Source organism: Borostomias antarcticus, assembly GCF_949987555.1.
Source record: "Borostomias antarcticus genome assembly, chromosome: 21".
Classification (NCBI taxonomy): domain Eukaryota; kingdom Metazoa; phylum Chordata; class Actinopteri; order Stomiiformes; family Stomiidae; genus Borostomias; species Borostomias antarcticus.
This window is the reverse complement of record NC_140254.1, coordinates 5,668,022-5,728,969: the sequence shown is the minus strand read 5'-3', so window position 1 is coordinate 5,728,969 and position 60,948 is coordinate 5,668,022. Positions and strand designations below refer to the sequence as shown.

General features: G+C 44.2%; 6 protein-coding genes across 6 annotated transcripts; 4 read left to right on the top strand and 2 right to left on the bottom strand.

Annotated features, from left to right (window-relative positions):
- Positions 1-1,642: 1,642 nt before the first annotated feature.
- On the top strand, positions 1,643-11,490 carry cratb (carnitine O-acetyltransferase b). The gene is made up of 15 exons (XM_084454786.1): positions 1,643-2,029; positions 2,280-2,498; positions 2,746-2,864; positions 3,269-3,322; positions 3,614-3,779; positions 4,154-4,328; positions 5,268-5,358; positions 5,576-5,663; positions 5,775-5,875; positions 6,045-6,164; positions 8,505-8,627; positions 9,769-9,904; positions 10,000-10,062; positions 10,243-10,380; positions 10,736-11,490. Exons 1-15 carry the CDS (start codon positions 1,979-1,981, stop codon positions 10,937-10,939), a joined length of 1,848 nt encoding a protein of 615 aa, XP_084310912.1. The 5' UTR covers positions 1,643-1,978; the 3' UTR covers positions 10,940-11,490.
- Positions 11,491-11,882: 392 nt separating this feature from the next.
- ppt2b (palmitoyl-protein thioesterase 2b) lies at positions 11,883-19,524 on the top strand. The gene is made up of 8 exons (XM_084454790.1): positions 11,883-12,228; positions 13,043-13,196; positions 15,482-15,577; positions 15,794-15,901; positions 16,062-16,145; positions 16,364-16,448; positions 16,630-16,684; positions 17,772-19,524. The coding sequence occupies exons 1-8, from the start codon at positions 12,052-12,054 to the stop codon at positions 17,913-17,915; spliced, it is 903 nt and encodes a 300-aa protein (XP_084310916.1). The 5' UTR covers positions 11,883-12,051; the 3' UTR covers positions 17,916-19,524.
- A 311-nt stretch (positions 19,525-19,835) lies between these two features.
- On the top strand, positions 19,836-22,515 carry rps5 (ribosomal protein S5). Its single transcript, XM_084454795.1, has 6 exons — positions 19,836-19,890; positions 20,637-20,745; positions 21,076-21,285; positions 21,536-21,664; positions 22,099-22,197; positions 22,398-22,515. Exons 2-6 carry the CDS (start codon positions 20,638-20,640, stop codon positions 22,464-22,466), a joined length of 615 nt encoding a protein of 204 aa, XP_084310921.1. The 5' UTR covers positions 19,836-19,890; position 20,637; the 3' UTR covers positions 22,467-22,515.
- Positions 22,516-23,396: 881 nt separating this feature from the next.
- ddah2 (DDAH family member 2, ADMA-independent) lies at positions 23,397-27,172 on the bottom strand (the record flags this gene model as incomplete). The annotated part of the gene is made up of 5 exons (XM_084454791.1): positions 23,397-23,513; positions 23,774-23,917; positions 24,282-24,401; positions 26,293-26,481; positions 26,876-27,172. The coding sequence occupies 5 exons, from the start codon at positions 27,170-27,172 to the stop codon at positions 23,397-23,399; spliced, it is 867 nt and encodes a 288-aa protein (XP_084310917.1).
- A 3,532-nt stretch (positions 27,173-30,704) lies between these two features.
- LOC311323374 (uncharacterized protein) lies at positions 30,705-32,109 on the top strand (the record flags this gene model as incomplete). Its single annotated transcript, XM_084455577.1, has 3 exons — positions 30,705-30,756; positions 31,072-31,191; positions 31,898-32,109. 3 exons carry the CDS (start codon positions 30,705-30,707, stop codon positions 32,107-32,109), a joined length of 384 nt encoding a protein of 127 aa, XP_084311703.1.
- Positions 32,110-32,708: 599 nt separating this feature from the next.
- Positions 32,709-38,036, bottom strand: clic1 (chloride intracellular channel 1). The gene is made up of 7 exons (XM_084454792.1): positions 37,951-38,036; positions 37,606-37,676; positions 36,477-36,586; positions 35,892-36,017; positions 35,496-35,602; positions 34,939-35,120; positions 32,709-34,727 (listed from the first exon to the last, which is right to left on the bottom strand). Exons 2-7 carry the CDS (start codon positions 37,645-37,647, stop codon positions 34,566-34,568), a joined length of 729 nt encoding a protein of 242 aa, XP_084310918.1. The 5' UTR covers positions 37,648-37,676; positions 37,951-38,036; the 3' UTR covers positions 32,709-34,565.
- Between the last annotated feature and the right edge of the window lie 22,912 nt (positions 38,037-60,948).

Genomic DNA, 60,948 nt, shown 5'->3' with positions numbered 1-60,948 from the left:
TACTTCACAAGTTGTAATTGTACCATATAATTTGACCTTGTAATTTATATTGTTTGTACTTTGAAATTTTGCACATGTACAAATATTTTTCACGGATTCAACAGTCGTTTTACAGATACGATCCTCGTTTTACCAACGAGACATTTCACAAATAAATAAAATACAGCATTCACTCTACTTACTTTTGGCATGGCTTTTGCACTTCCCGAGTCAAAACAATGGCAAACCTATTTTGTCATTGAAAGGATGACTTGTAATGCAACCCGTGCAACTGTATTCTATTTTTGTATTTTTGTACTGTATGTGTTATTTTGTATGTAATCAGGGAGATGTTGGAAAGGAGAGCTTGCTCTCAAACATCTTCCCTGAATAAATAAATGTTTCAAATCAAATCAAAACTCTCCTGAAAGCACAAGGTTGGACAACAGCTTCGGATCGCTGATTACAACTACACGTTTACAAGCCAGTGTTGAACAAACACGTGTTGAACGAACGGCGAGCGATGGTCTTTTTTTCTTTTTTTTTTAAAGTTTATTTTATTTTATAAACATCAATAATACATGTATACAAAACAACAACGCATGTATACAATTAGACAAAGCACAAACAACGTTAGAGGTATCTAACAATCTAAATCAGCACATAAATCAAATGCATACATTTAAGGCCTTACAAATATCTATAGATTTCACTGCTTTACTGTTCTGTAGTCCACTTAGTGTGCGAATATAATAACTGATTTCTACTTTGAAATGTTAAATATGCGGTTTCTTTCCAGTCCATTTACATTTATGAATATACAATTTTCCATATACTGCATTTTGTCTTTCCTCTCCACTTGCGCCGACTTCGTGACGTCACCTCACGCCGGGGGCACTCACGCGACCCCCATGGTGGGACCCCGGACTGCGATCAGACCCTTCTCCCTAAACAGGTTCAAAGTACGACTGGCTTGTAAATGTGTAGTTGTAATCAGCGATCCGATCCACTACTGTACTAGTGTTGTTCAATCTGTAAAGAGACAGTTGTGCTTGCAGGAGAATACACGGGCAAATTACAAGTCATCTTTTCAGGGACAAAATAATTTGGGCATTGTTTTGACTCGGGGGAGTGCAAAAGCCATTCCAAAAGTTTGTAAGTAGAGTGAATGCTGTATTTTATTTATTTGTGAAATGTGGCATTGGTAAAATGAGGATCGTATCTCGACTGTTGAAACCGTGAAAAATAGGCTATTTTTACATTGTACAAAATTTAAAAGTACAAACACAAAATATAAATTACAAGGTCAAATTATAGGTACAACTACAACTTGTGTAGTAAAAATACTAAAACCATTACAAATAAAAATCACAAGTATTGATGTAGCTTACCAAATGTACACTCATTTTTTATTTGCTTACAAGATTGTAACTATAATATAATATATAGTCATATATTATATGGTATATATTGTACCCTTTTTTTCAAAATACAGTAATGTGCCCGGAATGTTATTGTTTTCCTGCGAGATTTTGTATATTTTGTGTATTTTGTATAAAGGCTATAAATAAATAAAAATCATACGTACAACGATCACGACCTTGAGTGACACCTTGTGGTGTGTGGAAAACTGTCTGCACAAATAAGGCGGGGCAACGTTTTGGGTGGCTGTTGAGAGTTGAGGTGCAGGCTTGCGGAAACATTCGACGACACGTGTCGTGGTTTTTAGTTAGCTAAATAGTTGGTTAATTGCTTCCATGGCGAGCTAACGTTCCCTATCACAACCATTAGTTCTTTGTAGAATTGACGAATGGCTTTGTAATGCTATGTCATGTCAAAGCCTGAGCCAAGAACTTTCTTGGTCGACGAGAACGTTTTTGATTTCCATTCCCATTACATTTTTGACGCTGGTAAGTATCTAAACTTAAACTGGCAAGCTTGCAAAGTCACCGGAAAGGTTTATCTGCAGTGCTGACCCTCCTGTTGGAAGTAAAGTGAGATGATTTTGAGGAAAATACCTCCAAGAACATGCAAGGATTTGCTGTCTCGGGTGAGTGTTTACATTGAAACTTTAGAGCTGTCTAGGCTGGGCTAGCTAGCAAAGTGCTAGCTAGTAGTAGCTTTACATTTCTTTTTCACTCTCCCACCTCCCTTCTTTTGCACAACTTCAATATTGATATCACTTGCCTGATATCAATAGCAATAGCCTAATACCATAGCCTGGTTGTTGGTTTTGCCTATAAACACTGCTGTATGTGGACGTGCCTAGTGACACGTTCCATGCATGCGGTCTTCTTTAGGTGCGGGTGTCCAGACAGGAGGAGCTGTTCTCCTCTGTGCCCGCCCAGCCAGTGCCCCCTCTGAGACAAACCTTGCAGGGCTACCTGCAAGCCCTGGAGCCCCTTCTGCCCCCAGAAGAGCTCGATCACACCAGGAAGTTGGTGCAGATGTTTGCCCAAGATCTCGGTCCCAAGCTACAAAGGGATCTGGAGAAGAGAGCCAAACACAGCCACAACTGGGTACAGAAATAAGACAAAAGGAAATATTACACAAGTAGAAATGTTTGTAGTTACAAACACATAGAGACTGTTAGGGTTGGGTATAGGACAGACAACTGTCAAAGGAACATATGTGTCTTCATGGGACAGTGGAATATGGATAACTTTCTGACAGTTGTCTGAAATAGTCTGTTATGCTGGTGGCGTGTGCTTCTGTGTGTGTGTGTGCGCGTGTGCGTGTGTGTATACTCTTGTGTATGTCTTTCAGATAGCAGACTGGTGGGTGCAGTGGGTGTACTTGGTGAGCAGAGAGCCCCTGCCGGTCCACTCTAACCCAGCCATCTCCCTTCCCAAACGGGACTTCTCCGAGTGGAGAGGCCAGCTAGTGTGAGTAACCCTGGCAGCACAGTCACGAGGGCCAGGCCAGAGTGAGAAGCCTGCTGACTCTACACACTCCTCCTAGCAGTTGGGATTATCTAGATGCGTTCATCAGATTTTATTCAGGCACACACGCATACAATACACACTTTCTCTCTCATACACACACACACAGGGTGGTAAATCACTAAGCATTTTCAGCTGTGTGAGTTTGCTTTAGTTATTTTCCCAGTGAAAGGTTACAAGCCTTCTGCATGTAGAGGAGTGAACCTCTGCATGTGTTGTCCAACCTCAAACACCTTTCCTTGTTTCCTCGCGTCCTCTGTCCTCGCCTCTTTCAACTCCCTTGGAGAGGCCAGAGTTTTAAGCAATGTAAAATACTATTCCTACATACGGTCTTTGCTTTGACCTAGGTTTGCCTCCAAGCTGATTGCGGCAGTACTGGATTTCAAAGCCAAAGTGGACACGTGAGTCTCTTCTCACATAAAGACCAATATAGTCCACACAAGCACAGTCCTGCAACATTAAACAATTTCACATTTACAGAATGTAATAATCAAAAGTTGAATCAACATGTTTAACTTTTGTTGTACAGTCACAGCTATTATAGGTTTAACAGTGTCAGTTTATGAAGCCAGCCTAAATTTACCATCACGTACTGTTAGTAACTGTATCTGTACTAAACTCAACACCCCCCCATTTCTCTCACATACGCCCTCTCACCCCCCCTCCCCCGGATATCTCCATCTCTGCGCCAGTGGCCGCCTGCCAGTGGAGTACATGCGCGGCCAGCCTCTGTGCATGGAGCTCTTCCCCCTCCTCTTCTCCTCCTGCAGGATCCCGGGTCCTAAACACGACCACGTCGTCCACCACGGCCGCTCCCGCCGTTCCCCCACGCACATCACCGTGGTCAGGAACTACCAGGTGTGCTGGCCTCGCGACGCGTGACCCGTTGGCAAGTCCCGGAATAGAACGGGAGGGAACAGCCAAGCAAATATCTTTGCAGTCCGGTAGCTGTAGTGCTCACCTCGAACCAAAGGCGCAGTCCAGAATTCAGACACACACACACACACACACACACACACACACACACACACAGCCTGCTGGCTTGCATACTGCAAAATACAACCGGATGTAGTAGGACATGCTGGTATTTTTGCCATACTGCATGTGGCATACTATGTATTGGGACATACTACATCCTGTTTTGGCATACTATATAGTAGGGGAGTATGCGATTCGGAACGCAGCCCTTCTGTCATTGCGTCTGGTCCTCACTGCCTGTCGTGCGTCCGCAGTTCTTCCAGCTGGAGGTGTACAACAGCGACGGCTCCAGGATGACGGAGAGCCAGATCCACGGCCAGCTCCTCAGGATCAGGTCGCAGTCCTGGAAGACGGACAAGGAGCCCATGGGAATCCTGTCCAGCGAGCACCGCCACACCTGGGGCCAGGCCTACACTCGCCTGCTCAAAGGTAGAGTACAGTAGTGTGGTGTACAGTAGACATGCATGCTTTATTAATGGTATAGAGTAGACGCACACAATCAATGGTATACAATTCACACACACACACACACTTGATCAATGGTATACAGACTCTAGGCACACATTTGAAGGTATAGTAGGCCCCTGCTTGATCAAAGGTAGTCAGTAGACATACGCACACTTGATCAAAGGTAGTCAGTAGACATACGCACACTTGATCAAAGGTAGTCAGTAGACATACGCACACTTGATCAAAGGTAGTCAGTAGACATACGCACACTTGATCAAAGGTAGTCAGTAGACATACGCACACTTGATCAAAGGTAGTCAGTAGACATACGCACACTTGATCAAAGGTAGTCAGTAGACATACGCACATTTATCAAAGGTAGGCAGTAGAAATACGCACACTTGATCAAAGGTAGTCAGTAGACATACGCACACTTGATCAAAGGTAGTCAGTAGACAGACATGCACTTGACAAAGGTAGATAGTAAGCACGCTTGATCAAAGGTATACAATAGAGACACGCGCTTGATCAAAGGTATACAATAAAGACGCGCTTGATCAAAGGTATACAATAGACATGTTTGATCAAAGGTATACAATAGACACAAGGTATACAATAGACACATGCTTGATCAAAGGTATACAATAGACACACGCGCTTGATCAAAGGTATACAATAGACACACGCTTGATCAAAGGTATACAATAGACACACGCTTGATCAAAGGTATACAATAGACACGCTTGATCAAAGGTATACAATAGACACAGGCTTGATCAAAGGTATACAGTGGACACAGTGGTTGCAGAGATGGCAGTAGAGGCTTAGAAGAGTAACGGCTCACTCAGCATTTCTACTCCTGTCCTTTCATCTTTCTCTCTCTGTCTCTGCCTCCCTCCCTCCCTGTTTGTGTCCCAGACAAGCTGAACAAGGAGTCGGTACGAGTGATTGAGAAGGGACTTTTCAACTTATGTCTGGACTCTCCTGTCATGAGGATATCAGACGACAAGTATGACCTTATGTTCCCTTTAACCCCCATCTCTCTCTCTCTCTCTCTCTCTCTCTCTCTCTCTCTCTCTCTCTCTCTAGTGTAATCTCTCCCCATCTCCTTATGTCTATTGGTACTGTAGAGTCTAGAAGGCCTGCCATCTTGGGTCCTTCAGCTCATCCCATTTTGCTTTGCAGTTAGTCAGGCAGAACTGATTTGATCAGATATCTCTATACAGGTACTCCAGTCGCATGGCCGCCCAAATCCTGCATGGGGGCGGGACTTACTCCAACAGCGGCAACCGCTGGTTTGACAAGACACTACAGGTGGGCGGAGCAGCATCACATGGCATCAATCCCTTATGCTAATCTGTAGTGTTGTGTAGGCGGGCTGTTGAATGAACCTGTCTGTCCCTCTGCTCCCCCCGATCGTCCTAGTTCGTGGTGGGGGAGGACGGCTCCTGGGGGCTCCTGTACGAGCACGCCACGGCTGAGGGGCCCCCAATAGCAACGCTCCTGGATCACATCCTGCAGTACTGGTAAGAAACAGCAGGGACGGGGGATCAGGGGTCGGGCGCTGGAGGGAGACAACATGGGGGCGGTAGAAGAGAAAACATCTGCACACTTAAGCCAGCCAGTGCACATTTGAAATGGGACGAAACATTGTTTAAGTCAGACGGTGATGTGTACTGTCGCCGCTCACTGCAGTGAGAAACCTGACCCAAAGCGAGCTCCACTGATCCCTCTCCCCATGCCCAAGAAACTGTACTTCCACATCGACCACGAGATCAAGAGGGACATAGAGCACGCCAAGCAGAACCTGGATATGTGAGTGTTTACACCCTAGTACACACACGCATGCACGCACACTGGTTGACCTGGGCTGTGTCCGAATACCCATACTAAGGCCATAGTACATACTATATTTTACATATTTCTAGTATACTACATAAAAAGTGTTGTGGTATGGAAAAATCGAGTATACTGTAAATCCACAGAACTATACTACTTTTCCCCGCAAAATCTAGTATGCATAGAGACGATACTATTCCGGAAACAAGATGGCGATTTGAGTGAAATGTAGCGATACGTCACCGTGCAGTTTCTGGTCAGTAATTTATCAGCCAAGGTGGCGGACGTTGAGGAGACAGTGATTTGGCAACCTAGCTTAGGTTTGCGGACATGGTAGCTAAATATGTCTGTGGATTTTTTTATTTTTTTTTTTGTCAGTGGACAGTACCAGCCTACGTTATGTCTGAACACAATCTGACAGTAAATTCCCCCAAAAAGGAGCAATTCCCTGCCAGTAAAAGGATTTCCCAAGCTGAATAAATACCACACATATAAACACTGCCTGTCTAGCTCAATCTTGTTGTAACCATGAAGTGTATGCGAGCTGTACCCAATTCCTGTCACTTTCGCAGATAGTATTCTAGAATGATCTCTTATACTAAACATGTTTTCATGGAATAGTACGTACTAAACTGTGTAGTATATAATACTATTAGTATTGGTATTAGGACACAGACCTGGTTTACCCCGCTAATATTATCTCGTAAACTGCTTGGTTGGTTAATGTGCATACATGTCAGTTTGACAGAGTACTAAGTGCTGAGGGAAGTGGGTCAGGGTGAAGTTGTAAGAAAAGGTATTTGCTGTTCCTCAGTACAGCAGGTGTTTTCATATGACATCCTCATAGCTGGAATATAAGTGAGGCGAGCCAACATGGGCCACTGGAATGCAAACATGATTATCTCTCCCCTCTTTGTGGATGTAACCTTGAGAAAACACAGTCGGAATAATGCTCTAGTTGGTCTTGCCTGCCTCCCTGACCACCTCTGCTCACTTAAAAGCATTTTTGGCTCCATTTGCCGTATGTCTAACATGAACCTGACACATGGAGCCCATAGTTTGACTGATTGCTCACATATTGAGATAGATCGACATTTTCGTCTGGCACAACTTTCTTTACAATGGAAGTAGACGGTGCCATGGTAAACGCAAAAATGTGTTGTTTTTACTGAAAACGGGAAACTCATGGTTTAAAGGAGAATGCTCGTTCTTGACAACCTGGACCTTATTTACGGCATATTATAAGATGTTTCACTCACCGAGATAACTTTGGTGTAATTCGGAGGCCTGTAGAAGAAATTTAAAATCCAGCGCGAGCCAAGTATATCCATGTAATGGCGGCGGACGGGGCACTGAGAATGCAGCTTCTAAAAAATCTATTTTCTGCCGCGAAACGGTTGTTTTCATCAATCTGTCTTTATGAATCGCTAGTTGTGCTTACATAGAGCGAGGGCTTGTTGTGGTTTTTGACATGCCTCTGTAATATGATCTTTAGAAACGTCTTTAGAAACGAAATAGCTTCCCCACTTGCTCCAGCACGCATACGCTCCAGCGCGCATCTAAAGATTATTATATTATTATTATTATTAGAACTATTTCACCGACCGCACGACCACTATAAACTTCTGCCCCGCAGAGGACTGTGTCCTCTCTACAGCCTAAGCAGGGCAGAGGTTTACAGTGGTAGTGGTTTACAGTGGTAGTGGTTTACAGTGGTAGTGCGGGCGAATTGTAACTGTTTCCACATTCGGTTTGCAAATAGCCTACATTTCACAGGACAGCATACTGAGACCAAGTAAGATTAAACCATGAGCTTCCCGTTACACTACGCCTTTTCGTGTTTACCGTGGCCCCATCCACTTCCATTGTAAAGACATTGTGCCAGATGAAAATGTAGATCTAGCTCAATACATGAGTGATCAGTGAAATTACGGTCTCTGTTTTAGGGTCATGTTAGACATACCGCAAAAAGAACTACATGTTACACACACAGTTCTGCAGCCCAGATACTCAGTGCTGCCACCATGTGGACAAAACCGATATGAGATAAATCAGTTGTTGGGTCAATGCCATTGAGTATCAGTATTGCTGCATATGAGTTAACTTTATTTGATATGGACATGACAGATACATTAGACTTGTTCATATGCACAAGAACCAGATGCACTGTTTTTAGTGGTTCTAGCCTTTTCCAAGAGCATTAGAGCAGAGATGCATGTGGGTATTAATACGGCCTTGAACAGGTATTTATTTTATGGGGCATAATTTTTATAAATTTAAATTGAATGCAACTCTCTGTGTAACTCTCTCCGCCAGCTTGATCAACGACCTGGATATAAAGTGCTTCAACTTCCAGAGGTTTGGGAAGGAGCTGCCCAAACAGCACAAGCTCAGCCCCAACGCCTTCATCCAGGTGGCTCTCCAGCTGGCCTACTACAGGTCAGCACATAGACATCACACTGGGCGCTCAGCTGCATAGCATAACAGGCAGTTAGCATTTATTGTGTGTAAGTAATTACTGGGTCAAAAAACTATTAGAAATCTGTGAGTCTGCCTGCAATGCCAGGTGGGTAGTCTTTGCATGTTTGAGGACAGCCTGTTGGTTCCATTGTGCCAGACAAGAACAATTAAGGTCTGACTACTGAGAATTACACGATGTCAATAAAGTACCCATCTATCTACATTCATATTTATTGTGACTGACATAAAAAATAAAAAGGTGACATTGTGATTTTCTCAGATTTATTTATCACATGTAAATGGTACAGTGCGCAATATACAGTGAAATGTTGCTGCCGGCTACGTGATGTGCTCTAAAGATTACAAATAATTACAAATTACACAATTTACTATTTATTTATGCTGCTGTTAGTCCATGTGGAAAAACCCAAACCTGACCTCACACAGTCCCAAACCTGACCTCATACAGTCCCAAACCTGACCTCACACGGTCCCAAACCTGACCTCACACAGTCCCAAACCTGACCTCACAGTCCCAAACCTGACCTCACACAGTCCCAAACCTGACCTCACACAGTCCCAAACCTGACCTCATACAGTCCCAAACCTGACCTCATACAGTCCCAAACCTGACCTCACACAGTCCCAAACCTGACCTCACACAGTCCCAAACCTGACCTCACAGTCCCAAACCTGACCTCACACAGTCCCAAACCTGACCTCACACAGTCCCAAACCTGACCTCATACAGTCCCAAACCTGACCTCATACAGTCCCAAACCTGACCTCACACAGTCCCAAACCTGACCTCACACAGTCCCAAACCTGACCTCATACAGTCCCAAACCTGACCTCACACAGTCCCAAACCTGACCTCATACAGTCCCAAACCTGACCTCACACAGTCCCAAACCTGACCTCACACAGTCCCAAACCTGACCTCATACAGTCCCAAACCTGACCTCACACAGTCCCAAACCTGACCTCACACAGTCCCAAACCTGATCTCACAGTCCCAAACCTGACCTCTCACAGTCCCAAACCTGACCTCGCACGGTCCCAAACCTGACCTCACACGGTCCCTCCTGTATTTTCACCCCTCTGCTCCCTGCTCCGTTAGAGTTCACGGCGAGGTGTGTTGCTCCTGTGACATCATCTCCCAGCGGATGTTCAGAGGAGGACGCACAGAGTACATCCGCTCCCCCACCACCCAGGCCCTGCGCTTTGTGGAGGCCTTCGACAACCCGACGGTCTCGGTGAGGGACGGATCTCAAACCCAGTCAAAACCTCTATCGTTGTGTCTATGGACATGCTCTGTGTTCTCATGCTGTATCTATATCGTGTTTTTCAGAGGGAGGCAAAGCTGGAACTGCTCAGAGAAGCTGTCGAGGCCTACACTGCTCTCACTGATCAGGTAACCATAACAACAGAAAGAAGCACTAATACCACTACAGTTCCCATTCTTTTGAAATAGATTATTTAATTTGAAAGAGATTATTGCAATTGAACCACACTTTTTTTCTGTATTATATCACTTTATCTTTCCCCAACCCTTTTTTTTCCTTGTATTATCCTTTTTTCTTTTTCTGCTCAGGCGCTCAAAGGACAGGCCATCGACAACCACCTGCTGGGCCTGAAACTGCAGGCCATCGGAGAGGGTATGAGCTTGCCCAGACTGTTCATGGACACAGCGTATGGGCTTGCCACCCATTGGAAACTCAGAACTGGACAGGTACAGTATATAGCACAACCACAAACTATTTAGCAAGTCCCAGAGTGGAAGGGAGAGCTTTGTGATAAACTCAAGTTGCGGTAGTTTACAGCTCACCTGAGGTGGAGTTTCCAACTGTTGATCTGCTCCCCTTATATCACTTGATCAACAATATGACTAATTTTTAAGACATTGTTTAAGATGTTGTAATACTTTCAGGTCACTTGCAAAACACAGGTTATCTCCTCATTGGAGCTCAGTGTCGTTGCTTTAGAAACCACAGATGCATATTTGGTTTGCTATTTGTGTGAAACTGAACACCCAGCTCTCCCTCCTGTCTCTCCTCCACTCCTCCCACCCTGCGCTTGCTGTGCAGGTGCCTTCCAACACAGACAGTGTGATGTGTTTCGGACCACTCGTCCCCGACGGCTACGCCGTGTGTCACAACCCGCAGTCAGACCATGTCCACTTCTCCATAACGGCCTTCAACTGCTGCGAGGAGACTCACGCCGAGACTCTGGCTCTCACCCTGGACAGCACCCTCTGTCATCTCCAGGACCTGCTACAGCCAGCTGTGTAGAGCAAGAGCCAAGTGGATTTTTTACAAAATCTGTTAGAGCTGCCATGCCGACTGAAAAAACAACATTTCTGGCATGCTAATGTTTTGACCTCTGATTAATCTGCCCTCTTTGCTGTGCTTTGTTTGCTATGCTACTGCTATAAAGATGCTAGTTGAACTATAAGAAGGTGAAAGTAAAGCAAAACTTCAAGTGCCTAAAGTATACAGCATACGCCTACTCCTAATGTCTCACAGACTTAGTTCATTAATCTTAAGTACTTTTTATGAGATCATGCTTCTTTTATGAGATGATTTTGGTATCGAATACCATTTGGATTAAAGCAATGGGCCTCTTGTTTACTGCACTGCTTTGGCAGTCAATGGGAATGTTGGTCAAAAGTCTAATATGTAGGCTATGGGAGGATTACTGTAGTTTACCTGAAAGGACCAAATGTTTATATTGGGGACTTTCACAGGACTGCATATTGCCTCCCTTCTAAATACTTTTGTAATGTTATGCTGAATTAATTTGGAAATGATGTGTCCTGTTCTGTGTCAGAATTCTTTGACAATAAAATCTGATGGCCTGGGTTATAATGTGATTGGTGAAAATTGCTTTTTTGGAAACCCAATTTCGTAATGTCCCCTATCATCTCGAGCTGCGTTCAAAATCGCATATATCCATTATATTTACTATGCCAGAAAAAGATTGATTATTGATCAAAGTAAGTATGCCAGATAAAGATTGATTAATCATTAAAATCAATCATTCTGTGACGAGTAATCGAAACAGGAAGTGACTTCATGCACAATCGCACACGTTTGTATCTCACCGGAACAAACGCAACCCTCGGCAAAAAGCACCAGCTGTGACAAAACAGTCGGTCCAGGAATCCAAATAGACTACAGCCAATGCAAACAGGATTTGTTCCTTTTTACAATTAGAGCATTGGGGCCATGTAGACTATCTATGGAGACAGTATTTTTCTGTCTATAAAACAATTAGTTTTATATTGTTTTTGTATATGGAAAGATACCAGCATTTTAAACAACATTTTAACCTGATCCCGCTGCATTTTATATATTTTGTAGTCTCATATTTTACATTTTATGTGCTAATTCAGTAGCCTACAATGGAAGGGGCTTCTTCTGTTTCGAGTCGAAGAAAGAGCGGGGCGACCTGGTTGTTGTGGCCGCTGCTTGGTGCGTGTCTTGTGGCCGCCGTTATCAGTTACAAACCCGTGGTCATAGTCCATGGCTTGTTCGACAGCTCCGGCGAATTTGTGAATTTGCTGCGTTTCATCAATCAGGTCAGTTTGAAATGAGAGCTAAATGCATCCGTCAAGTGTTGTGTTATTTGTTATTTGTTGTATCTATCAACCCGAAGTCACACACTACTTTTGTGGTGCTGCAATACTGAAACTCATAATGTAGGCTAGGTCCTACTGGGAAAGATGTCGTTAGGATTGGTGTTGGTGATGCAGCGAAGTTCTTTTCTACTACTAGCCTATTACAAATGGGGATGTTGAGACAGCAAGACATTTACCATCCTTGTGATGTTTCTCCTGATGTTTACCATCTCTCCATGAGCTTGGTTTCCCTGCAGTCACTCATTTCTGCATCATCTTTTTAAAATAAAAACAACTAGTGTGCTTGGGGAGTTATTTGACTTTAAGCTTTGCATATAAAGATATGAATCAAGAATATCTTGAGTTAACCCTTAGACAGCGGATGTGTAAACGGATATCTTCAGCCTGAAACCAGAGCATCTGAATGTCACATCAAACAAGATGGAAGGCCCTCAAGACTCTTACGTGCTCATAGGAACCAGCGTCTTTTCTACGTGTCTTTCATTAATTAGTAACCTTGGTTATGCATTCCAAAGGATAGTTTTGCTAGGCAGCACACACATAAGGTATTTCCAAATCTTCCAAGGCAATATATTCAGCAACAACAACCTATTTTACATAGGCCTACTGCTAACACTGTATTGCCAAGGAAATTCTGAGGAGTATTTTTTTTATTTTTCCCACATTGGGAAAAAAGCCTGTGTTGTTACTGAGCAGCACACAGTTTCCAAGCTGACTATTAACATCTCACTTCCTCTCTCTCCCATATACACAGTCTCACCCAGGAACCAATGTAACGGTTATTGACCTGTTCGACCGCAGTGCCAGCCTCCAGCCACTATGGAAACAAGTGGAGGGTTTCAAGGCTGCCATCTACCCCATCATGCAAAATGCAGAAGATGGGGTTCACTTCATCTGCTACTCTCAAGGTGTGTGCATTTGTGCATTTGTATGCTGTAAAACGTGAGGATACTCTTGTCACGACTACTGACTGACTTTTATTTTAAGCCACAAATGATTTTCTTCAGTACGGTAGAATATGACTATGGGGATGTTTTAAACCCATTGACTGCCGTTGCTTTTGTATGGGGTTTATATATTGGGTCTCCAAAAACTGTAGCTGTAATACACCGATTGCTCCAAAACTAGAGTTTTTAATATTGGTAATAGAACCAAAACAAGCCTTATAAAGGAAGGGTAAATTGGAGTGTGTATAAGGCTAATATTACCAAAACAAAAATCTTGATTATCCGACTCCATTTTAGATTACATAAAAATCTGTGCAAAGACCAGTTGATTATGGGTAAACTAGAGCAAAAATGGTCAAAGTAATGTTAGATCAAATGTCTATTTATTACATTGCAATTGAGTTAAATCAACTCAATTGGCACACATGCTACAAATTAAAAGTTAAAATCCTACCAGACTCTACCTTTGTGATGAGAGAGAAAGAGAGAGAGAGGGAGAGAACTCGTGGCCAATGCCTTCGAGGAGAGAGCCCAAGGAAGAAAGGGCAAAGAAGAAAAGAGTGAAAAGAGAGGGTGAAGAGAAGAAAAGACTTGGGCCTGTTAGGCTTGACCCAATTAGCAGGTGGATTCACAGCAAAAGAGGTAGAGGCGGTATGGTGCAACAAAAAGGTGTTTATTCAACCACAAAAATGGCGTGCCAAGACAAAAACAGAAAGCAGTTTGACGTGTGAGAGGCATGGCAGTGAGCAGCTCTCCAGGGTCCTACCAACAGCAGAGTCAGATAAAAACTGGCAGCCTTACATACTCTGCCACAGGTAATTAATAGGGATACCGATACCTGGGCTTTGGGTATCAGCGATACCGATACCAATCCAATATTTATTTTACTCCTGAATAAATAACAGCAAAAGTTGGATATTAAATATGGCCCTTTATTCAAGTAACAGTAAAGTACTCAAACAGCATTCAAATGCAAAACAGTACTTAAAGTGCTAAGTGACCAAATGTGTCCTTATACAATGCTGCCACCCCTAAAGACTTTTAACTTGCAAGTTTTGCATTCAGCTGTTACACTTTTTTCTTCTGGCAGAGTGAAATATTCCGACACCGCTGACATTTTTCCTTCCACAGTTTTGCATGCGACCTGCAGATATCCCCTATTGATGCGACTGGCTAGTAACGTTGCCTAGTAACGTTAGCCTACTTTTTCCCCACACACAGTTGATTAGAAGATTAATGTGCGGCGCACGACTGTGACGTGTGTATCGGAGCGCGGATCAGAGCTTTTTTATTTTTTCCGATCCGATCCAGATCCAGCGTTCTGGGCCAGTATCGGCCCGATACCAATCCCATGGATCGGATCGGGACATCCCTAGTAATTAACCTGGATGCTACTGGGTACCAACGTCAAGGGGTGTACTTAATGACATTCAACATACTACCCCTTTAACCTGCCATTCTACATATATCAAATGCATACAGTTAAATAGATGTTGCTCTCAAACAATAAATACTGCAACCTAAACAACAAGCATATACATTTAGTTCAAAGCCACACACCACACCTGCTGTGCAAACTATAAGTCAATATGTGTACAATATAAATGTGAAAATAACAAAGTGTGCCTTCATTACAGTACCCAGCCATCAACTGTTAGAATTCAAACTCAGAGTTTCTGTGTGAATTGCTCAAGTCTTTTGCATATGAGGGGGGGACAGGGTATCTCCCAGCCTACACTTTTTAAAGGTGCATCTCAGAAAATTTGAATATTGTGGAAAGTTAATTATTTTCCGTAATTTAATTCAAAAAGGTAAACTTTAATATTTTATTAATTACACATGAAGTGAAATATTTCAAGGCTGATTGCCTCCATGCCATGCTCCACGTTGATGCAGTAATTTGTGCAAAAGGAGCCCGGACCAATTATTGAGTGTATAAATGAGCATACTGAACAAACTGTACAATCATAAAGATTAAAACAAAAAAGGCTTGAAATATTTCACTTTGTGTAATGGATCTAGAGCCATTACACAAGAGAGAGAAAATTTTACTTAAATTACGGAAAATAATGAACTTTTTCACAATATTCTAAGTTTTTGGGATGCACCTGTAAATTGCATCTTAAAGTAACACAGGTGTTTTTCCCGTTACGACTCAAGGCCGTCAGCTCAGCTGCACATGGCTTTGTTTCAGTGATGTGACTGGAATGCACAGTACGCTGTGTAGTAACTGTACTCTGTTGCAGGGGGGCTTATTTGCAGGGGGATCCTGTCCACTCTCCCTGACCACAATGTCCACACCTTCATCTCTCTGTCTTCACCACAGGCTGGCCAGTATGGAGGTTCGTTCCATTGGACTAGATTTATGTCAAAATTATGCCTTTATGTCAACAATATGGAAATGGGAATGTGTTGCTTGTTGGTCTATACAGTAAAGACAACAACCACAATATACCACTGGCCATTTTGTAACCCGGTCCATCAACCACCAGTCAGTGTAGCATTGTATGAGTCCTCAACTGATCATCTTCTTTGTTTTTTGTGTGTTGTCTTTTCAGACACAGACTACCTGAAGTACCTCTTTCCTCAGTTCATGAAGTCCAACCTGTTCCACTTCTGCTACACCTCCGTGGGACAGAGGATTTCCATCTGCAACTACTGGAACGGTGGGCTGGGAATGAGCAATACCAGGCTTCAGATTAGACTCTCATACTACACTTTGATTCACTAATGGGAGCAATGTGATATGTTTGATAGGATAGGTTTAATAAGGAAGTGAAGCACACACAATTTGCCTCTGTTTTAACATTTGTTTTTCTCCTCAAGACCCCCATCACAGGGACATGTACATAAACAGCAGTGACTATCTGGCTTTATTGAACAGCGAGAGACCAAATCCCAATACCACAGGTCAGAAATACTGCTTGTGTGAAACTTGTCCATCCATATCTGCGTGTGTGTGTGTGTGTCTGTCCATCTGTTTGTCTATGGTGTGTGTGCCAGTTCACTGTCTACATCTTCAGTTTGTGATAGCATCTGATGCTGGTTGTGCAGTGTCAGTGTATATGTGGTGTCAGACAGTGTTAGACATTACATGGTGAGAATGGGATATTTTCTTTCGTTCATAGTGTGGAAGAAGAACTTCCTGCAGATCAAGAGGCTGGTGCTTATTGGTGGGCCCGATGATGGTGTCATCACACCCTGGCAGTCCAGGTGAGCTGTACTGTACTTCCTGCGCTGTCTCTCGGAATGTTTAAATATCTCAGAACTCCTAAGTTCTAAGTAGAGACTGTGTTTTGACTTCTTTCAGCCTTGTTGTATGTTTTCCTAGTGAGCTTGTGTCTGTGTGATAACCCCCCAAAAGGTCAACCCCTCACTGCTTTGTGTCTTTTAGTCAATTCGGTTTCTATGACGACAATGAGACGGTTGTGGAGATGAAGAATCAAGATGTAAGTAAAGCTTATGATCTTTGATCTAGCTGTGTGTCATACAACCCAGGACTGTGTCCTGCTTTCAGGTGAATCTGCAGTCATCGCACATTTAAAGGTATAATATGTAGTATGTGGATTATTTCCCCCATCTTAAGATAAGAACTGCAACAACACAACGTATTGGTTGCCAAAATGCCAGAGAATGCACTGTTTCAGTCATACTGTGATAAGATCTTCACTCCGAGAGGAACATAACGTTACACTAATCAGTAATCACAATCAAGTATTTCAGAGTGCCATGTAAATAGTTACATTAGATGCTGTAGTGTGGAGATAACGTTAGGTCTGGCTATGCAGATTCCAAGAAAGATAACGATAGCTAGTTAGCTAGCTTACCGGTCTAGTAGAAAAGTAGCCATGTCACCATGCGACTTTATCCCATGAAACTCCATAAACTCCGTCCAACGAGCAAAGGCTGGCCCGATATTTATCTGACTTTTTGCTCCTTCTTCGGTCACTGAGCTTTTGAGATTCGTATCGCACGGTTCGCTGGGGCTCAGGCGGAGAAGCAGGATGACAAAACTCACCCATTTTACCAAAGGTTAGCTGAAAAGAGTGAGCGGAAGAGGACGGAAAACCTGCCGTTTTATAGTCGCACACACACTTAATGCTAACCAACATCTATAATGCTGCTAATTCATCGAAGTATGTTTGCTGGCTACTGCTAATCTCAGTGGTGAAGCTAGAATAGTACCTGGCAACCCAGCGCGCAGTACCAACGCTGTAATACTATTGGCTGGTATGATATCAACAGAGTGTCATTGTCAGGCCGTCAAAATTTCATAATGTAATAATTTCAGACAAAATATAATTTTTTATGGAAAAACAATACTTTTACTCTGCAGCTTTCGCAAAGCCCTATGGATGTATTATTTTTGAAAAAATGTTTCTTTTAATCCACATATTACATATTATACCTTTAAGCAAGACCGTATTGAGGTTATTAAGTATGTTTGTTGCACCTAGCCAAGGGTTATGTGATGCACACAGGATGTCCAGTGTCATTGTGTTTAACTATTTTGTGAACCGTCTTTCCCTTTCCCAGCTGTATCTGAGAGATGTTTTTGGGCTGAAGACTCTGAACGCTCGTGGAGACCTGGTCCAGTGTTCCATGGCTGGAGTCGAGCATGTCAAGTGGCACTCCAACGAGACAGTCTATGCCAACTGCATTGAGAAGTGGCTCATCTAGGGCAAAGGACCGCAACAAACATGCGTGCGCGCACGCACACACACACACACACACACACACACACACACACACACAAAACCTGTCACTGCAGTGTGATATGCGCTCATATTTCCACTGTCTGTGAAACTCCATTTGCACTAGTGTGACTCTCTCATATACATACACACATCGTGTTTGTGTGGTTGTGTGTGTTTGCGTTTGTCCACATATACCTCAAAATCACACCCAGGTGAAGTAAGCAGTGCAGGTTTATGGGCAATTTCTACTGCCCTCTGCTAGTGTGCAATGGTTTTGACTGCTCCTGATTGGTCTAAATCTCATGCTACAAACGGACACACACACACACACGGACGTACTGACACACGTCAAGTATCGAAGCGACTGCACCACTTAACTCCCACACAACAGTGCCTGAGTGATATCCTGTACATTAGCGGACCCACTGCCCCATTCATCTCATTGGTGCATTTTTTAAAAACATTATTTTTAAGGGGGTAGTGTTTCCCTGTGTTTCTAACATGTCAACCTTTCTGTCAGAACAGAACACAAAACCCATTGACCACAGAAGTAGAATCATGCCTTAAGTAGTGTGAATGTTATCATGTGTCTCAGTGTTCCATGATGACTCCAAAACCAAAGTGCTCTGACACACTGCCTGCAGTGACTGGGTTAAATTGGGGTGAGGATGAAAAGGTTAAAGAAAAAGAGGATTTGAATTCAAAGGGAATGATAGTTTGGAAAGAAAGAGGGAGAGGTGCTGCAGGGGAGGTGGGGAAGGGTGAAGAGAGGCAGTGCTATGTTAGTATGAACCTGTCCACTGAGTATATTGTAAGTGACATACCTCCTCATTGCATTTAGACATTTTTGGGTGTTTGTTCAAACCTCTTGTCTGTCTGTCTTGGTCAGAGAGGAAATGGTTTATTTTAACTAATTGTGATATTGTGGATGTGCTGGGTGTTTTTATTATGGCAGAAAAAAAAGGGATTGGACTAAAGTAAAAACTTTTTAAGTTACAATATGAATGAGTAGTTGAGCGTTGCACAAAGGTTGATTTAGAACCAGAAGCTTACCATGTCTGTCTTGGTCAAAGAGAAAATGGTTCATTTCAACTAATTGGGATATTGTGGATGTGCTGGGTGTTTTTATTATGGTGGAAAAAAGGGTTTGGACTAAAGTGAAAGGACTTTTTAAGTTACAATATGAGTGAGTAGTGAGCGCTGCACAAAGGTTGATTTAGAACCAGAAGCTTACCATGATAGGGATATGGGGGAATTGTTATATATTGTATTTAAATATTTTTTAAATTGTCTACTTCATTGCAGTATTATGTATACATATTTTAATATTGTTGCCCGTTTTGGATTATGTCAGTTTCTAAAATAATATTGTTAACTGGGAATTACTGAAGGGATGTGAATTGTATTTCAGACTCACTTATTATATTTGACTATAGTATTATCGATGCGTTCCTATCTCATTGGCCTGTACAACGGCAGCCAATTTACCAATGTGCTTTACAATTTCTATTTTGAAATAAAAGAAAAAAAAATAACTATCAATAGTGTATATGAATCTTTACTGTACATTGAAAAATGTTGCCCATTGTCATTTTGGAACGTGTCAACAATAAAAAAAATAATAACAAACTAGTATTTATTTTGCTTTCTTACCATGTTCTTGGCCTTTTTCAAATCCGCCATTTTGACACGTCAAAGCAGAGTAAACAGGTGTATTTAATAACATGAATTATGGTCCTGTTACATTTAGGATTTAAGCGGGCCAGGGCGCTGATATAGTGCATTCTGAGCATGATTCTGAGTCAATAGAATGGCTGCGACATGGACGGACTACAATTCCATAAGATCCATGCAAACCGGATGGACCCTCAACTTCCGGCTCGTTGGATATGCGCGTGCGCGGCCTGAGAAGGCCCTTTTCCGTCTCTGAGAAGTGTGGTGCAGGACAGCAAACACAAGTGAGTGAAAAATCCACCGTTTTGTCCCTGAAATTTTCGCGAAAATGCTTCTTGGCGACTCAAATTGCGTGTCTTGTTATGTAGTTTGTTACGAACTAACAGCAATTCGTTATTTATTTAGATACATTATGGTTTAACGCATCGAAATGCACAAGAAGCCTCTGAGGAGGAGAGCGCTAGCCTGTGTGGCTAGCGCATGTTAGCTTCCGCTTGGAGATCACACCGTTCATGGATTCCTCCGATTTAGGCTTTTATTAAACAATGGACATATGCGCATTCTTCATTAACTAACTTTAATTTGACATCGGACGTGGCTTATTGCCGTTAGCAAGCAATGTGCTGGCCGGTGGAAGCTAGTGAATGTTAGCACTAGCTATCCTACACGCGTAGCTAGTTAACGTAACGCTATGCAGGCTTCTGTTTGGGCCTAGCCTTGCATCGCAAAGTACATGTTATCAGGGGTCCCTTAATGGAGCCTTTTTATCCTGCTATTTAGCGAGCTACCTTTCCTATGATTGCTTTGTGTTCTGTGAGTTGGCTAAACTAGCTTGTGAATTAGCTGGGGCAGTCTGGCAGTCGAGCTAGCCAACATTACCCCGCATTAAACCTGCCAATGGGGCTGCCTTCCTGGCTCAATACCTTTGCCAGTCTGTATGATTAACACTTCAGATTAACATTTCAGATTAAATGTATTTTTAGAAATTATTTGTAACATTTCCTGACGCAAATTTCCCGTTCCCTCCCAGAATGACCGAGTCGTGGGAGACTGCCCCAGCAGTGGCCGAGAGCCCAGAGATCAAGCTGTTTGGGAAATGGAGCACCGATGATGTCCAGATCAATGACATCTCCCTGCAGGTAAGGACAGACGGTCATCCATAGATGGTGTGTAGTGAAAATCTACATGTAACGTCAATCATCCTTTTTCTTACAAAATGGTCAGATTAATTGCTTGTGCATGTAAGCGAGGCTAGAGTCACGCCTGTACACTCCCATTGTAACTGGTGTGCTAGAGTGCTCGCAGAGGAAACTTCTTTGCATATTCATTGGCTGTAGTCTCTCGTGGCCCAGCCAATCACCAGCTCAGAAACAATTGGAATAACGGTGTTCTGTCTATTGAACCCTTCATTCATGAAGTGTATTCACCAAACCAATGGAGAATTGATGGCACTTTCCCCATTCATCCAGGATTACATTGCAGTGAAAGAGAAGTACGCCAAGTACCTGCCACACTCTGGAGGCCGCTACGCCGCAAAGCGTTTCCGCAAGGCCCAGTGTCCCATCGTGGAGCGTCTCACCAACTCCATGATGATGCATGGCCGCAACAACGGCAAGAAGCTGATGACCTGTCGCATCGTCAAGCATGCCTTCGAGATCATCCACCTGCTGACTGGAGAGGTGTGTAGCATGAGCCTCTCGCTGATGGTAGTCGTGATGGGAGTGACTTGCAAACTTCTAAAAGCCCTGAAAAGTGGCAGTTGTCAGGGTTTCCCGAACACTATGTAGACTGTGGGTGTTTGGAGAGATGTTCCTCGATGGAAGAAAGGAACCTCCCTTGCGGCACCTATTCTTGCGAGACCTGAGAGTCCCTGAGAGTCCATGTGAGTATCTTCTGTTTAACAGACTGCCCCCTCTCTCCTGCTCCCAGAACCCTCTGCAGGTGCTGGTCAACGCCATCATCAACAGCGGACCCCGTGAGGACTCCACCCGTATCGGTCGCGCCGGTACCGTGAGGAGGCAGGCTGTGGACGTGTCTCCCCTGCGTAGAGTCAACCAGGTAACGGCAGCCCGTTAAACGGCTACACACACCTGGCTCTTCTCTACCTGGGCATGCGGTCTAGATTTGCAGCCTTTAGTAAAAGCATGTTCCTGTGGGTATTGTCAAGCATAATTTGGTTCATATCGGTTCTGAACTGACCATAAATGCCCAGATGTCTGTAGTTTTGTGTGCGTGTAATGTGTATGCAAGCGAGGCTAGAGTCACGCCTTGACAGATCCCTGTTGGCCTGGTGTGCTAGAGTGCTCGCAGAGTAACCGTCTTTGCTTATTCATTGGCTGTAGTCTCTCTCGTGACCCAGCCAATCACCAACTCAGACACATCGGTTCTTCGTTACGCAAAACGTTTCGTTCCTTGTCATAATGGCACCATGATTGTTTCGTTCTAGAACATCTGGTTCTTAACTTCTACTGACATCTGTATTCTTTTCTTAGGCCATCTGGCTGCTGTGCACAGGAGCGAGAGAAGCAGCGTTCAGGAACATCAAGACCATTGCCGAGTGCCTGGCTGATGAGCTGATCAATGCAGCAAAGGTGAGACCTGGGCTAAAAGGAAGTGTAATGTATTTTGACCATTGAAAAGAGAATTCACTCAAACTTCATAGTTGGCTACTAGACATTAGTGACAATGAAGAACACATCTTTCATCCAGGCCATCCTCTTTTGTTTACTGACTGTGGTCATCATGCTATATTTCTGGGTTTCTAATTTATCTTTTGTCTGTTGCTCTTCAGGGTTCATCCAACTCCTATGCCATCAAGAAGAAGGACGAGTTGGAGAGAGTGGCCAAGTCCAACCGTTAATGTGTCGTCGCTTTCTAAAAAAAAACCGAATAAATAAATTTGAATCTTCCTTTTGTGTCCTTTTCCAATTTTCCATTTTTCTGATGAGTTATGATAGTCTGAGACACTGGCTCACTGTTGAAGGAAGACACTGGCTCACTGTTGAAGACAAGTGGTTCCCTTTTACTATTTGGATTTCCATCTACTCCATACATACACAAAAGTTGAAGTATGACAATGTACATACAAATAGCGTTCACTTGTTTGACTTCTGCATCTCCACATGTGGTCGTTAGGAACCAGAAGAACACACAATGTTGAATATTGTGACTAACGTGAGGTTTGTGAATAACATTGCAGTAATGGTGTGAAAGAGCACTGCAATGGACACTGCTCAAACATGAATGGAACACTTGCATCCAAGCCCTTAATGAGTTAATGATTTGTTTCCATTGATCGTTCTTACATTGTTCTTGACGAATTACACAATGTAATCAATGGAATGGCACAATGTAACCCAAAAGATTTTCAACTGGAATATTTTGTTTGAGATCTGTGATTTTTAAGTGTTCCCTTAATTTCTTTGAGCAGTGTAGTTCTGTGCAAACCATTTATCCACCAGAGCTCAAAGGTACATGGTTTCAGTTTGTGTTGACAGTGCCAGGATGTGAACTTAAACTTATGATAGGTTGTTCGCATATGCAATTTATTTGATGCCTTAGGAGGTAATGGCTTAGAAAATGTGATTGTGTGAGATGGCAAATACAAGGCTGGCCTCTGAATTATCACTCTGCATTATCAAACAGGCCACTAGGAGGCAGTCTGACTTCAACAGGAGCTACCAGACTGCAGCACGTGGAACCTCCATAGTTGACAAATGTTCATGATATGTGAACATTGCTCTGTCCACATTTATGCGTCTAGTATGTAGTGTGGACAAAAACGGAGAGCTCAAAAGTTTGGCTTCCTGTTGATGAGGAGGCAGAAGGAGGACAGCGACGCTCCCAGCTTGAAGGCCTCACTGCAGGCCGTGGGGAGGAGGGTGTAGTCCGTCAGCTTCTGGAAGGCCTGGAGAGAGGGGGAGGAAAAGGGGAGTGGGTATGCTTCCTCACTGCCCATTTGTCACCCAAGGTATTACGGTAACAGCTGTTGGCCAGGCTTTTTATGCTGAAAATGGCTGTTCTGTATTTTATGACACCATTTCAACACTCACCACTATATCAGCCGTGTAGACCTAATTTTTTTTATTTTTTTTAAAGACATGTAGGATTAATGTGTTTGTTTTCTGCTATTTTATGATGCGACCGATAGCAGCAGTATCCACTCACAGGAACGCTTTCAGGGCACTCCTCAGTGGGGGGGTGGAGCAGATAGTCCAGTTTCGACGGGCCCCGGATGTACACACAGTTGGCTGCCGAAGCCTCTGGGACGGTAAGCACTTCATAGTGGTGATCAGTAAGCTGCTCCATCATCTATGGAACACACACACACACACACACACACACACACACACACACACACACACACACACACACACACAGTATAACATGATTAGAGAGACAACAGCAGCAGCCAGAGTCTGCAGATCGCATTAGGAGCCCTGTGGGAACCCAGTCTGAGATGGAAAAGAGCCAAATACCTCCAGTTGTGTGGAACGCACAGACCCGGCTAATGTGGTTCTAATGGTGCTCTGCACACTCACAGAAGAGTTCACTAAAGCCTGATGAGGCCAGAGGTATCAATCATCTGCGGATACTGTGTGCATGTCGGGGACAGCTGTCTGGTCAGTAGAATTGGGTCTTAATGGGAGTGTCTGAAAGACAGACACACACTCACCCGTAGCGTCTTCTTGGCCCCATCAGTGTTGCTGATGATGATGGTGTCAGGGCCTCCCATGGAGCAAATGTTCTTCAGACGAGCGCCTCCACACACTGGCACAGTGGACACGGCAAAGTCCTGGAGGAGGAGGGAGACGGTGGTTAGGGCAGGAGCTGGTAGCTACTCAAGGAGATGGGGGCAACACATTTATTTTTATTGTATTTTTGCTGTATAGAATTGATAGAGGCCAAAAGGCCTAAGAAGCAGTTAAAATAAATGTTGAGAGTTGCTTGTGTGTGTGCGTGTTTGTGCGCGCAGGTGCAAACAGCGATAGGTCACACAGAAAGTACAACATAGATAGGACCAAGCAATATAATAAGGTTAGGGAAGATGTAGCAGACAGGAAGCAACGTTTGAGGCTACAGAAGATTTTAATGAGCAGAAGGGCAGAGTTGGTAATGCGCCCAGAACTATGTGAATCGAATGGGGCGGTTCTTCACCAAGATAAGACAATGCATGAGCTCACACTTGTTTATTATAAAGGAAACTCTCTGAATGTATCTTTGTATTTTGACCTCTCTGGGGGTTACACTACATGCAAGCTTGCAATAAATCTGATCAAAAGAGCGTTATGGTGCGTTCGTTTGTGGTCGGAGGTGGCAAGTCGCAAGTGGCAAAATACCTACCTCCAACCTGTGTGCATTCGAGCTATATACCATTATATCACAGTTACCTAGTTATATCTAGTGCATTCGAGCAAATGGGGGCTGAGAAACATATCCGAATTTGCGACGAGGAAGTGCGAGTTCATGCAATGTTTTATTTAATCATTCCTAGTAGCAAGTCGCAATTTGCCACCTCCAAGTTATAAACGAACGCACCATTAGTCTCCGGGACGATTTTGTCACAGACTAGACGAATCAAACCTAGAGGAACATTTTGAGGTCCAGAATGTATCTTCTTCACTACAGCGGAGGCCCGATGGTGTATACGGAGTAATGAGCAGCATTAATTAGCTAATATTACTGATCTTTATGTAATAGAGTGGCAGGAAATGTTGTGAGTAGGGCAAGGGCATGTAACATACTGGAATACTGCAAGTTAAACCAATACTTTTGTAGTGCGAGCAGACAGCAGACTCATACTACACGTGGGTTTTGCATGCCACGCCCCGCGTGACACCGAATATCCAAATGCAACAGGTTACAGCCCTGAACTGCTTCTGATACTCAAACAACACATCAGAAACTGGACCGCCGGCTGAAATTTCACATCCTGTCCTCAGCTGTAGGGAGTACAAAGGTTGAAGCGAATAAAAGCTCCTCTCATTCATTCCCTCGTGTCCACCGCTTATCTCCCTATCGCTCCCTTTCATCAACAAGTATCCATCACACAGACACGCACACCTGTACAAGAGTGAACTCTACACACACAGGCCAGAAATGCACTTAGAGGGAAGCGGTAATCAGCACTTCTGGATGGGGCTGGTGTTGGCGGGGGGGGGTGTCAAACCTTCCTGAATGATCTCCATCACTGACCAATCACACGTCGCCATTGATCTTCCTTGTGTCGGGAGAAATAAAGCCCACGGTGCATCATCACAACCACCACCTGCTCACCCCTGGCTGCAACATATGGACCCTCTGGATGGAAGCTGACCCTCAGGCACAGACAGAACCAGATGACCGTCGCTGAATCCTGACTGTGAAATCACCCTCAGTCAGGTGGACTGTTTTTTTTTTTTTTAAATAACCGTTAGTGTGAGATGAACAACGCTGGACTATGAATCAGTGTTATACGAATCAGTGTGATATGAATCAGTGATATGGAATATAGATAATTGTGAGCAGGAATATAGATAATTGTCTCTGGCATTGTCATTTTACCCCTGGATAAGATTCTGATTTTAATGCATGTTTCCCAGCAATGGTAGGAGTCAGACAGAGCTCGACAGACAGACAGACAGACAGACAGACAGACAGACAGAGCTCGACAGACAGACAGACAGACAGACACAGCCGATGCTCACCCTGAAGGTGTCGGCCAGCACCTCGGCTCCTCGGTGGTTGGTGTGGGAGGAGATGCCCACAAAGAACTCCCTCCCGGTGAAGAGGACGTCGCTGCCCTCCAGAGTGGCCCCCCCGGAACCCCCCTCCTCGCCCCCCATCTCCACCACCGTCAGGTTGAGCTCCGACATCACCCTCCTCACTGCCTCTGCCTGGCGGGGCGCACACACACACACACAGACACACACACACAGCGTGGGGAGATGAGAGACTGGGGGTTGGAGTCATAGATGTACAAGCACTGTATAAATCGGTGTGCTCTTTACATAGTTGCAGTGATGTTGGAAATATACAATCGCTCCTTTTTTCAGATACATCTTTCATCAGAATTCCTATAAATTCAGGAGTCAGATCTTTCTGTAAGCTTTACAAAGTCAGACTGATTTAATGTACCGTGCGCTATTGTAAATCAATGCTGAATACAGCTCTTCTAATGCACATGGATGAAATGTAATCCGCCGCGCTGGAATAAGCTCAAAAGTAACGTGAGATGAGGGGGTCGACTTTCACCGCCGCTTTATATATGTCCGTCTCCGTGTGGCCTACCTCTCGGCGTCTCAGCTGCGCGAAGGGCCTGGTGATGAGCGCCGTGTCTCCCTGGATCACGGCCACGTCCTCCAGCCTCCAGCTCTCCGGCAGCTCGGGGTCCGGGGGGATCTCGATCAGCTGCAGCCCCACCTTCTGCCGCAGCGCCCCCGTCAGCACGCCGAACTGCCGCTGCGCCTTGGCCAGGTCCACGCCGTTCTCCCCGCCGTCACACCCGTCCGACGCCTTCCCAAAGGTCTCGGGGATGCCCCGCACGACGGCGTGAGTGAAGCGGCCGTAAGGGCACACGCCGGCCATGGTGTGTGTGTGTGTGTGTCTGTTAATGTGTATGAGGAGGCGTGAAACCCTGTCTTGGAACAATAATGTTCTGCCACCCCCAGACAGTGTATTCGGCCACTAGATGAATGGGAGGGAGTGGAAAATGCTGGTGTGTGTGTGTGTGTGTGTGTTCCCAAACCGCTTGAGAGACAGAGGGGTGTGATCGCGAGTTTTAAAGGGATGTGATTGAGCGAGGCAGCAACTCTATAGGAAGCCTCTTGTCCAGGTTGATAATTTACTCAGGAACACTCTTCACTCTGGTGATCAGCAGCTACTTCACTGCACCCGTCCAGACCCAGAGACGTGGAGCTACACTCGGATTAGTCCCCTGGGGAGAGAAAGATGGACAACGTTCTTTAGGGTTGTTATAGCTGAATGGTATGGAGCTTGTTTGTAAATATTCAGTCAGTCGTTGCTGAGCCAGAGAGCTCCTGTAATCAGTTGCTTCAGCTCCACTGCATAGCTCTGACAGCAGTTTAACTGATGTAGGTCTACTACTATAGGCTATGTGATGCGTTGTAATTTTGGAAAGTAGGCTGTAGGAGTTTGAGAGAAAAAAACAGCTCATACACATTCATCCCCATCTTTCCATGTTAGCCTACTGGCCTAATTTCACAATTCACGAAACTATGGCAGTGTTTTAAATCATCAACCAAAATTAGACATAAGTGTTGAGAATAGACAGATCTTTGTTCAAGGACACATTGTTTGTGAGCCTCGGTCTATTGGCCTTGCAAAGACATTCGCTACAGTTGCAACACTTGTAATCTTCCTTTGGTGAATCTCTGTCGCAGTCTAGACTACTTTTAAATAAAAACACTATAGTATACATTTTGCTGACCCCTCCCGCTAAGTGTATCGAATTGCTTTATGTTACTTGATCGACAAAATAATTTAGGTAACACAATCACCATCCCTTAAATCCACGTTTGAGTCAACCACTCAGTAGCCATTCAGATAAACAATAGCTCATACTTCTAAACATAGCATGAAATTCGCAAGAGTTCACTGCCAATGTATTCCACAAATCTCATTTTGGTGAGGATGTTCTAAATATGTATGCAGCGATTGTTAATGTTTTTGTCTACCTGTTCTCCTCCGCGTGTCCCCGTTGATCTCCTCTTCTCTTCCTCCTATTTCCAAACCATCTCCCGTTATTTTGTTCTCTATCTCTCTCACCCCTCTCACCCGGCGCCCTTCTCGGCCTATCATCCCTACTTCCCCTCCCCATCCCCCACACCACACGCCTGTCCGGATACTCTCTCTCTCTCTCTCTCTCCCGGATACTCTCTCTCTCTCTCTCTCTCTCTCTTTCCAACCCAACTGCTATCACCAAAATGTAGCTCTTACCTTGTAAGACTGAGCAAATTCGATAGTTGAAGCAAACGATTCGAACTTTTACAACCCAAAAAGTAAGATGACAGCTATTTCCAAAACAATGTTTTCTTGTTGCGTCTTTCACTGTAGAATTCGGGTCACTGGCACTTTCAAGTGGTCCTCAAAACATTTGAGGAACTCTACATTTTCCCCTGATCCATTGTTTCTAAGTGTGCCACACCCCCGCTTCTTTTCTCTCGCCTTTCTCTGCCGTTGTATCCGCCCATATAAAGTTGGACCGTATGCATCAGTTCACCTCTGCAATGTTATATCCAACGAAAAATCAAAACAGATGGTTACCACTGATATTTTCGTCAGTGCAATTTGATTTTTTATTAGAATCAGCTATGTGTTTGCGCGTGAATACCATAACCATTAGGGATGCGTCGTTGGCTTTTGTCTGTCTAACTGCTTGGGCGAACACTAATCCTGGCTTTTCCACAAATGTAGGTCGCATGATATTTAACTCGCAAGGGCATGTATTGTGAAAAAGTATAGCCTATCCCCATCTACCTTAATTCTAAGAGTTTCCCTATATATAAAAAATATCTAATGTATCAAACTTCTGCTGAATGTGATGAGTCAAGCTCTTAGCCTTAATAATGGGGAAACATTATTTAAACACGAATGACAGATTGTGTGTGTGTGTGGCCTTGTGTGCAACTCAACTCACAGGGCAGTACAATGTTTCCTTCTAGTGACAGGTGTGTGTTACTGCACTTCAGAGCAGGAATACAGAGTTGTAGTCAGAGAGAGAGAGAGGAGCTCCCTCTCTCTGAGGGGGGGGGGGGGGGGGGTAAGAGAGGAAGGGGAGACAGAGAAGAGTGGATACAGGAAGAGGGTAGGAGGGAAAGAGATTGGGAGAGAGGGGACAGTGTGTGTGTGTGCCCGCGAGCGCGTGCACGCGTGTGTGTGGGAGAGAAAGATAGAGGACCCAGACAGGATTAAAAATACCATCTGTTCACCCAGCTCCAGACTGCCACTAAACATCCCTGTCGGACTTAAATTATTAGCTACGTGGAGGAGTAGCTTTGCACTGCAGCAGACCAGCACACATCTCTATCTGCATCACACCTTCCCCTCCTCTTCTTTCTCTTTTCCCACCTTTTCTTCCTTCTCCTCCTCCTCCTCCTCCCCCACCATCCCTGCAGTCTGTGTCCGTCTGGGTCTCCTCCATGTCTGTCCATGGTCCTCTGGGGTCTCAAGCTGACTGAGGGTGGTGTTGATAATCACTGGTAAACAGTTTATCCAGCCTGACTCCACCCTCGTCACAAGACCGCTGTCACTTGACCGTCCTCCCTACCTACCTCTCGTCTCTCATTAGAGAGCAATGGATAATGCAGTTTCTCTCTCTTTCTCTCTCTCTCTCTCTCTCTCTCCTTTCCATCTCTCGCCCTCTATGCTCTCTATACTCTGTCCGTCTAATGCATCAGCTTTATGCAAAATCTGACACTATATGGAGTCCATCACAACAGTTCACAGTTGGTTACACTTGGAGCTGCACATAAAAGCAATGATGTGGAATATTCAACTACTCATGTTGACACACTACCAAAGAAGGGACAGGCCACAATTATATCTCCCATGATTTGGATTTAACTGTTTTTTTGCTGTTGTTCTTTCTCGAAACAGGCTTGCCCCCCTTTCTGTAAATTTCTCCATTTAGACACATTAAATGGTCTGGAGACGTCAAATACATTGTTAACCTCCAAATGAAATTAAGAGCGTTTAGGGTGGAGCCTTGAGACCAGCAGTCTGACCAAGAAAGGCAGATAGAAACAGAAAGAGTGAAAGGGACATGGAGTAGGTGATAGACTGATACAACTGTCAAGAAACATTTGGGCAGTTATTGGATTATCAACGATTTGGGCAGTCATTGAATTATCAGCCTGAGGAGGTATACTGAGGGAGGGGTAGAGAAGGAGAGAAGTTGGGTGAAAGACTCAGAGTTCAACTTGGAGAGAAGGAGGAAGGGTTAGTTAAAAGAGAAATTGGACAAATTCCAGAGGAAAAGATTCCAATCAACAGCAGGAGAGAAAACTTCAGGTGTCAGATACGCTCGCGGCCCAAAGACGGAGAGAGGAGTTTTAAATCTTTTCACAGGGATCAACTTCGAAGGACCACTATGAGGAACATGACTCGTCCACAACTCTTCCTCCTTCTTCTGTGCTGTCTTCCCTTGGCAGGTATGTACTGTGGTTGAAGGCAAGCAGGAGAAGATCTAAACGGAGTTGTTGCGTCAATAGGGGACAATCAATGTACTGGGTTACAGGGTTAAATCACGGTTTCAAGACTTTTTCCTCCCTTTCAACCTCAGTTTTGTATTCCCTCTCTGAGCAGCATGTGATACGTCATTGGCTCCCATTCATACATGTTGCATTGAGAGCTCAACGAACATGAGCCGGTTTTGTACATATGACAAACAAACATCCTTGAATCCTTGTTGTTTCTTCTTTGAATCTGTATCACGACTGACGTGCGTTGTTTCTCTGTTTCCCCAGCCACTCTGACCTGCTATACATGTGTGTTTCCTGCTCTCACTCCTCTGGACTGCCTGAAGTTCCCTCAGGAATGTCCAGCTGGACAGCTTTGCCTTTCTAGCACTGCGGTGGGGACCCGAGGTGAGGGAGGACAAACACATTCTGTGTGTGTGTGTGTGTGTGTGTGTGTGTGTAAGAGAGAAGTGACAGAGAGAGAGGGAGGGAGGCACTTTTGTGAAGGTAACGGGAATGGACACTTAGGTAGGTGTAAGAGAATACGTGTGTTGGGACACTGAGTGTCAGTTGAATAGAACAATATAACTGCTGTTGAAATGACGAGCCATTTTTCTGAAGTTGAATAAAGTAATGTTTAGTGTTTTATGACCCACATTACACCTACAGCCCCTTTCTTCCTACTGTAGTTGTGTATAATACACAGGACAAAAGACTTGTTTAATAGGCCAAGTGTCAGAATCATTTTCTCATCAAACCAATTGTTAACTCACTAATGCCTATGATTCCATCAAATTATCTCTAAAAATAGATCTGTGCTCAGTGTCCTTCAAAGACTGTGAAGAAAACACGCTCTGTTTTCCTCTTACACGCCTTGCATCTTATTTCCTTATTATTCATCATGCTGTATTGGCATGGTCTAGCATCTCAGGTTAAATATGATAGACAAATTTGACTGGTTTATATACTTGATTAACAGCAATAGGCCAGTAGAGTGATTAAGGAAGTCGCCCAAGTCTACAGTATGTGGAGTGGCCTCCCAGTGTCTCACTCAGCAGTTCCCTCAGTGCTTATGAATATCCTCAACTGTCACGTGTCCCCTCTCTCTCTGCAGGCGCCCTGCGCATGGTCCTGTATGAGAAGAGCTGTGCCATCCCCTCCCAGTGCGGCCGGAGTGGAGAGAAGCAGGCGGCCGGCATGCACTTCAACTTTACCAGCGAGTGCTGCGACACCGACCTGTGCAACGGAGCCGCGCCCGCTGCTGCCCTCAGCTGGAGGAGAGCAGCACTCTGCCTCCTGCCAGCTCTGTATCTCATTCTGGGGTGACAGGCGGGAGACACACCCACGCACTGTAGCTTAACACTGTTGTATCTAACAGGCACCTCATAGGCCAAGACGTCCTCTCACTGTACCTACATGCAAGTTATGAGTTCTACTAACCACAAAAATATGTCAGCATCAACATGACCTATACACACTTACAGTATGCAGGCACTCGCACTGCCGTGCATCCGTAACAGTGAGTGTATGCGTGTGTCCCCTTGTTCTTAAAAGGCTTACACACACACACACACATGCTGTTTCCATGACAAAGACCACATGCTGACTAGTGTATCACGTGCTGTTCAAATCTACCATATTGCTAATCACTGTTCAAAGAAATGTTAACAATATGGCTTTTTAACATTTAATTGCTTCTCAATGGTGCTACAGTACATTTGAAGGAGGTGGTTTCAAAGTTATAGTTATATTTTGACCTAACTGTATTAAGATTTGTTGAAAGATGAGACACAATTGTGTTTTTATTTTTTACTTTTTGTTTCTTTATTAAAATATCAAGAAGACTGTGCCTTTAGAGGATGATTAAATACATACAAAAGACATAAAAATACAATTCCGTCTAAATGTAAGTTTGATTGTGGTCGATATAGTGATCTTATAGCCTAATGTTGCATTGATTCAATGTCCATCCTGGCCCTAAGTGCAACTGCCTTCGTCTAAAACGTAAGATGGCAGAAAGGGCTGAAATTTGTGGAAGCCTAAGAAAATGGAGAAATGGGCAGGCAAAAGGTGAGTATGAAGAGATGAAGGAGAGGAGAGGGCATGGAGAGAAAAGTAGCGAGCTACACCCTGGCAGAGGGAGAGAATACACGCACTATCTTAAAGAAAAAGACTGTCCCTGATCTCATCTACTTTTACAGTAAAAAAAATAACTGTTAGACATTTCAGTACTCCAAGTACTAAAATAAAACAGTTTTTAAATTATACAGACTTGGTCCCTTTAAACAAATTATGGCAAAAGCCATAACAGCAACTAGAGATACATGCCCTGAAAAGTTGGTCCAGTTGTACACAAACACAGTAACAATAACAGTAAATATTCGAGTTATTTACTAACAACATCATTTAAAACGTGCTGGATTATATGGAGAGCTCTAACTTAATTTATCTTTATTAAAAACTATGGTAGAGAAATAACACGGCAGTGTTATTGATGACTGATTTATGATGCGAAGTGACAATGATGTGAACTAAATGAACCAATGCAAGTTTGTCCGCTTCAATAATAAAAAAGCACTTGGGTGAAACTATCCAAACACTTACTCTCATTGCAAATAGTATGAAAAAAGAACTTTAAGGAACATTTCTTGAATACTTTCAGGTCTTTCCCAAGGACACTGACTTCAAATGTGTGCAACACCTGTGCTGGTAAGGAAGTGAAAAAGACTTTGTTGTCAAACCCCCACACTTCAATACCTACAATTCTTTTCAGGAGTTTGATTCCTTCATGTTTAATTAGTATGCATTCATCCCGATATATACAATTAATTATATGCCAATTCACTGCTTTAGGCTTTATAGAGTCTGTGCATCTAAATTCCTTTTTTTATGATTTAAGAATATATTTCAGAGTCAAGTACTTCTTAATAAGCTAAAGCTTACACAAAATAGCAAAAATAACCACATTACTTTACTACCAGGAGTAACTGAAATTACCCTGAGTCCTTTCATTACAAATCCTTCACTTACAAGGATGCAGGTCAATTAAATTGGCAAAGTAACCTCACAATGGGTGAAAATAAGATTGAAAATCTTGATTATCCTTCGCTTCAGTATAAAGACACATAAGGGGAAGCTGAGGTCTGTTGAAACCATTTCCTGTCTCAGAGCTGCACCACCCCACAGTCCACCCCGACCAACGTTCAGGACTGAGGTTAGCTTTCCATTCCGTCAGCCCAGCTCTGGCCATTAATTAACATAGGACCACCAAAAAACCATTCAACACCAGCTCTGAAGTGCAACTTCCCGGTAAAATGGTGCCTTCGTGATCCACTCTGTAAAAGGCTTTGTTCTCTCAGTATCTCAGAGCCTGGAGATATGTAATGCATCTGTAATTATAGATACCTCAGAAAAGACTTCCAGTAAGAAGCTAGTTACCACAACTTGGTAGTATAAAATGCATACAATGTACATGCTGTAACCGAAGGACATGGCACATGACTAGAACTAGAACAATAATTTGCCTCAGTTCGACTCAGGGTTACTGAGTATGAAACAGCTTATGAAATGTTTCCAACTTTTGAGATCCTGTGGCACAATCAAGGCTGTAGTTTTAAACTGTGTGTGTATGAATGTGTGCATTGTGCATACTCCCACGTGCACAGTGTGTGTGTGCTTGTGTGTGTGTGCTCATGTGTGTGTGTGTGTGTGTTTGGAAGCATTGTTCCACTGGTGTCTGTGTTCCTGCAGTAGTATGACTAACAGAGCCTCCTTCCACCCGCCTACTTGAGCACTTTAGCCACGGCGGAGTAGGCGATGTGGATCTCTGAGTCGTTGGGGCAGGTGGAGGAGAACTCTTCGCGGGCGTACGCCGCATCCAGGTACCTCCACAGGTTGGCCAAGGAGCGAGGGATGGAGAAGCCACGGTATTTCAAACACACCACCTGTTAGAGAAGAGAGGGGGAGGAGAAGAGGGGGAAGAGAGATAGAGAGAGAGAAAATACAACCACAATGGATCAGCTCTTACTGTTTGAACTTGAATGTGTCATGTAGTCACCTTTCCTGTGTGTGCCCACTACGGCCAAATCCTTATCACCCGTGACCTATTTTATACCCATCACAATGTTACATAGAGGGCTCAAAACAAAAGCTTACCTTGACAATGTTCAGCTTAGGCAGCAGGTTGCAGTCTGCCAGAGTAAGCTCCTGCCCGTCCAGGAAAGGGCGAGAGGAGGACGTGACATCATCGGCGCTATTCTCGTCAATCTCGTCAGGAAGTGGAGAGCCGAGGTAGTCGTCTAGCTTCTTTAGGGCCTTCAGCAAGCCTTTCTCTAGATCTGAACATGAGGTGACAAACACACACACACGCATATGCACACACACATGCAGACATAAGACATTTTTAAGAGGAAATAAAGCTTTGAAATATTCTTTTGACTTCACAAGAGTGGATAACACATTATCAGAGTGTACCTTTCAGAGTCATTAAGTTGCTGAATACACAAGACAACAGGCCAACCAGTTTGTGACAAAGAGAGCAGCTGAAGGTATAATAGCATTAACAAAGACACTCCCTGCTTTGTTCTTTGTCTTTTTTTTTTTTTTTTTTTAAATCAGGGCTAGATCTTCTGAGATTTTTGGTGCCTTGTGACACGTCATTCTGTTGGCACAACAGAGATCCACACCATCTGTCCTGGAGAGATCTAACTTACTGTCATTGAGCTGGGGGTTGGAGTTCTTGACGTAGGCTGAGAACTTGGAGAACACATCCACGCCTGCTGTGTTCGACTCAGGGTTCCTGGAGGCCAGGCGAGGGTACCTAAGGTGGAGGATGGTGTGTGACTGTTAGTACTGATTTTGCACTTTGGTGTTCAGTGACTTAGATATCTATCTTGCAGTGTTATAGTAAGGAGTCATAATATATCACAAAGCAAGTATATTTACTAAACTGAACAAAATGAACACAGATTGCATGGTGAGTATGGAGAGTGGAGTGTAAAGGGATGGATGAATAGATGGATGGATGGATGGATGGATGGATGGATGGATGGATGGATGGATGGATGGATGGATGGATGGATGGATGGATGGATGGATGGAGTGGTTACTTCGGAGGGGACAGGTTCTCCTCCAGGAACTCCTCTATCTTGTTGGTGTCGGTCTTCACCTCTGTCCCGTACAGAAGGAAGGGAGGTTGAGCACCAGGAGCCAGATCTTTCAGGATGTCCGGTTTCCTGCAGAGAGAGAGAGAGAGAGAGAGAGAGAGAGAAGGATTGCAAACAAGAGAACGGGAGAGATGGGCGTTATGTTTAGAAGAAGCAGGTGATTCACTTGTTCACAGGTGAGTCAGACATTTTACCAGTCTACGGCACAACCATATAAAAGCCATAAAAAACACTCAAGTCAGGTGTGATAACAACAATGTACGACAGGCAGAGTAACTGTAAAGTCGTAGAGTCAGACTCTCCTGTGATCAAGTGAATGGTCTTGTTCTTCTAAACATAACAAGAAGGGCTTCTGACAATGACAGGAAGTAAGGGAGCAAGAGAGAGGTCCCAGCGGAGGCTTATAATCAGGCCTTTAGACCGGCTGGACAATGCCAAAACGTACACGCGCACTGACGGCACACAAATGGCTGAAACATTATAAATACTGAATGCTGCTGAAATTCACCTGCAAGGATATATACAGACCTCTTCATATCCACGGTGGTGACGTTGAAGGTGACTCCCTTCAGCCAGAGCACCATGAAGAGGCGCTGGGAGAAGGGACAGTTACCGATGCTCTGGCCATCGCTGCCTGCCTGGAGAGCAGAGCAGAGGTGCCTTGTGAATGCAGTCACAGTATGAGCCTCTGTCCCAGTAAGAGGAACTGAAACTGAAACATGGTTTAGGTGAGGTCTGTTGCCTTCCCATAGGCCTAGCAGATAAAAAAGAATAAATAAATACAACATTGAAAAACGTATATTCTTCCTTTACACAACTAGGCTACTGTAGCCTATATGATTAACTGACTGATACTAGCTTACTCTTCAATCTTTCATGGCCATTGGCCAATACCATTTAAATGAAATCATTTCAGTCTCATTTTGTATATTTATGATGGATCATTGTATGATAGACTGGCAATCTGCTACACTAAACCAACGCCCCAAAACATAATTTCTATTTCAGGAGGTGGAATCCTTTTTCCAAACACAAGCCTACAATACCGTTTGTGAGGAGGAGGGAGGCCTTGAAAACTAAGACCATGGGCAGGAAATCAGCATGTTGAGACGTTACAACGCCATCTTTCATAGACAAAAAGGGCTTGTCTAGGCAGTCTACAGGTTCTCACAGAGAAATCATTATGGAAAGTTCCGGATCATGCTGGAGGAAAAAAAGGTACACAGACTATTTGGAATCATTTTACGCCCTTAAGAAAAAGGCTTAGGTTGGTCTGGCCAGTGTACTAGGTCTATGTGCATGTAATTAAACTAGTCCAGTTCAGCGACTGATCCGGTTACCCAACTGCAAAGGCAGGCGACAGTCTGACAATAAGTGACAATGAACAGGCTCAGTAGGCTACGGTAGACGAATATGAAAATGAATAGGGTCATAGAATTAGGCCTGCAGTGACATTCGGGTCCTCAAACAAGTGGCGCGAGTTTGGCAGCCAGCCTCTGATACGTTATCAGTCAGATGTGTGGGTAGCCTAAATAGCCTATTCTAAAAGCCTTTCTTCTCAGTTTGGGATAATCTTGTAATGGAAAACGTCACCACCGATTAATGTCACAAATTGTTGCCAAAGGTAGATACGAGGTAAATGGCTACAAAAGCTTACCTTCACGAAAAGTTCAACCTGAGGTTGATTTACGTCACTCATCTTTGCTGCAAGTCTTGTCACAAGAAGATCTAAAATCGAGTTCGAAAATGATTAATCTACAGGTAGCCTAATCAAAGGAAAGAATATGAAATGCATATGATTTTAAATATTTTCGAAGGCAGAGTCAACGCCTTGACAGCAGCCGAAGATCTTCCGCTAGCCTATAGCAATAGGCAACTGTAGCGAAACAAGAAAAGCATCAAACTCCGATGGTCTTTCGACAGAACGTCGAAGATGGCAACTTTGATTGCGACAATAAAAACATTATTCAACGAAACAAAATGTATCTTGTCCGTTACCTACCTCGTTCACGTGCTGAAACTTGGAGTGCCTAGTTCGTTTCCCCACCCCGAAGCCTACACGCACGCACGCACGCACACACACAAATTCATTCCTCCATTTCCTGGCGGCGGTGCAGGGTTGTCAGTATGGGCCAGCAGACTGGAACAACAAGTAATGTTCAGAACTCCTTTCAATGGCGTGAAGAAAGACAGCGATTGTATGAACGATGGGGACTCGAGAGGGAGCGTAGTGGATGTGTGACACAATTTAGCGGACAAACACACGCGTTTAGTCCTACTATCCGCATAGTCAAGTGAACGAAAAGCCTAGAAGTAGCCTAATGTAATGTAATTAAATTGGATGATGAAACACAGTAATTCGGGTTCTTTTCAGGTGCCACGGGTTTTGCCCTACCAATGCAATTAATAGCCCTCATGTGCATTTATATTGGACCAGTTTAAGATATGATTCAATGGTAACTTGTTATTGGATGAACATTTACCTCGATGCATGTTTATAGAGTAGGCTAAACACAAGAGGTAGTCAGGCTAACCAACGCAGGGCTCTAATGCTAATCCCTGAGAATTCAACAGTTTGAGGCCCAGTCCTACTCATCCCTCTTAGACACACTAGGTGGCGTCATTAGCTTGTGAGTGAACTGCAGGCAGTGCTTGGAGAGAAATTCCAACTCAAACTAATTAAGGGCCATGACTCTATGCTACTGTCGTTCAGTTCGATGTCTTCACTTGCTGGCTCTGTCTAGATGACTGCACGTTTTGTTTTACTCTGAAGTTATGAAATTAACACACACACACACACTGCTGCACCTTGATGCGAATAGGTGAATGCATAAGGTGAATAGCCTACTAATAATCAAAAATATATCTTTGTTTCAAACTGTTTCCCTTTCAATTCTCTTTACCGCACAATAATATCCTTTACAGTGTACACACCGTTAGGGCATGTTCCATGTTTAGAGATTTAGAGACTGGCAGCCTTGTCTGAATAAACAAAGCAGTGTTTGTATAACTTGATATCACACAATGAGTAATGGAAGTTTGCATGTGTACCCTAGGCCTACTTTATTTCAATGTCAAACAAGGCACTTATGGTGCTGCTCCTGGTGGAGAGGAGGAGTACTTTCAGCCACAGGCTCATCCCACCCACGTGCAATACAGAGCGGTTCAGGCACTCCTTTGTGTCAGACTGTATAACAGTGCCTTTGTGGATGTGTGGATGTGTGCATGTATGTATGTATGTATGTATGTATGTATGTATTTATGCATTGTATGTATATATTTCTAGTCGTTTAATTTAATCTATTATGTATATTCTCTATGTACTGTATATTCTTTATTCTGCTTTACTTTTTCCCCACTGCTGCTGTACTTTTCCACTGCTGAAACACCCAATTCCACCCCACAGGGATTATTTAAGTATCTATCTATTGTATCTACTATCTATTGTATCTACTTCCTACACACATCATGTTAGGTTGGTCTGGCCAGTGGACAGAAGTGATTTGTCAAAAATCATTGTGGCATCCGTCGATGGAAGATGTGGAACATTCAAAGCGGAGTGAAACCAGTTAGAACAGGACAAGATCAGAATACTGGGTTCTACGCTTTGGGTGCTAGAAATGCACTGAACAAATTTGATTTATTATTATAATAAGAACAGAATCGGATCAGAATAAGACCACTGTCATAATTCTGATCAGAACAGTATCATCATCAGAACAGTATCACTATCAGAACAGTATCACCATCAGAGTCAGAATCAGATCAGTCTAAAACCCCCAGCTCCCCCACACAGAGGCCAGCAGCACGGCGCCAAGGGCTGCAACCATGGAGACGTGGGCAGAGCTGGCGCTGTTACAAAGGTCCGTCTGGCAGCATTTGAAGCTGCTTGTGACGCCCGCTCCCAAGATGGTAGCCGTGATGGTCTTGCCACACAGGTCTGAATCCAGGCAGCCGCGGGTGTGGAGGGTCACAACCCCTGTGGCGTTGAATTCTGGAGCATAATGGAAGGAAGAACATTAACTCCAGGGGAATCTGATTTAATAAGGTGTCAGGTGCTTGAAGTGTGTGCTATGTCTACTTCTGTGTGATGAAATGTATGCTTTTGTGCATTGGGGCTGTTGAGAAGTTTCCAGTGTAATGGTTCACTCACGCGCTTCGCCAGTGTAGCAGTTCAGAGTAGAGTTGTCACACACTTGGTCTGTGGGAAAAAAACACCTCTCAAATATACCCAGACTGCACTGCCTACAGGTCAGGGACTGGGCTGGGAGACAGACAAACAGACAGACGGGGGGACAGGTGAAGACGGACGTATACTTACACCTGTATGCAGATAGGAGAAGAAGGAACAGGAGAATCAGGGCGATTCTGTACATCTGCTGATAGTCCTGTTCTTAATCTGAAGTGCAATTGGGCGACATGTTAGAAGAGAACTTGACTCACCACCTCCCTGAGATGGGCATGAAAAACAATGTATCTGAAACCCTTTAGGCTTTCTGCATATGTTTCTACGTGGCACATCATTATACTGTGCTTGTGCTGTATATCTAGATTATATAGGCATCTTCACTTGTCTCTCTCATTAACAAACAATTAGCTCTTCTAGTTCTTACAGTATATAGTTGTGAAAAGAGTATCCATTAGCGACTATAAAGCTGCCACAGGAGACTCAGTTAGCCTCTCAATCAGAGTCTTTAGTTAAACTTCAGAGACTGATCTGAATCACAGGCCAGACTGAAACAATGGAGAAGCACCTCGGGTGCTTGTTGAGTTGGTGATGCTCTAAAGGCATTGTCCAGTACATTGTCCAGGTGGTCTACATGTATTAGATTATCTGAATTTCAAATATGAATCCATATGTGGTTCCAAGATTTAGTCTCTCTTGATGTTCTATTGAAATGCAACCTGTGACACATTTGGGTCTCAATTTCCTCACCTCACTAATAAGCCTGGAAATAGAAAGATGTCTCAAAGTCGACTTGAAGTGGTGTATATGAAGTGTAATCTCCTTTGCTTCCAGTTTATAATTACTGAAAGTACAAAAAAAAAAAAGACGGAAGTACAGCCCTATGGTTAGATGATACCCATATGACTCACCTGCTGCTGTGAAAGACACCAGGATAATCACTCCTTTCCAAATACTATTCATTTTCTTCTTTTCAGAGGACAAAAGTGACTATCAACAAGAGTGAATCCACCTAATTTAACTGCTCTAAGTGGTGAGAGTAAGCTGTGAAGAGGGATGACAGCAGATGTCTGAGGAGTTCACAGAGAGATAAGAGGAGGGAGGGACAAGTGGAGAGGAGAATGCGGGAGAGCGAGTTCCTCAGTAGTCGTCCAGGAAGCTCGAAAAGAAAGTCACCTGAGAAAAACCCAAGGCCTAGAGGCTTAACCCCGCAAAATCCCCCCAAAAAACGATTTAACCCCAAAAAATCCTGATTTTAAAAATCCAGAAAAAAACTGAAATCATAAAAGATCCCGCAAAATTCAGAGAAATCCCTACGAGTCCCTAAAGCCAGAGGGACTAAAAACCCCCAAATCCTGACTTAACCCCTTAAAAATCCCAACCCTAGGGATTTAACCCCGGAAAAAACGAAATCCCGCAAAATCCCGCAAAATCACACCGCGTGCGGCGAGAAAATTTGCGCCACCCAGTTCGCCCAATCTCGCCGCGGGATCAATGGGTTGCCGCGCGAATCCGCCGCAAAAAGTTAAAAAAAATTTAACTTCTGCGAATGTTGCCGCGTGGCGAGTCCTGACCGCAACGTGGCGAATCCTGCCCGCCGCGCCGCCGAGTTCGGCGATTCACGCCACCCGCCGCCAAGTTCACGCAAATTGTATTGACTTTCTATGTAAACTCGCCGCTCCGCAGGAAAAATTCGCGCCAACTGTAAGGACTTTGACCACTGGTCCCATCTTCCCCTGGAGAGTTATTACAGTATAGTGAAAATGACTGTTCTCCCAAAATGTTTATTTCTGTTTCAGTGTATCCCCATAGTCATAACCAAGGCCTTTTTCAAGCGATTAGATAGTGAAATCTTACGCTTCATCTGGAACAAGAAGCCTCCGAGGATAAGAAAAGGCTTCCTCCAGCGGCGGTGGACTGGGGCTGCCAAATTTCCAGCTCTACTATTGGGCCTGCAATATTCAAGCCCTGTCCTTCTGGAATAAGACTGGAAACCGATTACCGGCCTGCCTGGTTGCAGATTGAAGAGGCCTCATGCCATCCCACCTCTCTGGGTGCATTTTGTTCTCCTCTCTCCCCATTTCCCAGTACTATGCCCGGACCAACCCTGTGATAACACAATCGTTACGTATCAGGTCCAAGATGAGAATGCACTTTGGTTGGCAGGGACGTTCCCTCCTTGCTCCCCTGTCCCCAAATCATCATTTCCTCCCATCTATACAAAGTAATGTTTTTCAGCTATGGGCCCTATGGCATCGCTAGAATGAAGGACTTGTACAGAAATGATACATTCCCCACTTTTAATTTGCCTAATTCCCATCTCTTTGGCTATTTTCAGGTCCGTAGCTACATGAGTTCCAATATGCCCAACGTCCCCCGAGCCCCCATGGCTTCCCAATTAGACCCCTTATTTTCTGTGGACCCCTCCTTCAGGGGTGTGATATCGTTTTTGTATAGTTATCCATCAGAGCAGTCAGATTTGTCCTTAAATCACCCGAAGGCTGCTTGGGAGGATGATTTGGGGTTTGTTTTGACAGAGGAGCAGTGGAGGGACGCCCAGGAAGGTGTACATACTGCATCCATATGTGCCAGACACGGTCTTGTTCAGTTTAAGGTGTTACATCTTATCCATCTATCTAAGGTCAGATTATCGAAGATTTACCCTAATGTTGACCCTCTATGTGACCATTGCAAAATTCACCCCGCCACATTGGCATGTTCTGGTTGTGCCCTAAATTATCCCTATTCTGGAGTTCACTGTTTAAAATGCTATCAGATATTTTGGGGCACGAGCTGGATCCAGATCCGACTTTGGTGTTATTCCCCTTTATTTTTCTTAAAAATCCAATAAAGATATTTGTAAAAATAAAATAAAAAACCTAAATCCCCCATATCTTAGAGTCCCTAAAACCTGTAGATTAGGCTGCATAGATTCAGAGCCGGTGCCACCCACACACAGACCACACGCTACAGGTAAGACTCCTCCAGCTGCTGGAGGATGGGGGGAGGGCAATGTGACATACAGATGACATTTTTATGTAGACAAATCATAAAAATAAAAAAACAACTCTTAACACGGCTTGTGAATTATGACTCACCTCATGGTGATGTCATAATACAGTACAGCTCCGCCAAGGGAGCGCTCTTAGTGTTGCGGTTAGAGAGCCGGAGTTGGAAGTGGGAGGTTGTTGGTTCCATCCCTGCTTGGTGCGAGTTATCTACCCCCCATGTTAGCTACACTGGTGTTAGAAGTGAGATGGCAGTCATGGGGCCATCGAAGAGGCATCTGAGGATGTTTTTTTGTATATATAGAAATGTTCTCACCTTGAAGTTAAGTTGTTGCTATCTCCCATGATCACCAAATCTCCCAGTGCCATCGTATGAAGAAGAGCAAGTGCATCAATAGCTTTACTCAACCTTGGCCTACTACAGGGACACTGAGGCACACTTTTTGCTTTCACTTTAATTCTTCGCTCACAGTCATCCATCCATCCATCTTCATCCGCTTATCCGGGGTCGGGTCGCGGAGGCAGCAGCTCCAGCAGGGGGCCCAGTGCGGAGATGTAGTCCCGCCACCTAGTCCTGGGTCTACCCCGCGGCCCCCCGCGGCTCACAGTCATTATTTTCCATATTCAATTAAATAATAGATTATTGTGCACACATGTCTAATCTTAATATTTTACTTCTTACTTTAATATAGAGATATACATGTAAATGGTTAAGTACAGAATGTGCATTTGTGACAAGTTGCCCCATCACAGGGTAAGCAGTCACAGGGTTAATTGTCACATTATATTTTTCAACAAATAAAAACATGTATAAAATTGTTTCCCCACACTTATTTCTGTAGTTAAATGTCTGATTTATTTACACAGATGTGTCAATATCAGTGTCAGTGCATGAAAAAATAGGAACCACCCATGTAATAAATGAACAAATAAATAAATAGTCTTCCCTTGGCAAGACAGATTTAATAAATAGCTCGGGAGGTAGAGCAGGCAGCTGGGGACTGCAAGGTGAATTGTGTATTGTCCTTGAGCGAGACACTGAACCCCAAAATCGCTCACGTGCGGCACGGTTGAACAGTACCTACAGTAATACTGTTGCCTCACAGCAAGAAGCTCTCCGGGCCTTTCTTTTCTGTGCGGAGTTTGGATGTTCTCCCCATGTTCTCAAGGGTTTCCTTCCAAAGCCAAACCCAATATGAACAAGATGCAGAAAAGCAGATGATGTTCAGCTCCCACTTGATGTCCCGGAGATGATGGTGCCCAGGAAGCGGAAGGAGTCAACAGAGTCCACTGGGGAGTCATTCAGAGTGATTGATCTTCCGGCTCGAGCCTGTAGAGCCTGCCTCCTACTTCCGCTTGCTTTATTTACATCGATGGAAGAAAACATGGACATACCTGAAGAAATATTTCAAGAAGTCATGGAAGAGGTTCCAGGTTGTTTTGGCCGCACCAGGACAGCAGCTAATCAATCTCCCACCTGTAGGCGGACTCATCGCCTCCGATGAGGGCGGTGTCGTCTGCAAACTTCAGGAGCTTGGCAGACTGGTGGCTGGATTTGCAGCTGTTTGTGTACATGGAGAAGAGTAGAGGGGAAAGGACGCAGCCTTGGGGGGAGCCTGTGCTGATGGCCCTGGCTTAGGCACCTACAGAGTCCAGGTGCTGGAGATGTATGGCCATGTTTACTGCATCGTCCACTGACCTGTTGGTTTCACTGACATATACTGCATGTCAAGATGACTTCAGAAGATTGAGTTGCACATGCAAATGTTTTATTTATTTGACATAGCGACCTCTGGTGTTGGAGATATAACCAGTTTGACATCTTACCTGTGTGATAAGATGGCCTGCTCTCCCCTAAAGCCTCCTACAGGCTTACATAAACTAATAAGATTGCAAAAATCTCACGGTCTGATTGATTATAGGTTGTTGTAATCATAGGAAGTTTGTCTACAATGTTAAAGTAGAGTACGAGGTATTCAGAATAACAAGTACACATGTAAACATGTTGTCCCCCACCCATTATGCATGTTCTCTTGTGGTAACAAGCCTCCTGCCTCCATGTAGTGGGAAAACAAGTCCATGTACCAGGAATATGGTCTTCAGCTCAGTATAATGACTAAACACCTCAGGCTCTGCTCTCTGCAAGTAGAAAGTACATGGTTTCTAGAGTAAACTTGTCTCAGACTATACTGAGACACCAAGCATAGTTTTTGATGTAAAAATAAAAATGTCCTTGTCAATGTAAAAATGCATTGAAACGGGGCGGCTGTGGCTCAGTCTTAGAGCATGTCGTCCAATGATTGTAGGGCTGGTGGTTCGAATCCCACCTCCTCCTGTCCATATGTCGAAGTGTCCTTGGGCACTGAACCTCAAATTGCTCCCAATGAGCAGGCTAGCACCTTGCATGGCAGCTGCCATCATTGGTGTGTGGGTGAATGAGAGGCCATTGCTGCTTTGAATAAAAGCACTATACGTGCAGTCCATTTACCAAAAGGTGCCCCTTTTGTGTTGGATTCTGGTACTACAGGGTGACTAACTGACTCATTCTCTCTGACTAACTCATTCTCACACTCTCTGACGATGTGACTCTAGCTATCTTAAAGCCCCTCCCCCTTATGCTGTCGCCGGGTGGGCGACAATGACACAATAACACAGGCTACTATCTGTTGCTCTACACTGTCTGTTTTATACTTAATTTAAATATGGTAAGTCTATTGAGACATAGGTCTCTTTTACAAAGACTCCCTGTGAACAACAAAAAACAACAACAATAGAGACATGCAATGAACACCACTATGAAACCAAATTATAATAAATACACTGAACAGTGCTGAAGTTTATTGATTATGATTCGAAAGTAAATAGTGAAATACAGTATACCACTCAGAATTTTGGTATGTCCTCCAATACAGTGAGTACACAATCCCATGACATTTGTTAAACCAAATCTAAGAGTAGAGTGTTGGGCACACCAGTCAAACTAGTTTGCAACACTGAAAAGTTTGAGTTGAAAAAGCTTGGTGAAACCCACTTGAAAAAACACAGCAGACTTCAAACATGTTTAACCAGTTTCAGCCTCAGCCCACTGTAGACAAAAGGCAACGCCCCATCACAAAAACCTATTGAATTCTCCATAGGATTCTTCCGGAGCGAGGGGTCGGTCTAGTAGCCTAGCTCCAGCTGGTCCAAACAGCCAGCAGTGCGGCGCAGAGGGCAGCGGTCAGAGGGAGCTGGATGGAGCTGGCCCCATTGCACAGGTCTGCGCTGCAGCAGGTCTTCGTCACAGTGTAGCCGGCCCCCAGGATGGAGCCAGGGGTGGTGGAGTTGCATAAGCTAGTGGCCAGGCAGCCCTTTGTAAGGAGGCTGAGCATTCCTGTGACATTGAATGCTGGCAGGAGGAGACAGGGGGTTAGGATTAGACCTACTGTACTATAGGGTTAAGAGATTACAACCCTTAGACCAGATCTACATTGCTACATTGATTTGTATGAATGGTGCTATAGAAATAAAATTACATTGACATTGACCCCTAGACCAGATCATTAAAAGGTTGTAAAAGAGAACAGAGTAGAATATGCAAATGCGATAATGATTAGAGGTAAGCATGTTGTGTTGTTTTAATCAATTTGAAACACGTTCATCAATATTAATATTGATATAACGAACTCAAAAGATTAATATGGTTTTCTGGCTTCTGGCTGTGATGAAGGAGAGGATTAAAGGAAAAGGCTCTTTTTCGACAACCTGGACCGTATTTACGGCATATTATAAGAAGTTTGACTCACTGAGATCAGTTTGTGCAATTCGGAGGCCTGTAGAAGAAATTTAAAATCCAGCTCGAGCCAAGTATATCCATGTAATGGCGGCGGACGGGGCCCCGAGAATGCAGATGGAGAATAGCCAGTCTGCCCCCTACTCTGCGCATGGGTGCTGGAGCAAGTGGGGAAGCTTTATTTAGTTTCTAAAGATGTTTCTAAAGATCATATTACAGAGGCATGTGAAAACCACAACAAAATTCATAAAAATAGATTGATGAAAACAACTGTTTCGCAGCAGAAAATACATTTTTTAGAAGCTGCATTCTCTGTGCCCCGTCCGCCGCCATTACATGGATATACTTGGCTCACGCTGGATTTAAATTTCTTCTACAGGCCTCTGAATTACACCAAAGTTATCTCGGTGAGTCAAAGGTCTTATAATATGCCGTAAATAAGGTCCAGGTTGTCGAAAAAGGTTGAAAGGTTGCCTTACTTGCTTTTCCAGTAAAGCAGTTGGGCTCAGAGGAGGAGCATGTTGCAGTTGAGCCGACGAGACAATTGCCGGAGATCCCCACATTGCACGTGTTACAGTTCAGGGACTCCACTGTGACATGGATGAGAGAGAGAGAGAGAGAGATAGAGAGAGAGAGAGATGAAGGGAGGGAGTGGAAAGAGAGAGAGAGACAGAATATATTATCATATTTACTCAGAAATAGAACAGCATGCTGAATACACAATCTCAACCTTGGTACTGCACCAAAAGTGTGGTGTTTGTGTTGTATTATATGTGTTGTTTGTGTGTTAAGATAAGATAAGACTTTATTGATCCCCCCAGGGGGAAATGTGTTGTATTATAAATCACAGAGGTTTTGGGTCCAAATGCAGGTTGCACCTGGAGCCCACCTTCACTATGTGAAGGATACACCACCATACTACCATAGAGAGATACACTATCATAGAGACACACACTACCATAGAGTTGCCAACCAAGCCTTTATTTCTGTCACAGTGACATATTTTCTTGCTTTGTGAATAAACCAACGCTGGTTTTCTGGGACTAATTAAGTTACTTTTTAGTAGTTCTGTGTGATGATCTCAAAGACAAGAAACTCACCGAGGTGTTAGTTGGCGTTCTGACATATAATTCGCCATAAAATAAGATTGTAGTTCATCTGGAAAGGCTTTTTTAAATATTTAGCATAGAACTATTTAGTCGCAGAACATACGTGTGTACACTTCCGCAAACTAGGTAGCCTAGGAACATAAACAATAACAATAGCTACCGTAAGTAGTTCCACTTCCTAAATCCCCTCTGCGGATTGATCTACTCATCTACGGTCGCGTCAATAGGCCTACAAGTCAATGGATTTCATAAAATGATCAATAAAACCCTACAGGATTCATACTTTGCGGCGAATTTGATGTCAGAACACCAACGGATACCAATTACCCCCTTGGTGAGCTTCTTGTCTTTGAAATCGAGAGTTGAACATGTTCTTGAATGATATTTCACGGTGCCCACCCACATCCATTGTATGACCTAAACACTGGTAGAGCAATTATCAGACTTTCTCAAAAGTGCTAGTTTTGTCAACTTTTTGATCTGAACCATTGTAGGCTATATGATCATAAGTAACCTTAAAACAGGGCTAAACATGATTTTTCCCTTTACTACTCCTTTAAGCTCTGTTGATTCCCTCTACGACCACTTTCCTCCTCTCACTGTAAATTACAATGATAGTCATACTTATATATTAATTAATTATTATATTTTACTTGGCTGTGACACCTTATCTTACAGGAGTAAGGCACTTTGAAAAAGAGATGAATAAATACAAATTGATTAATCCTATGCTGTTCTTGATTAATAATTGTTAGATGTCCATGTAGTTCCAGGGGACTGTTTTGGTGTGCTGACACGCTCATGCCTATAAAACTACATTTTGAAAATAACATTTTCCAGGAATGTGTTATTGAAGCAATAACTCATGAGATTGTGTGGTAGACTATGCCAATATAGGCTACCACGGGTTGTGCTGCGGTTATAGGATGACCAGCACAACCTGTAGTATTGGACATACCACAACCCTCGAGTGTTATGCTTTAATACAGCGGTTACATCATTGGGAAACATTTATGGGATAAATACCTACTATTTCTGTCTTAATATCGATTTTACTGAACTTCATAGCAACCAAACTAATACTCCTGACCAACCTAGCTAGCCATGAACGAAGTAGCCTATCTATGCTGTCAACAGACCGTTACGCAATGGAACTAACGTTTTTACAGGCAGTAATACTAATTGGCGCAGTAATATTTCACATAGAACGATAAAGAGGCTTTGCCCGTGGTATGTCGTGGCATATACCACGGCTCGCCGAGTGTAACCTACACTGTGCGATAAAACCCACGATTCTGAAGTCGTAAGGTGGTCGTGGGTTGTCGCAGACAATCGTAGCTCATCGTATGCAAAATCGGGACTCGCAAGTTGCACAGTGTGAGAAGGTGTAGGCTACGATCTGCGATTCATTGCTACGACGAGGCTACGACCTCCCGACAAAATATCTGGCATGTCAGATATTTTCGTCATAGATCGCAGATCACGTAGAAGTTCAGCCAAGATGACTCGTGGGCGTAATCGGGGTTGACAGAAATCGTATAGTGAATACAAATTGCATAGTAGGCTATGAATAGTTTACACACGTCGTATGGTCTTAAAACCGAGTCCAGATTATCTTGTAGGCTAATGTGAGGGGTTTACAGATCCAATCTTATACATCCCGATCGGCTTGCAGACCCATCGGGGCGGCCCCGATAATATCAAACATGTTTGATATTTAAGATTATTACATCCCGACTTTACAAGTGAGACGGCGAGACCAGTGGTTCGTTGCTCCCTCGGGCACGATAAGATCCTGTAGTGTGTGATGAGCCGATATTTTCAAATCTTGCTGTGTGTGCTTGTTTGAGATGCGCAAGAAGAATATCTGTTAAGATTCTCCTTATGTGCGTGATGTAACCCGATTTCGAAATTGGTTAGGATTTTAAATATCCTGTAGTTTGAGCCCGGCATAAGATTTTTTCAGTCGTACAGTGTACAGACGGCTTTAACCAATCAGATTTGCGAGGTCGGCACTACCCATTGTATAAGATCTCTTATCACCCAGTGATGCATTGTGTTTTTAATAGGGAATTCTTTATTTAGGCTACTGACATTATCAAATTAGACATGAAAAGGGGAATGGAAAAAGTTAACCTCTATCATTAGGAGTCCTCTTAAATTATGTATAGTCTAGTATCACCCCCCATGCCAGAGGGTAGCCTACATGTGTCCTGAAGGTATAAATGTTTTCCCTATTTATTTGTATTTATTTTATTGTATTTACAATTATATTTTGATTATCTTTGTATATGTATTGTGGACGTTTTGTAGATTAGATATTTGTATCTCAATGGGAATCCCTGCATAAATAGAAGTAAATAAAATAAAATAAAAGTACTCACCCACAACAGCTACTGCCACCACCGCCACACAGGCCCACAGGAATCTGTTCATCTTGACCCGGGTATTAGAAATTCTCCACAAGAAAAACTGTGGAATCGTCGATTGGTAACCTAAACCAACAAGACCAAACGGGTGTCTTTGTGAAAGAACAAGGGGGGTAAAGTGTAGAATGAGGAACCCAAGGCTGCAGACATCTATTTATGTACCAAGGATATGGGTGGAGTTGACTGGAAAATTGGATGATGATGATGATGATGATGATAATTATGTTGGTGTTCAGGTTTAGGGATGTTTGAAAGATGAAGATGAAAGATGTGCAAACACAGAGCATTACAGGAATGACATGGGTGGAGGAGCTAAATGTCACTGATGCTTAAGGACCAATGGGAGGAAGAACCCAGACAAAGAAAGAAAGAGACAGACAGACAGACAGACAGACAGACAGACAGACAGACAGACAGACAGACAGACAGACAGACAGACAGACAGACAGACAGACAGACAGACAGACAGACAGACAGACAGACAGACAGACAGACAGACAGACAGAGTGAAACCAGGCAAGGTCCATCATATGCATATTGAACAGACTGCCAGGATGTTGATGGGCAGTGTCCGACTGATTGTGGTGGGCCGGTCTGAGCCACATGGTAGGGCCTAATTTTTGTCCCAGTCCAGCCCTGCTCGCCATCACTAGTGAATAGTGAATAGCTAGCTAGCTCTTATTCTAACGCTAGCTAACGCTAGTATGCTAGCGTTACTAGCGTTAGCTAGCATTAGAATAAGAGCTAGCAAGCTAGATAGATATTCAGTGTACACAAGCACCATCCACATCACGGGATAGACGTGACAGGGATCAGGCTAATTTACGAAACTGGACCCAGGAGTGGAGCCACTCGGACGGCGTTAGTGGGCGCGCTCTGCATATCGCAATACCCCCACGCGGGCACGCTCACCTTGAGGCGCGTGGGCACGCAGGGGAATTGCTCAATGCTCGCTGCCCAAGCGCCTGTGTATGTGGACAACTGGCACATAGAAATGCATTGTTTTTGTGCATGGCTGTAAGCCAGTGCACCATAGATATTGTTGGGTTGTCACTCCCTCCCTCCCTCCCTTATGCCGTTGGATGTTGACCTGCATTTCTCTGTTGGCACCACAAGAGGCAGTAGTCCCAGCACACCAAATAAGGACACCAAAATCAACCTGCTGATCTTCACTGCACAAGTAGAGTAGCAGTAAAAGCATCAGACTCCCACCTGGGAGATCGAGGTTCAAGGCTGCCTACCTACCTATCTACCTACCTACTTACCTACCTACTAGGGCTGGGTATCGCGTCGAATTTCAAGAATCGATTCCGATTCACAAGGTTCAGAATCGATTATCACGATTCGATATCGATTCGGTTAGTGTTACCAAAACCTGTTGTTTTTAGCTGTAACCTTAATTACATGACTGCCAAGTTATGCAACACATCAATACTAGGGCTGGGTATCGATACTGATATCCAAAAATGAATGAATGAATGAATCATTTAATGAATTAATGAACTATTCATACCTTCATTTATTCATTCATCCATTAAATAAAAGATCGATTTTGGGATTCATGAATCGATTCTGAATCGATTAATCGATTTTTTAAACCCAGCCCTACATTCCACCTACCTACTTACCTACTTACCTACCTACCTACCTACCTACCTACCTACCTACCTACCTACCTACCTACCTACCTACCTATACCTACCTACCTACCTACCTACCTACCTACCTACCTACCTACCTACCTACCTACCTACCAATACCTAGACTACCTACCTACCTACTTACCTACCTACCTATATCTACCTACCTACCTACCTATACCTACCTACCTACCAATACCTAGACTACCTACCTACCTACCTACTTACCTACCTACCTATCTACCTACCTACTTACCTACCTACTTACCTACTTACCTACCTACCTACCTATTTACCTATACCTACCTACCTACCTACCAATACCTAGACTACCTACCTACCTACCTACCTATCTACCTACCTACTTACCTACCTACTTACCTACTTACCTACCTACCTATTTACCTATACCTACCTACCTACCTACCAATACCTAGACTACCTACCTATCTATCTACTTACCTTCTTACCTACCTACCTATATCTACCTACCTACCTACCTACCTACCTACCTACAGTACCTACCTACCTACTGTACCTATCTGCCTAGCTACTTACCTACCTACCTACAGTACCTACCAATACCTAGACTACCTACCTACCTACCTACCTACCAATCAATCAATCAATCAATCAATCAATCAATCAAAGCTGTATTTGTATAGCGCATTTCATACCCAGAGGCAACACAATGCGCTTTACAGAGACAAGTTAGGTGGGCATATGTCCCACCCCTACATATTCCAGAGGGAAGCAAAAACCAGTATCACCCGGGAACCAGAAAAGTGAGCTGTAAAAATGCTTCCCTGACCCCTCTCAACAAGGCGATTGAGCAAGCTCCTGGAGTATGTTTGTCTAACAGCTAAGAACATTTATAAAGCAATAAATACCTACCTATTTACCTACCTACCTACCTACTTACCTATCACCTTACCTACTTACCTACCTACCTATCTACCTACCTACCTATATCTACCTACCTACCAGTACCTAGACTACCTACCTACCTACCTACCTACCTACTGATGAATCTCGTTGTCTTTGATTATTGTCCTTATTTCTGCTACTTCTGCTACGTCTGCTACTTCCCTGGAACAGTTGATGTATCGTAGCATTAAAGTAGAGTTAAAGGGGTGTGCCATTTGAGGCACTCCGCTCGCTTGGGAGTCTGGTATCTGCATACACACAAACATGATGACACATTGTTCACTGACGTAGCTACCTCCTAAGCCCAATTTCAAAGCAAGGTTTTCCACGGCTGACTGTGTTGGTCTAACCATGGAAAACCACAGGATGATAAGACACAAACCCTTCCTGATAGCAACTTGAAACCTAGTCTGTTAGTTCGAAATCGAAGTGTCTTCTCCCTGAGAGATGATCTTTAATTGCTGTGTGTATCTCTGCTGTGAAAGGAAAATTTACTCAAAATCCGAGTGTCCCCAACCCAGAAATAAATGACCTTTTTAACAAAATACACGTCCCAATACCCCTGTCTCCGTTTCATGAGTATATCTCAAGTGCAACCTGGAGTTTTTATTCACAGAATGACAATGACCCACACCCTCCACGTCCTGTCCCTGACCCGCAAGCTGTAAATGGAAGATGTGGTTATTGTGTGGTGTGAAAGTTCAAATGTCCCGTCTTTGTCTGTCGACGTCTCCACCCGGAGTAGTGTAGTCTTCCCTGTTCAGCTCCAGCACACGTTGATCACTCGTGTCCCAAGTCAACCCAGAAGTCCTTCTCTCCAACTCCACCTGTTAGCACAGAAAAACACAAGAAAACTGCGACAGTATCATTCATTCCACGACTCTGATTGTGATAGCATATCTCTCACTCTCTCTCACTCAGACCAGATCTAGAGATTATGGTTTCACAAAATCCTTATTGTTTCATTATCCTATTTCTAGAAGAGCCCCCCCCTACTCCAGACTGTGACCTTCTGGGAAGGTCCGTTTTAAGCCTGCCTGCGGTCTTAACACCCATTCTCCTGTCCCTTTAGCAGCGCTACAGTCATCCGAGCAGTGGGCACAGGTATAGAGCATTACGTCGTAATTCTCTAAATTGTCGTCTTCATCCCGAGTCGACCCCAACCGCTAGACGGATGGTTCTTTAGCTCAAGGACTCTGCTTAAACAACAGCTGCCACAACTGTCCCTAGTTTTGGGGTGCTAAGCCTGAACGCTATTCTACCCGATGTTTTTAAGTCTGGAGTGGTTGGCTCTGCAATTTATCCAATTCAACGAGGGTGTGTTTGTTTTGAGGTGTACTCAGTCTAATCTGTGTCTGGTGGTGCTACCACCTTGCATTGACTAGCTTGGCTCCAGTTGGGGTTCCCTACTACCTTAACTGCTGTGTGGGTGATGAGCCAGGTCTGATAAGGTCCATCCCACTTTGCATCTAATTTCTCTTCTTTGAAAACTCCTTTATCATTACGTATTGGCCTGGGATTAAAGCCTGTCCCCCCCTTGGGGATCTCGCTCCATACTGCCAGCACCTGTTTGTGGGCCCTGGCCACAGCCATGCTCAATTACTCACAGTAACCACTCAACACCTCACTAGTGAGATGAACATCTGCCTGCCACAGATGACCTCGAAAGGGCTAAGGCCCATCTCCTGATTGTGTTGCTCGAATGGAGCAAAGCACGAGACTCAAAGCGTCGGGCCAGAGCACGCCCTCCTGATGACATTGTGAGTCTCCCCTTGATGACACGGTTCATTCTCTCAGTCTGAGTCCACTACTCTGAGGATGATACAGTGAACAGTGAAGTGAATCTGTGTTGCCAGATAAGGGAGCAACCGTTGTGGTGCAACCAATTTCTGACCTTGTCGCCACACTCGTCTGAGTCCATTTCTGCCCCATTCTCCATCCATGTCCACACCTCCCCCCTCTCAGTCTCTACCTGCATCACCTTGTGGTCAATGACAGTATCAATCTGATACGGGGGTGCAGGTTGGGCTGAGGACAAATGGGCTTGTATGGTATCTCTGTCACGAGCTGTCTGTTCTGCTGCTTGGTCAACCAGAGTGTTACCTCGACTCAAACTCCATGAGAGTGTCCTTAATCACTGTCACCTTTTGGCAGGCTGATGGCCTCCATGAGCTCCCTAACCAACTCTCCCTTCTTAATGGGCGTCCCTAAATGCTGACAGGAAACCTCTCTGCTTCCAAAGTTCTCCAAAGTCATGCCATGTGCATACCGACTGACTACATGGATGTTTGCAGTCTTGCCCTTTAAGTGAAAAGTGATGAGAGACATTTCGCGTAGGTGATTACTCAACACCTGATGATAGGTGTTTGGGAAGTTGTATAAACCCAATTGGCGTTCAAGTGAACTGATATTGATCTCCATCAATATTGAAAGCTGTCCCCGGTTGCACCTCCTCTGCAAGAGGGACGCTAAGCCTTGTGTCATGTTGATGACTGAAACCCACCCATTGGTGTTCAGGTTTCAAGGCACTGAAAATGGTGGACCGGTCTCCACCAGGGGCTCTATCTTATCCCCATACTCATTGGCCACTCTGTAGTTCACACAGAGGCACCATTCACCTGAAGGTTTCAACACAGTCCACGCTGGGCTTTTGGAGGCCCTGTGAGTTTCTTCAGAAACCTTCTATCACTTCTGTCTTTTGCCCAGATTGGCAACTCTGCCAAGTCAGGTTTGTTTACCCAACTCCATTTAACTTTCCATGTGAGAACTAAGGGTATGAATCTATCTGTTAACAAGGCCCAGTAGGGGTAATCCAACCGGTCCCACACACACAGAGGTCGTGAGAGACACAGATCCCAATTCCCGCAGGAATGGCCTGGTTTTTCTCGCCCAAAATAGGCTTCCCTCCCATCACCAATGCATGCATGCCTTGCTCTCTCACCATGGTGTCGGTTCCCTCCAGACAGCGATGAGGAGTGACGGTGGCCAACCCCCCCTCGCATCGAGGAGAAACTCTACATGTTTTGGCTTCCGTTCAAGGTGGTTGTTACACCCAGGCCTTCTGGCTTTTGTAACAGAGCGGCCTTGGCCACGGAGCGGCATCAGCTCCTGAATAATGGGGGAGCCGTGTGAGGGTGAAAGCTGTTCTCTGAGCTTCTGCTCCCACAAAGATGACAGCGTTCTCGTTTGTCATCCCTAGCTCTGAATGGGATCTGTGGAGCTCTGGCTTTCTCCTCTACTCTCTTGACCTTGGTGGTGATTGCTTTAGTTAGAATGTCACCGACCAACGGCTGACTGGCCTGAGCCATGTTCACATCACCTACATCGCATGGATATTTTACACTAGCCGACCAGCATTCTAGATTGTCATCTGCACTGACAGTAACACCCCCCGGTCGTAGGGGGCGCCAGTTCGAAACAGCTGGTGGGAGTGTTACGTCTACAGTACGATCCCTCCTCTGTCTCCTGAGCTTGTGAGGAGGGGGCGAAAAAACTCGGGCTCCTCCTTTAACCTCTCGTCATTTCTGTCCTCATCTAACAGCATTGTCAGCCCCGCCCCCCTCGAGTGGGATGGGCTCACTTTGGTATGATGAGACAGACCTCCGACCATCATTGACGGTGTTCTATCTCCTCCTCCGACTCCCCTCTCTAAGCCTACTCTGCTCTCGCTGAAAGTCAAGCGACTGGCTTACTGTAGTCTGGCTCTGTGGCTGTGTAAGGGAGGGGCTGAGTCGGGAGCGAGAAGGAACGGCTCCAGCACTCCGCTGGAGCAGATAAGGTCTTGGTTCACAGTGACCTAATCAAACCGCTTCCCTAGACTGTGTATATATACATGTACATCTAGAATCCATGTGCGACAATACACATACATCACAAACCCATCCAAAACCCCGGTCTTTCACGGGGGCCTTCTCAAGGACTGCACAATCCTTAGAAGTGAAATACCCTCCACCAATCTCTCGCGTGGGAGAGCAACCCCAGGGTGATAACCCTGCTGGTCTTCCTTAAGAAAGTCTTAAGGGCCTCATACACCTGTACATAGTATTTCATGCGATAGGTACCCCAGGATGTCCAATACCCTGCTGGTCTTCCTTAGTAAAGCCTAAGGGCCTACGTACACCTGTACACAGTATTTCATGTGATAGATACCCCAGGATGTCCAATATCCTGCTGGTCTTCCTTAGTAAAGCCTAAGGGCCTACGTACACCTTTCACAGTTTTACATGTGAGAAGGTACCCCAGGATGTCCAATATCCTGCTGGTCTACTTTAGGCAATTCCCTGTCTACCACAGGCTGTCCTTAAAGGTTACACATAGAGAAGTGGTCTACTTCACATAACAAAACAATGCACGCACCTTGGCAGATACCTTGGCATTACAAACATAAGACATGTAGCTACATATAGACATACATTTACATCCAGCACTGGTTTTGTTTTACGTGTTGAGAGACTATGTGTGGTATAGTTGAGATTTACTGATTTGTTCTTTATGATCGGGATATCGAACCCACTCACCCAGTTGGGTCTGATTGTCTGTCCGGGGTCGTTCAGGTCACAGCATGACTGCCAGGCGTCTCCCGTGGCTGTCGCTGTCTGCTTTGGCTGAAGACCAGTCTTGGACTTTCTCAGGGTTCGATGTCCGATCCGGGTCACGGCACCAATTGATGAATCTCGTTGTCTTTTATGATTGTCCTTATTTCAGCTCTGCGTTGTGTTTTCATTTCAATAAAAGACGGCCCCCAATCTCACACAATACCACACAGTCCAGTTTCTCCTTTTCAGGTGTATTCCAAATGAATCTCTCCAACACGGGATTTGAGTCTCAAGCAAAAGCGGTTTATTCCAGAAGGTTTGACATACAAAAGACGATGGCATGCCTAATGTACAGTTGACCTCTCTGTATGCTGTCTGAACCCAAATCAAAGCATTGGTCTCGTTGCAACGTTCTTATGTGGTTTGAGTGTTCCCCCCTCCCTCGTCTCTTCTCCGATAAGACTGTCTCTGGTCTCTTCTGTGGCCTTGTTTTGTCCCATTAACCTACGCTGCCTCGGCGCCCAGGCCTTTATCTCTAACCACAACAACAGAGTGTACCAGCCATGGAATGCCGTTATCTCATAAGTCTATGGAAGAGGGACACCGTTGCTTACCGAAAACTCAAGCCGACAGCCCTACTCAGAGGTCAATCATCATAATTAGGAAATAGCTAACAGGATCATATTAAAAGGCATTTCTCTGAAAATCAACAATATTCAACACTACTTACAGTGCTACCATTGACCAATCAAACTCTTTATACTGCCTGGATTATAACTGCCGGTTGTCTCCCACCCGGCAACGCCAAAGGGAAGAGGGGGAGGGGACTTTAGATTGATCCCTGAAGGCTACAAGCGTTTGGCACACATGGACAAGAGCCCACCAACGGGTGCCACAATTCATTTTCCCACTGCCAAGTACATATTGCTTTGAATATTTTAATTCACTACTTACTTACTTTCGAATAAATGCTTACATGTTAGACCAAACAAAAAAATATGATGGGCCTAGTAGGCATATACGCCGTTAGATAGTTAGTGCTAGCAAACTTGGTCTAGTGGCTTAGGAAGGTGACCCAAATAGTAACGTTACGGTGACGGCTACACACCTTGTAAACATGATATTAACATTGATATTCTGCATAATAAAGCATTAACTAGTGTTAGCTTGAGCATTAGCCACTGTGCAAAGCATTCAAAGATGGCTGCCCATTCAAAGATGGCTGTCCATTCATTCCAATGAGCAGATCACATCGGCTAGGCATACTGTACACATCGGTAGGCTACTCCGGCTCTGTACATCTAAACTAGAAAGCACCACTCCACACATTCAACAATGGTATATGCTGACGACATGCATCATGGGATTGGAAGGTACACTTCTTCTAACATAAAAAGGAAGGCATGAAATACAGAGATATATTTCTAAGACCTTTATTTTCTCTCATTCATGTAGTCAAGTAAAACATTTGACAGATATTTCGAGCTAACCAAAAGGATAAATAATACAGAATAACAGAAGCATGGAATGTTTAATAATTCAATATCCGTGTTTAAACACTATGATCGACCTCCATGACAAAGAGGATCTATACAGATATGGGGCTGAGTGTGCAATATACAGTAGTCCTATACTCCTTTTCATCGTTCTGATATACACAATTATTAACATTCAGACCAGTAATGAACCTTTGAGACAACAAAGAGTGGGCACCGTATACAGTTACATTGAACAGTGTCAGCGGACCAGAGAAGAGTAGGAAAGCTTAACAATATGACAACATAACATGATTCAGAATTAAGTTGGTTTAAAAGTCAGTACATAATGTGAGTCCCAAGGGACTTTGTAAACATTGTATTACATTATTTTAAGATAACACAACATAGATAACACTACATAGGCTTACTTCAAAACTCATTTCAAACTGATTTCAGTGGTATAGTGATGGACTGTGCATGTAAGTCTAGATGATAAAAGGGGGATGGGGGTCTATGGCCTAGAACCAGACGCTGCCCCAGACAGAGGCCACCACTGCAGCTCCCAGAGCCACAGTGAGGGACAGCCTGGAGGAGGGGGCTCCACTGAGCTGGACAGGGTTGCACTTATCAGTGTCACAGCATTCTGACTTGACCTCGTAGAGGACTCCCAGGAGGGTGCTGTTGCTGGTGCTGGTGCAGCCGTCTCCCTCTCGACAGCCCTGGGTGTTGAAGCCCACGAAATCAGTGATGTCGGGGAAGGCTGAGAGGAAGACAGAAGGGGTTAGTATGATGACGTTATCGTGACAGGTCAGGGTCCACCTACTTGTGTGTGTGTGTGTGTGTATGTGTGTGTGTGTGTGTGTGTGTGTGTGTGTGTGTGTGTGTGTGTGTGTGTGTGTGTGTGTATGTGAAACTTACTGGCTCTCGCGGTGAAGCAGAGGCTGGTGTTGGTTGAGCAGGTCTCCTCAGCAGAGTTCACACAAACTCCCAAAAGACCCACACTGCACTTGTTACAGATGAGGGAGTCCGCTGAAACACACACAAGGTTGGGTGGAGTTAGACGCAGTCTGAACACACATTTGTGATCAGGCATTATGGCAAACTGGGACAAACTTAATCTCTGTTGTTGGGAACCAGCACTTCAAGTCACAGCAGTTTATGGGAAATTAGACCACCAACACAGCTCAAGAGTGTGCTTCAAGAACCATTAGAGCTAGACTAGCTCAAATGTGCTCGTCTGAAATAAAATAGTTCCCTCTATTCGTCTAGATATGAAAGAATCAAGCATGAGTTTTCAGTTTAGTTTCTTTCAATTTAAATACATCTCCTTGACTTGTCTATAATTCCACTGGACTGATACACTGGCCATTATGCTGTAGGCCTATCAGAGTTTCGCAAGCCATTTGCAAAGCCATACATAGTAATAGCGTACTAACAGCGCACTCACTAATTGCGTCCCCGAAACCTGCTGATTTGAACTGTTGACCACACCCTGTTCAGGCCTCCTGTCATAGACACCCAAATGCGACTGACCACACCCTGGTTTGGGATTCCATTCAACCATTCCATTCTCGTTGACGCTTTGAAGACAAAGGTAATTTCCAAACTGCCACACTGCTCCACCATTGATAATGTCTTGTGATGAGGGTATGTGTCTGACTCCTACTCTGTTTCTGATGGTGTGTGGAGGTCATGATGAAGCCCTGTCTACTGGATCACTCTAGCTAAGGTCGACCTCTATCTCACTAAAGACAACCTTTCACAGCTGTTACTCCAGGGTCTTTGTTCCCTGTCCTGGTGTCTCTGTGTTTCTCAGTTAACCCTTCCCTCCCTGCCCTTGTGTATCTGTGTGTTGATCTCTTTGTGTTAGTGTCCTATCGTCTGCACCTGATTCTTGTTATGATTTAGCCCCACCT

What these genes read in the sequence shown, in the direction of transcription:
- clic1 (XM_084454792.1), bottom strand. Translation starts at nt 37,647, where the DNA reads ATGAGTGACGTAAATCAACCTCAGGTTGAACTTTTCGTGAAG. An exon ending in AGGTTGAACTTTTCGTGAAG is followed by an intron (nt 36,587 to 37,605) that starts GTAAGCTTTTGT and finishes TCTGCTCTCCAG; the next exon opens with GCAGGCAGCGATGGCCAGAG. An exon ending in GAGAACCTGTCCCCTCCGAA is followed by an intron (nt 35,603 to 35,891) that starts GTAACCACTCCA and finishes CCTCCACCTTAG; the next exon opens with GTACCCTCGCCTGGCCTCCA.
- ppt2b (XM_084454790.1), top strand. Translation starts at nt 12,052, where the DNA reads ATGGAAGGGGCTTCTTCTGTTTCGAGTCGAAGAAAGAGCGGGGCGACC. An exon ending in TGCTGCGTTTCATCAATCAG is followed by an intron (nt 12,229 to 13,042) that starts GTCAGTTTGAAA and finishes CCATATACACAG; the next exon opens with TCTCACCCAGGAACCAATGT. An exon ending in ATCACACCCTGGCAGTCCAG is followed by an intron (nt 16,449 to 16,629) that starts GTGAGCTGTACT and finishes TGTGTCTTTTAG; the next exon opens with TCAATTCGGTTTCTATGACG.
- rps5 (XM_084454795.1), top strand. Translation starts at nt 20,638, where the DNA reads ATGACCGAGTCGTGGGAGACTGCCCCAGCAGTGGCCGAGAGCCCAGAG. An exon ending in TCCACCTGCTGACTGGAGAG is followed by an intron (nt 21,286 to 21,535) that starts GTGTGTAGCATG and finishes TCCTGCTCCCAG; the next exon opens with AACCCTCTGCAGGTGCTGGT. An exon ending in AGCTGATCAATGCAGCAAAG is followed by an intron (nt 22,198 to 22,397) that starts GTGAGACCTGGG and finishes GTTGCTCTTCAG; the next exon opens with GGTTCATCCAACTCCTATGC.
- cratb (XM_084454786.1), top strand. Translation starts at nt 1,979, where the DNA reads ATGATTTTGAGGAAAATACCTCCAAGAACATGCAAGGATTTGCTGTCT. An exon ending in GAGTGGAGAGGCCAGCTAGT is followed by an intron (nt 2,865 to 3,268) that starts GTGAGTAACCCT and finishes GCTTTGACCTAG; the next exon opens with GTTTGCCTCCAAGCTGATTG. An exon ending in CTACACTCGCCTGCTCAAAG is followed by an intron (nt 4,329 to 5,267) that starts GTAGAGTACAGT and finishes TTTGTGTCCCAG; the next exon opens with ACAAGCTGAACAAGGAGTCG.